Source organism: Hemitrygon akajei, chromosome 9 (assembly GCF_048418815.1).
Source record: "Hemitrygon akajei chromosome 9, sHemAka1.3, whole genome shotgun sequence".
In the NCBI taxonomy this organism is placed as follows: Eukaryota; Metazoa; Chordata; class Chondrichthyes; order Myliobatiformes; family Dasyatidae; genus Hemitrygon; species Hemitrygon akajei.
The window spans coordinates 10,551,003-10,623,091 of record NC_133132.1 but is presented as its reverse complement, the minus strand read 5'-3'; the positions used below and the strand labels follow the sequence as shown (position 1 = coordinate 10,623,091).

Genomic DNA, 72,089 nt, shown 5'->3' with positions numbered 1-72,089 from the left:
GTTTCCCTGGATCTATGCTCCCTGCCACCCTGACCTGGCCTAATTAGGGGAACGTTATCAAAATTCTTACTATAATCCAGTTAACGCTTCTGCATGAATAGGATCTCTTTATTCCCACTCTCCGTTTTCTGCCGACCAGCCAGTGCTCCACCCATGCTAGTAACTTCCCTGTAATTCCATGGGCTCTTATCTTGCTAAGCAGCCTCATGTGCGGCACCTTGTCAAAGACCTTCGGAAAATCCAAGTACACCACGTTTACTGCATCTCCTTTGTGTAGCCCGCTTATAATTTCCTCAAAGATTTGCAGTAGGTAATTCAGGCAGGATTTTCCTTTCAGGAATCCATGCTGGCTTTGGCATATCTTGTCAATTGTCTCAGGTACTCCGTAATCTCATCCCTAACAATCGATTCCAACAACTTCCCAACACTGATGTCAGGCTAACAGGTCTATAGTTTCCTTTCTGCTGCCCACCCTTCTTAAAAAGCAGGGTAACATTTCCAAATTTCCGGTCATCTGGTACAATGCCAGAATCTGTAGATTCTTGAAAGATCATTGTTAATCCCTCCGCAATCTCTCCAGCTACATCTTTCAGAACCCCAGGGTGCATTCCATCAGGTCCAGGAGATTTAGCCACACTCAGACCATTAAGATTCCTGAGTACCTTCTCAGTCATAATTTTCACTGCACATAATTCACTTTCCTGACACCCTTGAATGTTCGATATATGGCAAGTGTCTTCCACAGTGAAGATTGATGCAAACTACTCATTCAGTTCCACTGTCACCTCTGCATCTCTCATTACAATATCTCCGGCGTTATTTTGTATTGGTCCTACATCTACACTTGACTCTCTTTTACCCTTAATATATTTAAAAAAACTTTTAATATCTTTGATATTAGTCGCCAGCTTCCTCTCATAATTCATCTTTTCCTTCCGAATGACTTTCCTAGATTTCTTCTGTAAGTTTTTAAAAGTCGCACAATCCTCTATCTTCCCACCAGCTGTGTCTTCCTTGTATGCCCTCTGTTTTGCTTTTACTTCGGCTCTGACTTCATTTCTCAGCCATGGCAGTGTCCTTCTTCCCTTTGAAAATTTCTTGTTATTTGCAATATATCTGTCTTGCACTTCCCTCATTTTCTGCAGAAACTCCAGCCATTGCCGCACTGCTGTCTTTCCTGCAAATGTCCCTTTCCAGTCAACTTTGGCCAATTCCCCTCTCATGCCATTGTAATTTCCTTTATTCCACTGAAATACCGAAACGTTGCATTTTATTTTTCCCTCTCAGGTTTCAATGTGAGCTCGATCATATTGTGATCACTGTTGCCTACAGGTTCCTTAGCTTTAACTCCCTTATCATCTCTGAATTATTGCAGTACACCCAATCCAGCACAGCCGATCTCCTCGTGGGCTTCACAAAGAGCTGTTCTAAAAAGCCATCCCTTAGACATTCTACAAATTCTCTCCTTGAGGTCCACTACTGACCTGGTTTTCCCAATGCACTATCTTGTTAAAATCCCCAACGATTATCATGATATTGCCTTTCTGACACGCCTTTTCTATCTCTTGCTAAATTTGCAATCCACATCCCGGCTCCTGTTTGTAGGCCTGTATAGAACTGTCATTAGGGTCTTTTTACCCTTTCCATTTCTTAATTCAACCCATAGAGTATGTACACCTTCCAATCCTATGTCATCGCTTTCCAATGATTTAATATTATTTCTTGTACACAGGGTCACACCACTTAATTTGCCTACTAACCTATCTTTCTGACACACCATGTATACTTGGACGTTCAGCTCCCAATGGCAGCCATTCTTTAGCCAAGTTTCACAGATGGCCACAATGTCATATTTGCCAATCTCTAGCTGAATTACAAGATTGTCCATTTTATTCCTTATGCTGCGTGCATTCAAATACAACACTCTAAGTCCAGTATTTAAAGAGCAAACATGAGGAAATCTGCAGATGCTGGAAATTCAAACAACAACTCACACAAAATGTCGGTGGAACACAGCAGGCCAGGCAGCATCTACAGGGAGAAGCACTGTCGACGTTTCGGGCTGAGACCCTTCGTCAGGACAGTATTTGTTGCTTTCTGTTTTAATTGCACCACGACTCTATTGCCCTGTGTTACGAACCCCGTAACTGGGTCACTTACCAGCAAAGATAGAGAGGTCCGCTGAAATCTGATGGTACTATTTTTAAACGTTTTTATTTATAAAGGGGCACAAAAGTAAGGTTAATACAAACATTCAGATAATATACGTCGTTAATACTCAATCTAAAGCGCGGGTATAGTAATAATCATCAATACGAAGTAGCTCTATCGTTTGTCTAGGGGTAAAACTATTGTCCGATGGAAATATCAAAGTCTCTGAAGTTCATATAGGCTTTTAGCCTTTTCAGGGACCGCTGGGGTCTCACGTGTTGGAGAGAGAAAATAAACTTGCCAGCCTTTTGGACTCAACTCGTTGAATCGGGAACGTGGGTTCCCCGTTGTCAGTTCGGAATCCTTTTCGGGGTTATCAGCCACTCGTTCCCCAAGCTAGGGGAACCGAATCACACATGGCTCCCGAACAGCTTCCCGTCCTCACGGGAGCGATGAGCGATGGTCTCTCCTGGGGTACTGCCTCCTGCTGTCCCCTTTTATCGTGACTGGCAGATTTGTAGATGTCACTCAAGGTAGGGTGATACAATCCCCACCCCACATTGCCCGAGGGTGTCCATGTCCCTGATAGCTGGCACGTACTATAGAGTTGCAATTCACACAGGTGTCTCTAAGAACAATGGTCAAATCCGTTGCATTGTCTCTCATTTCCTGGGTCCAAGACCCGAATTAATAGCGATCTTGCGATTCTCCGGAAGGAGGGGCTGGTCCCGCACCCTTCGGCCCCTCAGAGCTGTGGTACATTCATAACACCCCCTTTCTTCAAAGCGTTTTCACCAGTGGTGAAAACCAAGTAGTACGGAGTCTTACAGGATTTTAGAATCTAACACAATACACAAGCTTTTCTTTCCACTACAGAGCTATACAGTTATACATTAAATTCATCATCTAAACAGCCCATCATCTCACGCAGACGGTAGAAGGAAGAAAAACTCTTCCTGCCATGAACCTCCAGTGCCACAACCTTGCCGATACAGGCCCCTGGAAGCACCCGACCACAGCCAACTCTGAGTCCGTCCGAAAACTTCGAAACTCCGACCAACCCTCCGACACCGAGCACCATCTCTGCCGAGCGCTTCGACTCCGGCCCCGGCCGCCAAGCAACAGGCAAAGCCGAGGATTCGGGGCCTTCCTCCCGGAGATTTTCCCATTGCACTGTAGCAGCGGCAGCGAAACAGGCATTTCAAAAGTTCCACCAGATGTTCCTCCGTGCTTCACCCATCCGTCTCCATCAAATCAGGATCGTACACGGCCCCTACTTGACAGATTACAGATATTCATTCCTGGAGTGGCCGCTGCGCGCCACTGCGTCGCGCCGCCAACTTTATCTGTTGCATGCTATCTTTGATTTATTTGTTTTCCTCTTCCTCAGCCCAATCACTCTGGTTCCCATCCCCCTGCCAAATTCGTTCAAACCCTCACTAACAGCTTTATTAAATGTGCCCGCTAGGATATTGGACCCCTTTGGGTTCAGGTGTAACCCGTCCTTTTGGTACCGGTCGTACCTCCCCCGGAAGAGGCCCCAATGATCCAGGAATGTGAAACCCTGCCCCCTACACAAGTCTCTCAGCCACACATTAATACATCTGATCATGCTATTCGTTCATCGCTAGCACGTGGCACAAGCAGCAATCCTGAGATTGCTTCCACAGGGGTCCACAGGGGTCTGTGTTGGCAACGTTTCTGTTTACCTTCTATGTCAATGCATCGGATGACAGTATTGATGGTCCTGTGGTCAAATTTGCAAATGAATTTGAATATTGAAAGAACTGGATAGAGAGGTCGTGGAGGGCTATAGTATCTGGTTATCACAATGCCATAAATACAACTTAACTGTACAAACGATAGGCTTGCTTTGCTGCTTGAGATTTTAAATTGGAGAATGGCGCTTTATTCACAAAACCCTCATAACCCACAGTGACTGTGCACTGATCCCAGCAATGGAACCCGCCGCTGCAGCCCCACAGTGCACAATGTACTGATCGCAAAGCTACGAAATTGCATGTGAATAGCCTCCCCTCCCCCTACTCCACTCTTTCTTCTTCACCAGCAGACTGGGACATCTCACATCTCGCTGACTCCGCCAGGACATTAAACTGTGAACAACTGTGGTCAGGGACTGATCTCTGGGGAACTCCAAACGCTACCTCCTTTCAGTCTGAAAACGACCCACTCATCCAGACACACACTACCGGCAGTTTATCAATCTCCAACGAGAAAGCTTAATAACCCATTCCCGAGGTTCAATACCATTGCTGACTCTGAGTTTACCACTGTCAGATACCAGGAAAGACATAATAATCAGAAAGTCTCCAGTCGCAGCCGTGTAAATAAAATGTGATCTTAGTAGGTGTGTGGCGCATGTTCAGAACGCGAAGGAGACAGACAAACTGAGCCCAGTCACAGACTGATGAAGGGGAGGAATGATCCATTTTGATACAGAGAGGGAAGCAGAGAGTTTGATATTGTGCCTGATGCCCGAACTGTAGCCAGTTAGAAGATGAAGTCTTGTTCGTCCAAATTGTTTTGAGCTGTGACAGTGTTTTTATCAGAAGGCACCATGGAGACTAAAGTTATCTGAGTTGAAATGTTGTTCTTCACCCACTGACGTGGTTTGTGAACTTTTAACAGTGTAAAAATGTCAAAGGATTTGTGTATGGGAATCTCGAACACAACAGCCCGTTAGTTCTGCTGTATCTGTCAGTTCACCGGCGTTTGAATGCCGCCGATCCTTGAATGTGGAGGTGGAGATGCTGGAGAAGACCGGTCACGTGTCCATGTCCGGGATCTGATTGGATATGTTGCCATGGTGTTGATAGCAGTGAGATGTCATTCACTGGCTCTCATTTTGGAAGGGATTCACTCAGCCATCGCGGATACACCAACAGCTTCACACCGGGAAGCGGCCGTTCAGCTGCTCCGTGTGTGTGAAGAGACTCATTCAGTTAACCCACCTTGTGATGCTCCGGTGAGTTCACAATAAATAGCGGCCACATTTCCGTCCGGAGTGAACAAAGAGTTTTACTCAATCATCCCAGCTGCTGCAACATCAGCAACTTCACATCAGGGAGGAAGTTCAAATCAGCTCCGTGTTAAATGTTTAACCATCACGGTGACTGAAGGCAGCTGCAGGTTCATGAGGGACTGTCACTGTCAGATTCTGCAGTTCTTGCGGCTGCTCATCGCACCCAGGACTGAACCCCGGTCACTGAGCATTGGAGGAGTCTGTTCTGCTGATGTTAGCCTTTAACTGGACTGGTGTTTAATATTGTGGATCTGGGAAAGATAAATCAGTTCTGCATCAAATCCCGTGTCTCAGGTACTTACTCTCTTTACCACACTCACAATGCACACTAGAGAGGCCACTTGGCCCATCTGGTCCTTACCCATGTTTCTGTTCCTTATTTGTATTTTAAAATCTATCCCTGCCCTTCCCCGCTCACTCTCCCTGAGATTACAGGTTGCAATTAGTCACCACTCCATCGGAGAAGAGATTTCCCTTGAATTTCATAAAATCATACAAATCTACAGCACATTACAGACCCTTTCGCCCACAAAGTTGTGCCGAACATGTAACTTACTCTAGAAACTGCCTAAAATTACCCTACTGCATAGCCCTCTATGTTTCTGGGCTCCATGTACCAATCTAAGAATCTCTTAAAAGACCCTATTGCATTTGCCTCTACCACCGTCACCGGCAGTGCATTCCACACACACATCACTCTTTATTTAAAAAACTTAGCTCTGACATCTCCTCTGTACCTACTTCCAAGCAGCTTGAACCTTTGCCCCCTCATGTTAGCCATTTCAGCCATGGGGAAAAAGCCTCTGACTATCCACACGATCAATGACTCTCATCATCTTATACACCTGCATGAATTCCCTGCATGATTTTCTCCAGGCTGAATAAGACGATGAGCTCACTGTGGCTTTGACTTTCTTCAGAGCTCTGGACTAAGGTGGTTAAACTCCTTCTCCCCAACTCTTTTCAAAGTTTTAGGTCATTTTCACTAATTTCAAAGGACTGTGCCTCAGACAGCTGGGTTGTTACAACGCACCTCTGAAGTCTGACAGCAGACTAGTGAGGGAATCTTCGATGGAGCAGAGCCAGAAACCAACGAGTTGCCAGCCTGATTCAGGGATTTGGGGTTCCAGAGAGAGATGGGGTCTAGAGTTCACAAGGAGGGGGAAGAAAAGGAACCGAAGCAGCAGGATGTGGCTACAAATGAACAATCAGAAAAATTTTGAAACTGCTAGATCGAAAAAAAAGGTGGTAAATTTCTGCAAAATACTGCGTGTCTGTATTTTGTGTGTGTCTGTATTTCTAGCAACTGTAGAATCTCTTGTGTTTTATATCTGCATTTGTACTTTGGCATTAGATAAACGGAATGCCTGTTGATATTGAGTATATTGTTTATGGGAGCCGCTTTCTTAGTTAAAAGAGCTGCTGAGTTTTCTACACAGAAAAAAACCGGTGAACATGAAACCGGTGCTTGCAGAAACCTTTAATGGCACCGTGATTACCCAGAAAGCGCTGCGTATAAAATTGTGCTGCATCTGAAGGTTGTTGACGTTTGCGAACATCACGCATGCGCGCAGTACACAAAAGGCCTCGGGAGGATCTCCTGGCGGGTTTATTGACTGTGAGGCCGGACAGTGTGGCTCGTAATCCCGGGACAGTCCTGCTCTCTTCCCTCTCTCTCAGCCCCACGATCCGTACACGGGCCCCGCAGAGCTTCCGGCTGATGAGGGAATGGATCTCTCAGACAGAGCTGAGCTCCAGCTGTCTAAATGCAAGGATTAGGAACTCGGAGAAAGGGAACAAAATCTCTTACATCAACAGTTGAGAAAATCACTTGCTCAATTCACAAACAAGAGAAAATCTGCAGATGCTGGAAATCCTAGTGGTAAGGCTTGCTAGTGCTAGTGTGTGGCGGGGGAGGGTGTGTGGTTAAACTAAAGTTGCGGAGGGGATTGGGATCAGAATGCCAGAACGGATAGTGAATTGGGTGAATCCTCTACATGAGGAGTAGAAATCTTTATACTACTTCTCCATCTAAATGTGCAATGTGTAATTTATAATAAATACTTTGTTTATAGGACAGTCATTCTAACAGAAATACAATTGTATCAGAATGAATTAATCAGTCTGTTGTCCAGGTGGAAGGAGCTGTCCTGGAGCCTGTTGGTCCTGGCTTTTATGCTGTGGTACCGTTTCCCGGATGGTAGCAGCTGGAACAGTTTGTGGTTGGGGTGACTTGGGTCCCCAATGATCCTTGGAGACATTTTACGCAGCTGTCTTTGTAGATGTCCTGAACAGTGGGAAGTTCACATCTACAGATGCGCTGGGCTGTCTGCACCACTCTCTGTAGGTTCCTGCGATTAAGTTCCCATACCAGGCAGTGATGCAGCCAGTTAGGCTGCTCTCAATTGTTCCCCTGTAGAAAGTTCTTAGGATTTGGGACCCATACCAAACTTCTTCAAGCATCTGAGGTGAAAGAGGCGCAGGGCCACATACCACACAGCCAGAATGTACAGACCACATGAGATCCTCGGTGATGTGTATGACGAGGAACTTAAAGCTGTTCACTCTCTCAAACCCAGATCCACTCATGTCAATAGGGGTTAGCCTGTCTCCATTCCTTCTGTAGTACACAACCAGTTCTTTTGTTTTTGTGACTTTGAGGGGGAGGTTGCTTTCCTGACACCCAGACAGATGTTGTTCAGACCTCAGATAGAGTCAGCAATCAAATGGTTGAGCATGATGCAATGAATGTGCTGAGCTGTTTATATCACAATGCAGGAAGCATCATAGGAAAGTCAGATGAGCTCAGGACAGGGTATTATGATATTGTAGCCATTACTGGGACTTGGTTGCACCCAACAGACTGAGGGATTTATAGGAACAACTTTGTAGAGATCGCAGACGATGCCAAGAAACAAAGGTTGATATAGTATGCGATTTTAACTTTTCATATATTGACTGGGACTCCCATACCGTAAAAGGACTAGATGGGGTAGAGTTTGTCAAATGTGCCCTTAATCAGGACGTAGAATTCCCGACGTAGAAGTATGCAATAAGCTATTAGGAAATGATCCCGCATTAACAACAGAAATTAGTGTATCGGAACATTTTGTATCTAGTGATCGTAATGACATACGATTCCAAATAAATATGGAAAAAGATAGGGCTGGACCATGGGTTGAGATTCTAAATTGGAGAAAGGTCAATTTTGATAGTATCAGAAAGGATCTGACAAGTGTGGATTGGGACAGGCTGTTTTCTGTCAAAGGAGTACTTGTAAGTGGGAGGCCTTCAGAAGTGAAATTTTGAGTGTGGACAGTTTGTCCGTGCCTGCCAAAATAAAAGTTGAAAGGTAACTGGTGCAAGGAACCTGGGGTTTCAAGAGATATCGAGGCCCCGGATATTTTGTTCCTCTCAATCCCTCAGGCTGTTGGGTGCTACTGTGGTGGTTTCTTGAAATAACCAGGAGACGCAGAAGATTCTTCGAGAAGTTTAAGCCTTTATTTGCAAACAAAAGCTGAGACAATTAATGACCGTGTCAATAATTGTCCGCCAAGCCCTAGTTCACAGTATTCTTTATAGTAATTTCTTATCTTAGTTTCATTAGCATACCCCGTCTCCTATCTCAGTTACATCAGCATACCCCGTCTCCTATCTCAGTTACATCAGCATACCCCGTCTCCTATCTCAGTTACGTCAGCATACCCCGTCTCCTATCTCAGTTACGTCAGCATACCCCGTCTCCCATCTCAGTGACATCAGCATACCCCGTCTCCTATCTCACATTACCATACCCCGTCTCCTATCTCAGATACCCCGTCTCCTATCTCAGTTACGTCAGCATACCCCGTCTCCCATCTCAGTGACATCAGCATACCCCGTCTCCTATCTCACATTACCATACCCCGTCTCCTATCTCAGTTACATGAGCATACCCCGTCTCCTATCTCAGTCACATCAGCATACCCCGTCTCCTATCTCAGTCACGTCAGCATACTCCGTCTCCTATCTCAGTTACATCAGCATACCCCATCTCGTATCTCAGTTACATCAGCATACCCCGTCTCCTATCTCAGTTACGTCAGCATACCCCGTCTCCTATCTCAGTTACTTCAGCATACCCCGTCTCCCATCTCAGTTACGTCAGCATACCCCGTCTCCTATCTCAGTTACGTCAGCATACCCCGTCTCCCATCTCAGTCACGTCAGCAAACCCCGTCTCCTATCTCAGTTAAGTCAGCAAACCCCGTCTCCTATCTCAGTTACGTCAGCATACCCCGTCTCCTATCTCAGTTACGTCAGCATACCCCGTCTCCTATCTCAGTCACGTCAGCATACCCCGTCTCCTATCTCAGTCGCGTCAGCATACCCCGTCTCCTATCTCAGTTACGTCAGCATACCCCGTCTCCTATCTCAGTTACGTCAGCATTCCCCGTCTCCTATCTCAGTTACGTCAGCATACCCCGTCTCCTATCTCAGTCACGTCAGCGTACCCCGTCTCCTATCTCAGTCACGTCAGCGTACCCCGTCTCCTATCTCAGTCACGTCACCATACCCCGTCTCCTATCTCAGTCGCGTCAGCATACCCCGTCTCCTATCTCAGTCGCGTCAGCATACCCCGTCTCCTATCTCAGTTGCGTCAGCATACCCCGTCTCCTATCTCAGTTACGTCAGCATACCCTGTCTCCTATCTCAGTTACATCAGAATACCCCGTCTCCTATCTCAGTTACATCAGCATACCCCGTCTCCTATCTCAGTTACGTCAGCATACCCCGTCTCCTATCTCAGTTACCTCAGCATACCCCGTCTCCTATCTCAGTTACCTCAGCATACCCCGTCTCCTATCTCAGTTACATTAGCATACCCCGTCTCCTATCTCAGTTACGTCAGCATACCCCGTCTCCTATCTCAGTTACATCAGCATACCCCATCTCCTATCTCAGTTACGTTAGCATACCCCGTTTCCTATCTCACATTAGCATACCCCGTCTCCTATCTCAGTCACATTAGCGTACCCCGTCTCCTATTTCAGTTACATTAGCATACCCCATCTCCAATCTCACATTAGCATACCCCATCTCCTATCCCAGTTTCATCAGCATACCCTGTCTCCTATCTCAGTTACGTCAGCATACCCCGTCTCCTATCTCAGTTACGTCAGCATACCCCGTCTCCTATCTCAGTTACATTAGCATACCCCGTCTCCTATCTCAGTGACATCAGCATACCCCGTCTCCTATCTCAGTCACGTCAGCATACCCCGTCTCCTATCTCAGTCACGTCAGCATACCCCGTCTCCTATCTCAGTCACGTCAGCATACCCCGTCTCCTATCTCAGTTACATCAGCCTACCCCGTCTCCTATCTAAGTTACATCAGCAAACCCCGTCTCCTATCTCAGTTACTTTAGCATACCCCGTCTCCTATCTCAGTTACGTCAGCATACCCCGTCTCCTATCTCAGTTACGTCAGCATACCCCGTCTCCTATCTCAGTCACGTCAGCATACCCCGTCTCCTATCTCAGTCACGTCAGCATACCCCGTCTCCTATCTCAGTTACATCAGCATACCCCGTCTCCTATCTCAGTCACGTCAGCATACCCCGTCTCCTATCTCAGTCACGTCAGCATCCCCCGTCTCCTATCTCAGTTACGTCAGCATCCCCCGTCTCCTATCTCAGTTACGTCAGCATTCCCCGTCTCCTATCTCAGTTACCTCAGCATACCCCGTCTCCTATCTCAGTTACCTCAGCATACCCCGTCTCCTATCTCAGTTACCTCAGCATACCCCATCTCCTATCTCAGTTACGTTAGCATACCCCGTCTCCTATCTCAGTTACCTCAGCATACCCCATCTCCTATCTCAGTTACGTTAGCATACCCCGTTTCCTATCTCACATTAGCATACCCCGTCTCCTATCTCAGTCACATTAGCGTACCCCGTCTCCTATCTCAGTTACATTAGCATACCCCATCTCCAATCTCACATTAGCATACCCCATCTCCTATCCCAGTTTCATCAGCATACCCTGTCTCCTATCTCAGTTACGTCAGCATACCCCGTCTCCTATCTCAGTTACGTCAGCATACCCCGTCTCCTATCTCAGTTACATTAGCATACCCCGTCTCCTATCTCAGTGACATCAGCATACCCCGTCTCCTATCTCAGTCACGTCAGCATACCCCGTCTCCTATCTCAGTCACGTCAGCATACCCCGTCTCCTATCTCAGTTACGTCAGCCTACCCCGTCTCCTATCTAAGTTACATCAGCAAACCCCGTCTCCTATCTCAGTTACTTTAGCATACCCCGTCTCCTATCTCAGTTACGTCAGCATACCCCGTCTCCTATCTCAGTCACGTCAGCATCCCCCGTCTCCTATCTCAGTTACGTCAGCATCCCCCGTCTCCTATCTCAGTCACGTCAGCATACCCCGTCTCCTATCTCAGTCACGTCAGCAAACCCCGTCTCCCATCTCAGTTACGTCAGCAAACCCCGTCTGCTATCTCAGTTACGTCAGCATACCCCGTCTCCTATCTCAGTTACGTCAGCATACCCCGTCTCCTATCTCAGTTACGTCAGCATACCCCGTCTCCCATCTCAGTCACGTCAGCAAACCCCGTCTCCTATCTCAGTCAAGTCAGCAAACCCCGTCTCCTATCTCAGTCACGTCAGCATACCCCGTCTCCTATCTCAGTCGCGTCAGCATACCCCGTCTCCTATCTCAGTCGCGTCAGCATACCCCGTCTCCTATCTCAGTCGCGTCAGCATACCCCGTCTCCTATCTCAGTCACGTCAGCATACCCCGTCTCCTATCTCAGTTACGTCAGCATACCCCGTCTCCCATCTCAGTTACATTAAAATACCCCGTCTCCTATCTCAGTTACATTAGCATACCCCGTCTCCTATCTCAGTTACGTCAGCATACCCCGTCTCCTATCTCAGTTACGTCAGCATACCCCGTCTCCTATCTCAGTTACATTAAAATACCCTATCTGCTATCTCAGTTACATTAGCATACCCCGTCTCCTATCTCAGTTACATCAGCCTACCCCGTCTCCTATCTCAGTTACATTAGAATACCCTATCTGCTATCTCAGTTACATTAGAATACCCTATCTGCTATCTCAGTTACATTAGAATACCCCGTCTCCTATCTCAGTTACATTAGAATACCCCGTCTCCTATCTCAGTTTCATTAGCATACCCCGTCTCCTATCTCAGTTACATTAGAATACCCCGTCTCCTATCTCAGTTTCATTAGCATACCCCGTCTCCTATCTCAGTTACATTAGAATACCCCGTCTCCTATCTCAGTTTCATTAGCATACCCCGTCTCCTATCTCAGTTACATTAGAATACCCTATCTCCTATCTCAGTCACATTAGCATACCCTCGTCTCCTATCTCAGTTACATTAGCATACCCCGTCTCCTATCTCAGTTACATTAGCATACCCCGTCTCCTATCTCAGTTACATTAGCATACCCCGTCTCCTATCTCAGTTACATTAGCATACCCCGTCTCCTATCTCAGTTACATCAGAATACCCCGTCTCCTATCTCAGTTACATCAGCATACCCCGTCTCCTATCTCAGTTACGTCAGCAAACCCCGTCTCCTATCTCAGTCACGTCAGCATACCCCGTCTCCTATCTCAGTCACGTCAGCATACCCCGTCTCCTATCTCAGTCACGTCAGCATACCCCGTCTCCTATCTCAGTCGCGTCAGCATACCCCGTCTCCTATCTCAGTCGCGTCAGCATACCCCGTCTCCTATCTCAGTCGCGTCAGCATACCCCGTCTCCTATCTCAGTTACATTAGCATACCCCATCTCGTATCTCAGTTACATCAGCATACCCCGTCTCCTATCTCAGTTACATTAGAATACCCCGTCTCCTATCTCATACCCTATCCACTTGCAACGCTTATCACCAGCACATTAGCTTCTCGATTCGCCACCAATATTTCTGCTCAGTAGCCCATACTTGCTCTAGTCTACTCCCTGGAACACGTGTCCCCCTTCCCGGCCTTGACTGGTCCCCACACCATCACACCACCCCATAGCCCATACTTGCTCTAGTCTACTCCCTGGAACACGTGTCCCCCTTCCCTGCCTTGACTGGTCCCCATAGCATCACACCACTCCATAGCCCATACTTGCTCTAGTCTAATCCTTGGAACACGGGTCCCCCTTCCCGGCCTTGACTGGTCCCCACACCATCACACCATTCCATAGCCCATACTTGCTCTAGTCTACTCCCTGGAACACGTGTTCCCCTTCCCGGCCTTGACTGGTCCCCACACCATCACACCACTCCACGATCCCGTCTACCACCACTATCTCTACATGCTTACTTTCACTGTTAGGTACATTCTCAAGGCATTGATGTGTTCAATAGTACAGAGACATTACAGAGATTTCATTCTGGCTAATAAATTGGATACATAGCAAATAGCAAACACAAGGCTGGTTACATAGTTTTGGTTACACAGCAAACAATGCAACTTTATTCTCCAATACTACCAAGACTCATTAATGACTGCAATATCATAATTCCATGTCCTGAGCTCATTTGAGACAGGAAGAGCATCAGAGAATTTGATGGTCATTCCGGAAACCAGCACTATGCCCAGTTACAAGATGATTTCTCTTTTCAACTTGGGTTGAACTTCACTGTGACAGTGTGATGTCAGATCACACCTTGACAACTCAAGTGATCTCGTCTGAAATGTTGTCCTACACACATTGATGGATTTTGTAAATGTTTTTACAGGTTAAAAATGACAAAGAATTTGTCTGCAGGAATCTCAAACACAACACACCAGTTTTGCTGTCTCTGTCCAGATATTTAAGAAGTGGAGCAAGGGATTCACTCGATCATCCTTCCTACTCAGACTGTGGGGAGGGATTCACTCGATCATCTGACCTAATGGCTCACCAGCAAGTTCACACCAGGGAGAGGCCGTTCACCTGCTCAGACTGTGGGAAGGGATTCACTTGCTCATCCCAACTGAAGGTACATCAGCAAGTTCACACTGGAGAGAGGCCGTTCACCTGCTCAGACTGTGGGAAGGGATTCACTCGGTCATCTAAACTGAAGGAACATCAGAGAGTTCACACTGGGGAGAGGCCATTCACCTGCTCAGACTGTGGGAAGGGATTCACTCGGTCATCTGACCTAATGGCTCACCAGCAAGTTCACACCAGGGAGAGGCCGTTCACCTGCTCAGACTGTGGGAAGGGATTCACTTGCTCATCCCAACTGAAGGTACATCAGCAAGTTCACACTGGAGAGAGGCCGTTCACCTGCTCAGACTGTGGGAAGGGATTCACTCGGTCATCTAAACTGAAGGAACATCAGAGAGTTCACACTGGGGAGAGGCCATTCACCTGCTCAGACTGTGGGAAGGGATTCACTTGCTCATCTAAGCTGAAGGTACATCAGCAAGTTCACACTGGAGAGAGGCCATTCACCTGCTCAGACTGTGGGAAAGGATTCACTCAGTCATCTGAACTACTAGCACACCAGTCAGTTCACACTGGGGAATGGCCGTTCATATGCTCACACTGTGGGAAGGGATTCACTCGGTCATCTCAACTGAAGGTACATCAGAGAGTTCACACTGGGGAGAGGCCGTTCACCTGCTCAGAGTGTGGGAAGGGATTCACTCGGTCATCTAAACTGAAGTTACATCAGAGAGTTCACACCGGGGAGAGGCCATTCACCTGCTCAGACTGTGGGAAGGGATTCACTTGCTCATCTAAGCTGAAGGTACATCAGCAAGTTCACACTGGAGAGAGGCCATTCACCTGCTCAGACTGTGGGAAGGGATTCACTCGGTCATCTAATCTGAAGGAACATCAGAGAGTTCACACTGGAGTATGGCCGTTCACCTGCTCAGTCTGTGGGAAGGGATTCACTTGCTTATCTAAACTGAAGGTACATCAGCAAGTTCACACTGGAGAGAGGCCATTCACCTGCTCAGACTGTGGGAAGGGGTTCACTTTGTCATCTAAACTGAAGGAACATCAGAGAGTTCACACTGGTGAGAGGCCGTTCACCTGCTCAGACTGTGGGAAGGGATTCACTTGCTCATCTAAACTGAAGGTACATCAGCAAGTTCACACTGGAGAGAGGCCATTCACCTGCTCAGACTGTGGGAAGGGGTTCACTTTGTCATCTAAACTGAAGGAACATCAGAGAGTTCACACTGGTGAGAGGCCGTTCACCTGCTCAGACTGTGGGAAGGGATTCACTTGCTCATCTAAACTGAAGGTACATCAGCAAGTTCACACTGGAGAGAGGCCGTTCACCTGCTCAGACTGTGGGAAGGGATTCACTACATCATCTCACCTACTGAGACACCAGTCAGTTCACACAGCGGAGAAGCCATTCACCTGCTCAGACTGTGGGAAGGGATTCACTCGGTCATCTAATCTGAAGGTACATCAGCGAGTTCACACTGGAGAGGGCCGTTTACCTGCTTAGACTGTGGGAAAGGATTCACTCAGTCATCCCATCTACAAGCACACCGGTCAGTTCACACTGGGGAGAGGCCATTCATCTGCTCAGACTGTGGGAAGGGATTCACTCGGTCATCCCACCTAGAAGCACACGGGTCAGTTCACACTGGGTAGAGGCTGATCACCTGCTCAGACTTTGGGAAAAGATTCTCTCAGCCAAATCAATCAAATGTGCATCACTGAGTTTACACTGGGGAGAGGCCGTTCACCTGCTGTGAATGTGGGAAGCGATTCACTCAGTCATCTAACCTTATGTAACTCTCACTTCAGCTAGCAGCTTAATATTGGGGGTGATAGCCCTCCAGCCCGGCCAAACTTAAGAAATCTCATTTGAGTGGATGCTGTGTGATGTGTCCCCTGTAACAGATCAGTATCCTGAAATAACAGACAGTACACAATATGTGATTAAATGATTGAGATTTATAATTCTTATTTTGACTATAGGGTTAGTGAAGTAAACAAAAAAATTAAAAAGGGCTCACTCTCTCCATTCGTGTCTTCTCATCTCTCCACAGCAAAAGACCATGAAAATCTCTCTTCCAGACTCACAAGGAAGAACATTTCTCTCATTGGATAGTCTCTCACTCCAAAACCCTGTTATCTCTGGTCGTAACCTAAACATTGCTACTACAGAGAAACTATTACCTCAGCAGTGAAACACTGCAGAGAGGCCATTACATTAGCAGTGAAACCTTACAGCGTGTTACAGTTGTGACACACTACCGGGTTCACACTGGGGAGAAAGTTTCAATCAGCTGGATATTTGTCCATCACCGTTGCTGAATGCAATTTCGAGAGTGACTGTCGGTGCTGAACTCTGCAATTATTGCTGCTGCTCACCACACCCAGTTCTGCACCCTGGTCACTGGGCACGGGAGGAGTTTCTTCTGTTGCACATTCACCTTTAATGGGACTGGAGTTTAATATTCTGGATCTGAGACAAATAAAGCAGTTCTATTTTGAACTCTGCCTCCAGTACTTAGTGAATTTATAACACACCCAGTATACGGTAGAGAGTCAACCCAGGCTGGCTGGACCCTGCCAGTGATTCAGTTCCACAACAGTCCCTTTAAATCCTCCCCTGTTGTTCCCCTCTCGCTCTCCCTGTGGTGATGGGTTCCAAACAGTCACCACTCTGTGGGTGAAGAGGTTTCCCTTGAGTTTTCTGCAGACTGAAGAAGTCGAGCTGACTGCAGTTCTGTCTGAGATGTTCTTCACCCCTCTAATCTCTGGGCTGATGGAGAATGACACTGGGAGTTAACCTCCTTATTCAGTGCTCATTTCCACATCATGGGTCATTTTCTCTGCTTCTAAAGGGTTGTTAGAAAACACCCTTGTCTTCTAAAGACCGAAAGCAGAATGGGAAACCATTAGTTGGATGTTCAACGGAGCAGGGTCAGAAACCAGAGGCGGGTCTGCACAGGGCAGAGTTTGGGGCTCTGGTCGATGGTCGGGGTAAGAACGTATGATGAGGAGAAGGGAATCAGCAGCGGGGCGTGGCAAAGAATGACAGAGTAGCAACATTTGGAAGCTGATTGGCAGAGAAAATCTTTCATTTGTCTGACTGATGACACAAACAATACCTGTGGTGAGGTGCTTCACTGGTCAAAAAACGTGTGTTGGGAATGGTTTTATCTATTGAGGGAGTTGTTCCTGCTTGTTTATCCTGTGTATCTGGATGGTTATTATAGATTGTCCTATCTGAAATAATGTATTGATTGTCATATAATTTGTATGATTTTGACTCTGAAACTGGATCCGGCTTGAATTTATGGTGCCTTTATGAAGTGATGGAGGGCATTCATGAGTTTGTATTTTAAAGCAAGGTTTTGGTGAAGGATATTTGCTACTTGATTGTACCTGTGTAAGTAATCAGATTGAGTTAAACTGCTGCAGGATCCTGGAATGTGTTGGATTGTGTCTGGTTTCTCTCATCATTTTCTGCATTTATTGTCTTGTTTGTTTGTTTTGTATGTATTTTTAATTTTTTTCTTACTTTTTGTTAACCACCTTGTCCTGTATTTCTGTAAGGAACCCCTCTGTTTCTGGGAAGAGGTCTCCAACTCTCTGTCAGGTGCTCGATGCTTCCCTGTCAACATCTCGTCTGCTCAGATCGTTGGGATGTCTCCCATGGAGGGTCATACTCATTCCACTGGTTAATGTTTTCGTCCATAGTGATGATTCATTTTTCTGAGTTGGCCTCTCATTTAGGTTTTCTGGTCTGTATTTCTTATCACGATTGCATATACACACATGGTGTGCTGAATCCTGGTCATTTTTGATGAAAGTATATACTCAGAAGTTTTATCTGACCGTTGTGTTATTTTATTTTTCATGTGTGTTATTTCTCTTCCTCCTTCTGTCCAAAGTAATGTTAATCTAAGTGGGTATGAGTGTAAATAGTCTTTTCTAAAGTTCTTATTTGTCTTTGCAAATTTTACTGATTGAAATGGGGCCAAGAAACTTTCATCAAAAAAAGTCAATGTCGGTATTGATGAAAGTGTTTATTGTCTGTGTTGTATTTGTTAAATGTTAAGCTCTGTTTGGCAGGGTTTATTGAAGCTTTGAACTAAATTCTGTCAAAGGTTTTCCCTATTTCACACTACTTTCTATTTTCTTTGCTTGTTGTTATTCCAGATACGTGGGTGTCAAGAGTCCCGATGAAGGATCTTGGCCTGAAATGTTGTTTCCCATCCATAGATGCTGCCTGACGTGCTGAGCTCCTCCAGCACTTTGTGTGTAGTTCTGTAGATTGCTAGAAGCTGCAGGTCCTCTAGTTTGCCAGATACTTATGTTTCTTGAAAGAACAAGCGGTAGTGGGGTTGTGTGGCTCTGTTGGTAAAATATTAAATAAAATCATTAGAAAGAGGTGGCATGGGTTGGAAGGTGTAGAATCTGTGGGTAGAATTAAGGACAGCAAATGTAAATAAACAATCCCTGAAGGCAGTTGTATAGAGACCTCGAAACAGTAGTAAGTATGTGGTCCACAAATTACAATGGGAGATAGAAAATGCGTGCCAAAAGGGCAATGTTACAATAGTCATGGGGGATTGTCATACAGGTGATTAGGAAAATTAGGATGGTGTTGGTCTCAAGAGGAGGAATTCCTAGAATGCCTACAAGATGCTTTTTTAGAGCAGCTCGTGGTTGAGCCCAATTGGGGATCAGCTATTCAGGATTGGGTGTTGTAATGAACCGGGATTAATTAGGTCACTTATGTTCAAAGAACCCTTAAGGGCAAGTGATCGTAATATGATCAAATTCACCTTGACATTAGAGAGACATGAGAGAAAAATTGGTCAAAATTGATTAGAAAAGAACACGGGTAGGGATGAAAACAAAGCAGCAATGGCTGGGATTTCTGGAAGCAATTCAGAAGCCACAGGATATACACATCACAAAGAGGAAGAAGAATTCCAAAGTTAAAGTGACAAAACTGTAGCTTATAAGAGAAACCAAAGACAACATTAAAACCAAAGAGAGGACACAGAACAAAAATTACTCGGAAGTTTGAGGATTGGGAAGATTTTTTAAAACCAGCAGAATGCAATTAAAATAATTGAGGAAAAGATGGAATACATAGGTGAGTTAGTCAGTAATATTAAAGAGTATACCAAATTTTTCTTTAGGTACATAGAGTGTAAAAGAGAGGTGGAAGTGGATATCAGACCACTGAAAAATGATGCTGGGGAGGGGATGCAAGGTGATGGCAGATGAACTGAATAAGTATTGTACATCATTCTTATCTGTGTTTTCTTCACTATGCCCCTCTCCCAGTTTCACCTATCACCTACCAATTCTTCCACCCCTTTCACCCCCACACTTCTTCCTCTGACATCTCATCTTTTTTTTCCCAGTCCTGATGAAGGGTCTCGGCCCGAAATGTCAAATGTTTACTATTTCCCATATGTGCTGCCTGGGCTCCTAGGTTCCTCCAGCATTTTGTGTAGGTGTTGCTTGGATTTCCAGCATCCACAGATTTTCTCCTGTTTTTGATTAAAAACAAAAGCCGGGTCATATAATATAGCAAGAAAACACTGGGAAGTTAGAGGATTGGAAAGCTTGTACACAACCAACAGGAGACAACTGAAAACAACATACATGGGAGACAAGATGAAAAATTGAGATAACTGAACCAATAATATCAAGTATCAAAAGTTTTTTTCAGATATATAAAGAGTAAAAGAGAGGGAAGAGTTGATATTGAGAGATGATGCTGGAGAGTTAGTAATAGAACAAAGAAATAGCGGCCAAACGTAATAAATATTTTGTGTGAATCGTCACTGTGTGAGGCACCAGCAGTATAAGACCATCTGACATAGGAGCGGAATTAGGCCATTCAGCCCCATCGAGTCTGCTCCGCCGTTCTAGCACGGCTGATCCCGGTTCTCACTCAACCCCGTGCACCTGCCTCCTCGGCATATCCTGACCCTTTGTCAGGCAAGATTTCCCTGTACAGAAGCTATGCTGGCTTTGACTTATTTTATCATGAGTCTGATAAAGGTGAATGAGCAAGTGCAGCAGGCAGTGAAGAAGGCTAATGGAATGTTGGCCTTTGTTACAAAGGGAATTGAGTACAAGAGCAAGGAAATCCTCTTGCATTTGTACAGGGCCCTGGTGAGACCACACCTGGAGTATTGTGTACAGTTTTGGTCTCCAGGGTTAAGGAAGGACATCCTGGCTGTCGAGGAAGTGCAGTGTAGATTCACGAGGTTAATTCTTGGGATGTCCAGACTGTCTTACGCAGAGAAGTTAGAGAGACTGGGCTTGTACACGCTGGAATTAAGGAGATTGAGAGGGGATCTGATTGAAACATATAAGATTATTAAGGGATTGAACAAGATAGAGGCAGGAAATATGTTCCAGATGCTGGGAGAGTCCAGTACCAGAGGGCATGGTTTGAGAATAAGGGGTAGGTCATTTAGGAAAGAGTTAAGGAAAAACTTCTTCTCTCAGAGAGTTGTGGGGGTCTGGAATGCACTGCCTCGGAAGGTAGTGGAGGCCAATTCTCCGGATGCTTTCAGGAAGGAGCTAGATAGGTAACTTATGGATAGGGGAATCAAGGGATATGGGGACAAGGCAGGAACCGGGTATTGATAGTAGATGATCAGCCATGTTCTCAAAATGGCGGTGCAGGCTCGAAGGGCCGAATGGTCTACTTCTGCACCTATTGTCTGCACCTACTTCTGCACCTATATTGTCTCCTGGTACCCCAAATCCTCATCTGTTATAATAGACTCCAACACTTTCCCAGCCACTGAGGTTAGGCTAACTGGACTATAATTTGCTTTCTTTTGCCTTTCTCCCTTCTCAAAGAGTGGGGTGACATTTGCAAGCTTCCTGTCCTCCAGGACCATGCCAGGATCAAGTGATTCTTGACAGGTCATGACCAATGCATCTGTTATCTCTTCAGCAACCTCTCTCAGGACTCTGGGATGTAGTCCATCTGGTCCAGGTGACTTATCCACTTTAAGAACCTGAGTTTGCCTTGCATGTTTTCCTTTGTAATCGCAATGACATTCACTCCTGCTCCCTGACACTCTGCTAGTGTCTTCCACAGTGAAGACTGATGCAAAGTACCTATCAAGTTCATCTGCCATCTTTTCCCCATTTCTACCCCATGAGCATCATTTTCCAGTGGTCCAATATAAACTCTCGCCTCCCTTTTGCATTTTTATAATGGTTTATATTATTGTCTAGTTTGCTCTCATATTTCACCTTTCCCCTTCATATAGCTTTTTTGTTCAGTTGCCTGTTGGATTTTAAAAGCCACTCAATTATCTAACTTCCTACTCACTTTTGCTACCTTATATGCACTTCCCTTGGCTTTTATACAGTCCTTAACTTCCTTTGACAGCCACGGTAGCCTAGCCCTGCCGTTTGAGAACTACTTCTGCGGGATATATCTATCCTGTACATTATGAACTATTCCCAGAAACGTCAGCTGTTCCTACTCTGGCATCATCCCCACCAGTATCCTTCTCCAATCCACCTGGGGAATCACCTCTCTCATGCCTCTGTTATTCCCATTTTTCCATTACGATACTACACATGTGACCTATGCTTCTCCCTCACAAATTGCAGTAGGAATTCAATCATATTATGATCACTGCCTTCTGATGGTTCCTTTACATTAACCTCCGTAATAAAATTTGGGTTATTACACAACACCCAATCTAAGATAGCAGTTCCCCGAGTAGGCTCAACCATCAGCTACGTTTGAATGCTGTTCATGGACTTCAGTTCAGCATTCAACACAATCATTTCTCAGCACCTGATCGGAAAGCTGAAACTGCTGGGCCTGAACACCTCCCGCTGCAACTGGATCCTAGACTTCGTGACTGGGAGACCTCAGTCGGTCTGGATTGGAAGCAGCATCTCCAACACCATCACACTGAGCACGGGGCCCCCAGGGCTGTGTGCTCAGTCCACCGCTGTTCACTCTGCTGACCCACAACTGTGCTGCAACACACAGCTCGAACCACATCATCAAGGTGGCCGATGACACGACCGTGGTGGGTCTCATCAGCAAGAACGATGAGTCAGCTTAGAGAGAGGAGGTGCAGCGGCTAACGGACTGGTGCAGAGCCAACAACCTGTCTGTGAATGTGAACAAAAGAGACTTCAGGAGAGTATGGTACGACCACTCTCCACTGAACACCGTTGAGATCGTTCAGAGCACCAAATTTCTTGGTGTTTGCCTGGTGGAGAATCACCTGGTCTCTCAACACCAGCTCCATAGCAAAGAAAGCCCAGCAGCAGCATCTCTACTTTCTGCGAAGGCTGAGGAAAGTCTATCTCCCGCCCCACCCCCATCACATTCTACAGGGGTTGTATTCAGAGCAGCTGCGTGAGTGCCTGGTTCTCTGATCGCAAGACCCTACAGTGGATAGTGAGGTCATCGGGGTGTCTCTTCCCGCCATTACAGACATTTACACCACACGCTGCATCCGCAAAGTAAACAGCACCATGCACCCCTCGTACAAACTCTTCTTCATCCTGCCGTCTGGGAAAAGGCACCGAAGCATTCAGGCTGTCATGACCAGACTCTGCAGCAGTCTCATCCGCTAAGATATCAGATTCCTCAAAACCCAGAGCCTAGACTGACATCTTCCTCATCAGGCATAAGTTAAACCGTATAGGCTGGTTTACCCAGGCGGGTATATCTTCAGCATTCACTTCTATTTTTGGTTTGTTGATAATTCTCCCCGAGGGGAGGTGCACCGGTCCCGGAAGTACTGCAATACCGGGTCGATGCGTGGAGTGGACGGAGCAAGCCCCTATTCCATCTCCCTGTTCCAAAAATCAATTTAATATATGGTCCCCAGATAGGGGACGTATCAGATATTAAACTGATAAGAACAGATACTACACTTGATCTTAGCCAAAAGGCCGAGAAGCGATACCGATAACTCTCCGGACCTTTCGGATCATGCTCAGCTTCCCTCTATTAAGTTAAAGCGACTGTCTACAGGACACATACCTACACTATTTCTCTTCAGGTGTTGATGTAGCTTTGGTGTAATTTCTCTCAAACTTTGGCATATATTGTCTTTTTCTCCCTTGTAGCGAAACCTCGTTTGTGATATAGCTGATAATGTAAAATAGCTGAAATTGCACCAACCAAATGAGAGAGGCGGACCTTGTTTGCATGAATACTCCACCCGTCTCTAGCGTCTGATGTCATTGTCAGCGTGATGACGTTTACGGAAGGCGTCGCATAGTGAGTTGCAAATGGGGGAGTGAGGCCGTTTGATGGGGGACGATGGGTGGTTGAGTTGGTGGGCGGAGAGGGATGGGGTAGAGTCGGACGAAAGGGAGGGGCAATATTTAAGTGTGAGCTGGCATGTGGTAAATAACGGCATTGCAGTCAATGGATTATTTCGACAGAAAATAATCTAACCATCTGGCTGGACTTCATTGGTAATGAAAGCTTATTGACCAGACGGTTCTATTAAGAAATCGGTGATAATCAGGGGAGAATGTGCAGTGACTACTACTCTCCTGACACTCCCAGGCCTTTCTGCTATATGCCACAAGCCAAATACTGGAAATAATTATGAATATTCCATATTTGCCTAAATGTGTGCAGGTCCATCCAGCATTTAACAACATTCTCCAACCTATGGCTTGTATCACGTGCTACATCTCCAAGGAGAAAAAAAGGTGGAAATCTGGGGAAAAGAAGCATAAAATACTGAAAAGGATTCGGTGGTAATGTAGCATTCTGTAGAGAAAGAAGCAATTAGTGATTCAGACGTGATGTGATTCTTAATCATGGCAGTGATCTTTCATCAGTTCTAATGAAGAGCCATTAACCTGACACACTTGCTCTGTTTCTCTGCAGAAAGCTGACTGAACTGCCAAGTATTCCCAGCACTTATTTTAATTGAAAAGATATGGCCACTCCATCATTGTGGTGGCAAGGTCTAAATCCTGGAAGGCCATCCCCATCAGGAGTGCAGAGATCCTGAACCAGAAGAAGTGCAGTTGTTCAGGACAATGATGGATGTGCAGTAAAATCTGGCATTGGTAATGAAGTGTGGATTCTGAAAAGTCAACAACTAGAAACAGCCTTACAGAACACTACAGCACAGCACAGGTCCTTCGCCTCACAATGTTGGGCCCAACCACTCCCAACTAAATCACCCTCTACTTTTCTAAAATCCATGTGCCTCTCCAAAAATTCCTTTAATGTCTCCAATGTATCTGCCCCTGCCACCACCCTGTCAGTATGTTCCATGCACCACTCTCTGTGCATTCTTACACCTGATGTCCCCTGTACTTTTCTCCAGTCACCTTAAAATTATGCCCTCTCATATTAGCCATTTCTGCACTGGGAGGAAAGGTCTCTGGCTGTCCTTCTTGTGAGTCTTCAAGTGTACCTGAAGAATACTTCAGCTTGTGATGATGTGCTCCCTTTTTCAGCATCATTCCTGATCGTTCAGGGTGATGACAGTTCCATTTGTGGAAGATTGGGATCTGGTGTAGACTTTGGGTGAAGGAGCATATGGCCAGTGAGTCATGCACTTAGCTGATGTGAATTAAAAATAAATCTTAAAAACTACTTTGGTAGATCAGCAATAGCACTCATTTCAGGAGGTATTTCTTAACTTGCAGCAAAAGTTTGGAGAAAGAAATGCCCCATGAGAAGGGTGCACCATCTGTGGAGAGTTCCCAAGGAAATTAGGATGATATAACTTTGAAATAACGTGCGTTATAATGAGGATTAATCAATTGATGGCAGGCAAGAGGACTGGGAAGGTTTAAAACTACAAGGTATGCCACAAAAATTGTAAAGAATGTGGGACATATGAGAAAATTATTAAAACTATTGACAGGGTTTTTACAGAAATACAAGCAAGAAGCCAAAAGTAATGTTGGTTTTTGAGGCTCAGTGTAAAATTGGTAATGAGAAGGTACAAATTCTAAATAATGAAAATAATAATAAATAGCAAAGGTCTGTAGGAAGAGGGAAACTTTTATTTTTATCAGTGAAAAAGTATAGGACAAATTTGTTGTACCTTTACAAATAAGTGGCATCAGAGATAGTGGATGCAATGGTTGTAATCTGAGGAGAGTGGATGTATGTTCTCAAGTTTGTTGAAAGTATAAAGATAATTCTGGTGATGTAGAGTACACAAGAGCCTGCAAAGTGAGCACAGGTTAAGTGAATGAACAGGAAGGTGGCCTTCGAAATATAATGTAGAACAAAAAATGAAATTGCCTGCCTGCTCTGGATGGAAGAACGAAAAACTTGATTGTTAAATAGACAGGTGATGATAGAATGTTGCAGTGCAAACTAAATCTCTGCAGCACACAAGACTGGTATGTAGGTTAAACAAATAAGTAGAAAGGCTAATGGAATGTTGGCCTTTATCATAGTGGTTATGGAGTACAAGGGTAAGGATATTTTGGGAGCTCGTGAGACAACACCCGCCGTTCTGTGTACAGTTTAGATCTCCTCTTTAAGAAAGGACGTACTTGGATCAAGGGATTCACATGTGGGGGCGAGGGATGAGCAAGTAAGGAAGAATGAGAGGTGATCTTACTGAAGCAAGTTTCTGAGGGTGTTGTCAGACAAGATGCTGAGAGGATGTTTCTCCAAGTGAGGATATCGAGAAAATGGGATATAGTTTGAGTAATTGGTTTCCCATTGATCAGGAGATGAAGAGGAATTTTTTCTGCAGGTTGTGATCCTTTGGAATTCTCCACTGAAGAGTTGTAGTAGAGCCATAGAATATACAATATATTGCAGGCATATGAACCACATGGAAATCTACAGGTGCAGAGAGAGTTCCAAAGTGGTGTAGAGGCCAAAACCAGATCAGTAATGATCTTATTGCATGGGGAAGCAGGGATGAAGAGCCAATTGGCTCATGCTCTGTTTCTGATGCATTTAACTCAATGGAGCATTCAGAAGTTTTGCAATGTACATAACTGTTTTGTATTTGATCGTAGGGTACAATTGGCAATTAATCGAACAAAGGAAGCAGTGGCAGTGAAGAAAGTGGACACCACACATCCTCATGATGCCCTGATAACATCAAGAAAGAAATCTGCATCAATAAGATGTTGAACCATGAACACATTGTCCGCTTTTACAGGCATCGTCGAGAGTCTCCTATCCAATACTTGTTCTGGAGTATTGCAGTGAAGAACAGCTCTTTGTTAGAATAGGTAGGATCTGTGGCTAAACTTAGGGTTTGAAATGGAGTGAGGGGGGAAAGGGTTAAAGATATTTTGTATACGGATTAGCTAATTTTAATAATTTTGGTTATACTGTTGCTATCGCTTTTACAGATATACTTGTGTGGGTTCTTTAGTAATTGCACCATTGTGTCCTGAGGTTGAAAAAGCTGCATCCACTCCCAGACATTCTCCCTACAGAGCACCCAAAAATCTAAATTATGGGAGAAATGGAAAATCTGAAGTTGTACATAATACGTTTCCAGATGTTATGGGAACAAAATAGGACAGGCTTTAAAGTTCACTGTGTGAGCTGCTTCAGTTGTCCTATGTTTTTGGTCTACGGTCTAAAGAGGGTGAGTTGGAGAATCCATCTACTCGGGCACCTGGGTGAAATGAGGCCTGGGAATTGGGAGTGATGTAAAATGACAGAATTTCAGACAGTGCTCATGATTTGCAAACTGATACCGTTGGTTTGATCTGCCTTCCCACAGAGCCTGATGTGGCGATGCCTGAAGCAGATGCTCATAGGTTTTTCCAGCAGCTGACAGCAGGAGCGGTAAGTGCTCCTAATCATTTTTCTTTTGTTTTAACTGAGTGTTTATGATGTGCAGCAGCAGTTTTCCCGAGATGGATTGTGGTATTTACCTGCCCATGTTTGCTCTCGAAGAGCTTTGTCTGCCAGAATTGAATTAGCACTATAACCGGCAGTAAGGAGATTAACAATGCTTTGTCCCAATTTTCAACTGAGATAAATTTTGGAGCTCACCTTAATTCCCTTTGACAGAAAAATGCTGTTCCTGGATGGATAACCTCCCAAAGTACATCACAGCCTATGAACATCTGTAGAAGTTTCATCATTCCTCTAGGCAAGCCTGAATACTCAACTTTCATATAGGCATTGGAATTCCAGTGTGCACCCAGATTGTCACAAAATATTCTCTGAACCAATTGTCCAGCAATTGTATCTGACTTATTAGTGTTACTAATTTGGCCACAAATCTGTTGCATTTGTATAATTGATATTTTGTGGGTTTGGAGATTTAGGAAAAGATGTAAATTCAAAATACCTGATTTGTATCTGTCTTTTCCTACTTCCATGAATATCTTCATAGCAGGAATTACACACAGGGACATCAAGCCAGCGAATCTGTTACTTGATGACTGAGGTATAAGAATGTAAATCTTTTCACTTTTATTGTGCAATAGAATAAAAATTGGGTATTGTTATGCCTTATTCACAACATTTCAGACATTTAGAACTATACTCAAGCCCAAGGCAAACAATAACATGTTGGCAATAATGAAAAGCTGAATGGGTCTTGAGTCAGTGGTCCGTTTTGTATCTTTGTTCTCTTTGCTTGTGCAAAGGATTTCTAGCAATGTAACAGGCTGAGATATAAACATTCATCAGTAACTGCAGTCACCTACATGCTAGCTGCTGGTGAGCATTTGTTCGATATGGTTCAACAGTTTTAAGATCCATTAGCCCATAGGATGTGGGAGGAGGCTGCCCATCAAGCTTGAACATTTCCCCGCATGTCACCTAAACTTCGGAACCAGAGCTTTGGTCTTCATAGCAACATCTGAATCAATGGCAGTATTGCAAACCATGGGTCTATTTGTTTGATGTGTATGCTAAGAGAAGGTGAAAGGGGTTCCAGCTGATTTTTTTCTCTCCCATTCCCTGCAGCTTATCTCAAATTAATTTAATGGTGTTTTGACCGAGGCAAACCTGGTGATTGAATGGCCCGTTTTGGTTCTGCAGTAAGAATACTTTGGGCAAAGTCCAACCCTGGTTATTATTGAATGATATGTGATATTTGGGAAATGCTCATGGCCGTGTTGGGTGATTGATAGTTTAAAGTTTGGGTATCTTTGCTACTTTTATGTACAGATATCTCAAATGCAAAGAATGAAGGTGGTGAGTGGCCTGGTTCAAAGCTTAAAAGAAAATGTTGCTTCGTAATTTCATGTCATTTTTCCTGGTTGAATAGAATAGGACTTGCACAACAGCACAGGAACACACGTTCGGCCCATCACCCTGAATTTCCTGTCCCATTAGGTCAGTCACAGTCACAACAGCACATGAACACACGTTCAGCTCATCACCCTGAATTTCCAGTCCCATTAGAGTCAGTCTCAGAAACAACAGCACAGGAACACATGTTCGGCCCATCACCCTGAATTTCCTGTTCCATTAGAGTCAGTCTCAGAAACAACGGCACAGGAACACACGTTTGGCCCATCACCCTGAATTTCCAGTCCCATTAGAGTCAGTCACAGAAACAACAGCACAGGAACACACGTTCGGCCCATCACCCTGAATTTCCTGTCCCATTAGGTCATTCACAGGCACAACAGCACAGGAAAACCCCTTTGGCCAAGCTTCCTACCTTTCCACTGCCATTCAAGTCAGTCACAGACAAACTTCACAGGAACACACGTTCGGCCCATCACCCCTAATTTCCTGTCCCATTAGAGTCTGTCACAGACAAACTTCACAGGAACACACGTTCGGCCCATCACCCTGAATTTCCTGTACCATTAGGGTCAATAACAGACACAACAGCACAGGAACAGACATTCGGCCCATCACCCTGAATTTCCTGCCCCATTTGAGATAATCACAGACACAACAGCACAGGAACAGACATTCGGCCCATCACCCTGAATTTCCTGCCCTATTAGAGCCAGTCACAGACATGACAGGACATGTCTGCCCATCGCGGGGCTGCTACTGTCCATTAGAGTCTGGTACAGACACAAACCTCCAGAGACAGACCTTTCAGCCCATCATCTGCTGCTCCATTAGATAATAAGTTAGATGAGCAGAAGCTTTTCCTTCTCAAATTGCAGAGTGAATTCCATCATTTTATACACAAAATGCTGGTGGAACGCAGCAGGTCAGGCTTATAGAGGCAACCGACAGGGACTTCACGGACAGTATGACCCGGCTGACGACAAACATTGTAAAACTGACAAACTCTCTGCATTAATAAAGGCCCTTGTTAAATGTATAAAACATGTCTGCATCAGTATTATCTTGTATTTCCATACAATGTTACATTCGGCTGTTACACATCTATTGTCAGAGAAGTACTTGCATAAATAGGTAAACCACCTTCATACGAGCAAGGACAGAAAACAGGGCCAAGTCAGTATACTTATTTATTCAGTAAGTTATGGGTCAAAGTATTTGGTGAGTACATTTCTAACTCTTCTGGCTTCAGTCTCGTTGCCGTCTGTTCAAAAATGCCCACCCTGGAAAGCGTTTCTGAAAAGTTCCGGTTTCGGGGGACGAAAACACCATTTTAGTGTGTTTGGGGGGTAAAAATGAAGAGAGAAAGCTTTGGTTATGGATTTATCCAGTGTAGTGTGGATGTAGCCTGAGGCTGTCTCCTCTGTTCATAGGCTGCCACACTACAAATGTGTTCTCTACATCCACTTTAGGCCTTTTACTATTCAGTAGGATTCAATCAGCACCTCCTTGTTCTTCCAAATTCCAGTGAATACAGGCCTGGTGCCTTCAGACACTCTTCATATCTTTCATGTCCAAATCAGTTTTGTGAACCTCCTTTGAACCCTCCCCAATGTCAGCACATCCCTCCCCATATGATGAGACCAAAACCTCTTACAATACTCCAAGTGAGGCATCACCAGTGGCTTAACAGTCCTCAGCAATACATACCTGCTTTTAGATTCTCGTCCTCTCGAAACGAATGCTCACAATGCATTGGCCTTCCTCACCTCTGATTCAACCTGCAAGTTCACCTTTTGGGAATCCTGCACAAGGACATACAATTCTTTTTGCACCATGGATTTTGTCACTGACTAGAAAAATAGACGACACTATTACTCCTTCTACCAAAGTGCGATCAAATGCTTTTCGACACTGTGTTCCATGTGCCACTGCTTTGACCTAATTCCATCTGTAGCTCCCCTGCTTCCTCAACACTACCTGCCCCTCCACCTACCATCACATTCTCCATAGACATTGCCACTGAGGCATTAAATCCATCATTCAAATCATTGACAGAACATGTGGACCCAACCCTGACCCCTGTGGAACACCACTAGTCACTGCAGGCAACCAGGAAAGGCTCCCTTTATTCCCACTCTTTGCTGCCAATCAGACAACGCTTTATCCATGCTAGTATCCAGTATAATACCTGCACTCTTATCTTCTTTAGCAGCCTCACCTTGTCAAAGACCTTCTGAAAATCGAAATTCACAGCATCCACCGATACTACGTTGTCCATCTTGCTTGTTATTTCCTCAACAAATTCCAACAGATTTGTCAGGCAAGGTTTTCCCTTCAGGAAACCACCAAGCAACAGGAAACACCAGAGAGAAACCATAGCAACACACACAGAATGTCAGCGCCCCCCAACACCAAGCAACAGGAAACAACAGAGAGAGACCATAGCAACACACACAGAATGTCAGAGCCCCCCAACACCAAGCAACAGGAAACACCAGAGAGAGACCATAGCAACACACACAGAATGTCAGCGCCCCCACCACCAAGCAACAGCAAACACCAGAGAAAAACCATAGCAACACACACAGAATGTCAGCGCCCCCCACCACCAAGCAACAGCAAACACCAGAGAGAGTGACCATAGCAACACACACAGAATGTCAGCGCCCCCCACCACCAAGCAACAGGAAACACCAGAAACCATAGCAACACACACAGAATGTCAGCACCTACCACCACCACCAATCAACAGGAAACAACAGAGAGAGACCATAGCAACACACACAGAATGTCAGCGCCCCCCACCACCAAGCAACAGGAAACACCAGAGAGAGACCATAGCAACACACACAGAATGTCAGAGCCCCCCAACACCAAGCAACAGGAAACACCAGAGAGAGACCATAGCAACACACACAGAATATCAGCGCCCACCACCAACACCAAGCAACAGCAAGCACCAGAGAGAAACCATAGCAACACACACAGAATGTCAGCGCCCACCACCACCACCAAGCAACAGCAAACACCAGAGAGACACCATAGCAACACACACAGAATGTCAGCGCCCCCCACCACCAAGCAACAGGAAACACCAGAGAGAGACCATAGCAACACACACAGAATGTCAGCGCCTACCACCACCAAGCAACAGCAAACACCAGAGAGACACCATAGCAACACACACAGAATGTCAGCACCCACCAGAGAGAAACCATAGCAACACACACAGAATGTCAGCGCCCCCCACCACCACCAAGCAACAGGAAACACCAGAGAGAGTGACCATAGCAACACACACAGAATGTCAGAGCCCCCCACCACCAATCAACAGGAAACACCAGAGAGAGACCATAGCAACACACACACACACACAATGTCAGCGCCCACCACCACCAAGCAACAGGAAACACCAGAGAGAGACCATAGCAACACACACAGAATGTCAGTGCCCCCCACCACCAAGCAACAGGAAACACCAGAGAGAGACCATAGCAACACACACAGAATGTCAGAGCACCCCAACACCAAGCAACAGGAAACAACAGAGAGAGACCATAGCAACACACAGAGAATGTCAGCGCCCCCCACCACCAAGCAACAGGAAACACCAGAGAAAAACCATAGCAACACACAGAGAATGTCAGCGCCCCCCACCACCAAGCAACAGGAAACACCAGAGAAAAACCATAGCAACACACACAGAATGTCAGCGCCCCCCACCACCAAGCAACAGGAAACACCAGAGAAAAACCATAGCAACACACACAGAATGTCAGCGCCCCCACCACCAAGCAACAGGAAACACCAGAGAGAGACCATAGCAACACACACACAATGTCAGTGCCCACCACCACCAAGCAACAGGAAACACCAGAGAGAGAAACCATAGCAACACACACAGAATGTCAGCGCCCCCCACCACCAAGCAACAGGAAACACCAGAGAAAAACCATAGCAACACACACAGAATGCTGGAGGATCTCAGCAGGTCAGGCGGCATCTATGGAAAAGAGAACTTCTGCAGTCAACAAAAACTCTTGTTTACCCGACAGCTCGACATGTCAAAGTCTCTCTCTCTCACGATTAGGGCACAGAGAGATATCACCCATTTTCACAGCGAAGGGGAAACAGACAGTCATTGTCACGATATTACAGTCTCCCGGGACAATTTTCCATACATCCGCAGCAGCAAAATCCACAGGTCCGCACCCCGGAAGCGCCAACTTCCCAGCCACACCTGGAGAATGTCAAAAATCAGTTGGCCGACGAGCTCCAGAAACGGGAACTCATCCTGTAAAATCGACCTCGATAAACCCGAGCCACCCTGAAAAGGGAAAAGAGATATTAAAGAGAGGGATTAAGCTGTTTTCGCAGATAATCTCGAAGAGGCAGCCACTTGGCGCCATCTTAATGACACCCTAATTTTTTTTGCTTTTCTGCTGCTTTGGGAAACGCCTTGTGTTCTGCCCCTGTTTTCAGAGCATACACTGGTGTGTCGGCCTGTGCAGTGGACGGTATCGGCCCCGGGATACTGAAGGGCCGTACGAGCCGGCTGTCTGGTACTTTGCAGCACATTTACAGTCTGAGTCTGAGTCAGGAATAGATACCGGTGCTGTGGAAGACTTCCTGATTGGTTCCTGTCCCCAAGAACACCAGAGCACCACGACCTGATGACCGCAGGCCAATTGCTCCAACATCTCATGGGATGAAGGTGCTGGAGAGGCTGGTGCTGACCGACCTTGGACCGCGTTTGGGATCTTCATTGGCCCCTCTGCAGTTGGCCAAGCAGCCTCTTGTGGGAGTGGATGACGTCATCGTCAGAGAGCTCACTCTCACCCGGATGATGCTGCTGGCAGAGTGAGCACCACACTTTTTGATTTCTCTGGTGCCTTCATTACAATTCAGCCGCTTCTTCTGAGCGAGAATCTGCAAAGGACGGGCGTAGAACATTCCACTATCTCCCAGATTACTGATTACCTGACATAGACCCGAGTTTGTAAAGCTGGGTGGTTCTCTGCCTGAGGTGGAGGTGACTGGCAATGGAGTCCCACAAGGGACCGTCCTGTCTCCGCTTCTGTTCACACTGTACACCTCAGACTCTGTAACTCTGACTCTCGTCTCTTGCAGAAGTTCTCAATGACTCTGCGATAGTTGGGTGTATCTGAGATGGACACGCCTGTGGGAGGAATCACCTGCTCCTGAGTGTGGCCAAAACCAGGGAGATGGTGATTGATTTTGGAGGAAGAGGACGGTGACAAGTCCTGTATACATTCAGGGAGAAGAAGTGACGGAGGTGGAGGAGTACAAATACCTGGGTGTTCACCTCAACAACAGACTTGGCTGGAAAACCAAGACCAAGGCTGTTTACAAGAAGGCGATGAGCAGACTCCATTTTCTAAGGAAGCCGTGATCCTTGAATGTGTGCAGCAGGATGATGGAGATCTTTAACCAGTCTGTTGCAGAGTCTGCAGTCTTCCTGGCGGCTTTACGTTGGGAGAGCAGCATCGGTGCTGGTGATGGAAAAAGACTAAATAAACTCATCAAAAAGGCGAGATCCATCCGTAGCTACAAGCCGGAGTTAGTGCCGGAGAATACTGTTCTCCATTATGGACTATCTGGTACATCCTCTGTGTGACCAACTGAATCAGTAACGGAGCATGTTTTTGAGCAGACTACACTGTCACAAGCATCGTTCAGAATAAGCGTATACAACAATTCATACACGAGGAAATCTGCAGATGCTGGAAATTCAAGCAACAACACACACAAAATGCTGGTGGAACACAGCAGGCCAGGCAGCATCTACAGGTAAATCTGCAGATGCTGGAAATTCAAACAACAACCCACACAAAATGCCGGTGGAACACAGCAGGTCAGGCAGCATCTACAGGGAAATCTGCAGATGCTGGAAATTCAAACAACAACCCACACAAAATGCCGGTGGAACACAGCAGTCCAGGGAGCAAACAAGAGGAAATTTGCAGATGCTGGAAATTCAAAAAATAACACACACAAAATGCTGGTGGAACACAGCAGGCCGGGCAGCATCTACAGGGAGAAGCACTTTCGACGTTTCGGGCCGAGACACTTCGTCCGGACAGCAATTCATATTTGTGCGACATGTGAACACACATAGTACGATAGTTTCTGCTTTATTATTTCCTTTATTTTCTATATTATTGCAAATTGGTACATTATTATAGTTCTACATTTTATTTCTAAGTGAGTTTTTAAATGTTGCTACCGTAACGAATTCCCCACTCGGGATCAAATGCGCATGCGTGGAGGTCTGATCCCGGATATCGCGCGTGATCTCAGTAGACAAGAGGCTCAGAAGGATCGGCCACAAGTCGGCTGCGGCTCTGGGCGGGACTTTAATCGCCGGTGTTTGAAACGCGACTGAAGTATAATTACTTTGTGCTTCGGCTACACTGTCCCTACACCCCGGGGCAGCCCCGATGCTTTCCCTCTTTCTCAGCCCCACAATCTGTACTCGGCCCCAGGGACCTTTCAGCTGATGAGCGCTGCAGCTGCAGCCAGCCCTACGGCGCATGCGCATCACTGGATCTTTGTACCGCGAGTCGATCGGTTTCTGGTTCGTCGGGCATTCTGGGTAAAGAGGCAGCCATGGGTGTAAATGCCAGCCTTGTCCCCATTCGGGCGGAACAAATGGAGGGAGCGGATGTATCTCCCAAATACTGCCGAGCTCCAGCTGTGTAAATCCGAGGATTCAGAAGTCGGAACAAAAATATAGTTCCCAGTTAATCTCGATGAAGAATCTACCTTGCAGTTAGTGAAAATGTCATTTAGTGCTGTATGGAAATAAAACCTTCCGTCAGCTTTAGTTCTCTCTAAGTAAATAAGGATATGAAACACCTTTGTTCTCGATGACAAGTGACTTGTGGCTTTCACATCACAAAAGTGCCACACCTGAATAACTACAGCCCTCCTCTTCATATTCATTGGCATTGCCATCGATGGGTTCATCACTGTCAATCAGCTCGGTAGGAATTAGAAAATCTCCAGGATCAGAGATGTAACAACAAAGGCTCTTTGTAGTGTTGTGGAACATGACCAAAACTTAAAATAATACCAAAGGACAGAGACAAATTGAGTGAAGTCACAGGTTGATTGAAGGCAGAAATAGCTCATTCTCATACAGACAGGAATACAGTCAGAATATTTTCTGGTCAGTTAGGATGCCTGATCCCTGCCCAGTTAGAAGATGAGGAGTTCATAGATATACATGGAAATCTACAGTACATTACAAACCCTTCGGCTCCAACTGGAGATGGACTTCCTAACATTGTGATGCCAGAGCTCACGAGAGACTAAAGTCTCACCTGAAATATTGTCCTTCACCCACTGATATCTTTTGCAAATATTTTTACAGGTTTAAAATTTCAGAACACTTGTGCAGGGGAATCTCACGACAGTTTCGCTGTCTCTGAATGGATATTTAAGGAGTGAGCATATATTTTCTTTGCAACAACAACACATCTGTTGCCGATCCTTGGAGATGAAGAAATATCTCATCCAAACTGGAAATGTACTTTGTGTCTGAAATGAAGTTTTCTGTTGTAACTCAGTGTTATTCACTGGAACCAGGGTGTTGAGAACATACCAGCATTTGTTCACTGGAGATCAGTTCTTCAACTGCATTGATTCTACAAGCGATTCAAATGTCTGACATTCACCTGCTCTGTGTGTGGGAGGGGAACTACTCAGTAATCCAGCCTGAAGATACATCAGCAAGTTCACACCGTAGTGAGATGCTCCACCTGTTCTGACTGTGAGAAGCAATTCATTCTGCAATTGAATCTAAAGATATATCCAAAAATTTACTAGCTCAGATGGTGAGAAGGACGGTGGGAAGGCATTCACACACTCAACCACAGCACAGTGACATCAGCGAGTTCACACCGGGGAGAAGCCAGTCACCTGTTCTGAATGTGGAAAAGGGTTCACGCAGTCATCTCAACTGAATGAACACCAGCGAGTTCACACTGAGAAGATGCCGTTTATCTGTTCAGACTGTAGGAAGGGATTCACTAACTTTTCAACACTACAACGACACCAGCGAGTTCACACTGGGGAGAGGCCATTCAGCTGCTCAGACTGTGGGGAGGGATACACTCGGTCATCTCACGTACTGACTCACAAGTTAGTTCACACCTGGAACAGGCCATTCACATGCTCCGAATTTGGAAAGGGATTCATTCGGTCAAATCAGCTACCGAGTCACCATTTTGTTCACACTGGGGAGAGGCCATTCACCTGCTCAGACTGTGGGAAGGAATTTGCACGGTCATCTGACTTGAAAGTTCATCAATGACTCCATCGCGGGGAGAGGCCATTTACCAGCTCCGAATGTGGGAAGAGGTTCACTCGAACATCTCACCTACTGACACATCAGTTAGTTCACACTGGGGAGAAACCTGCTCATCCTGTGGAAAGCAATTCATTTGGTCATCTGACTTGAAAGTTCATCAGTGAATTCACACTGAGGAGAAACTATTCAAATGCTCAGACTGTGGGAAGGAATTCAATTGGTCATCTCAACTGAACAAACATCAGCGAGTTCACACTGGAGAGAGTCCTTTCACTCGGCATCCCTGTAAACCCTCCACCATCCACCCTCGCACATTCAGGTGGCAGCTGACCCAAGAAAGACACTGACCGTGGCAGGTGGCAAGGCTCACAAAACTTTCACACCAGCTGACTTTTCTTATAACCTCCGGATTTACACAGTTATCTTGACTAAACCACTTCCTACCTTCATATCTTTACACCCCACCCCCCCCCCATTAATCTCCTTCCTGTAATATTCCTTGCCAACAAGGGAAGTTCTAGGCAATCCCATTTACTTCCTCCGTCAGCTCCATTCTGGATCACAAACAGTCCTTCCAGGTGAGGCAACACTTCACCTGCGAGTCTGTCAGGTTGATCTACTGTAACTGATGCTCCCAGTGCGGCCTCCTCTACATCCAATCCAGACCGGGAGTCCACTTTGCAATTATATTCACTCTGTCTGCAACAAATTGAATTTCCCAGTCACATAAAGGCAAAAATCTGCACACAGACACAGGCTTCTCAATGATTTAGAGTTCGCTGCCCCGGTCAGCTTATTTTCACTGTGGATACCCTGTCCATATACACCTCCACCTCCCACCGGGAAAGCCACCGATGTCTCCATTTCCTTCTGGATACCAGACCCAACGAGCTCCGCTCATGAAGTAATCCACTTCTGCATCATATCAAAGTCTCTCTGCAATCTTCAACAATCCTCTATACCACCAACCTTTGTTTCATCTGCAAACTTACCAACCCACCCTTCTACCCCCACATCCAGGTTGTTAATAAGAATCACGAAAAGTAGAGGTCTCAGAACCGATCCTTGTGGGACACCACTAGTCACAACCCTCCAATCCAAATGTACTCCCTCCACCACGACCCTCTGCCTTCTGCAGGCAAGTCAATTCTGAATCCACCTGGCCAAACTTCCCTGGATCCCATGTCTTCTGACTTTCTGAATAAGCCTACGGTGTGGAATCTTGTCAAATGCCTTACTAAAATCCAAGTATATCACATCCACTGCACTACCCTCATCTATTTGCTGGTCACCTCCTCAAAGAACTCGATCAGGCTTGTTAGACACGTTCTGCCCTTCACAAAGCCATGCTGACTGTCCCTGATCAGACCATGATTCTCTAAATGCCCATAGATCCTATCTCTAAGAATCTTTTCCAACAGAGTTCCCACCACAGTCATAAGGCTCACTGGTCTATAATTACCTGGACTATCCCTACTACCTTCTTTGTACAAAGGGACAACATTCACCTCCCGTCAAATGTCCAGTACCATTCCCGTGGACAACAAGGACATAGGATCCTAGCCAGAGGCTCAGCAATCTCTTCCCTCGCCTAGTGGAGCAGCCTGGGGAATATTCCGTCACGCCCCACGGACTTACCCGTCCTAATGTATTTTAACAACTCCAACACCTCTTCTCCCTTAATATCAACATGCTCCAGAACATCAACCTCACTCATATTGCCCTCACCGTCATCAAGTTCGCTGTCATTGGTGAATACTGAAGAGAAGTATTAATTGAGGACCTCGCTCACTTCCACAACCACCAAGCACATCTTCCCACCTTTATCTCTAATTGGTCCTACCTTCACTCCTGTCATCCTTTTGTTCTTCACATAATTGAAGAATGCTTTGGGGTTGTCCTTTACCCTACTCGCCAAGGCCTTCTCCTGCCCACGTCTTGCTCTCCTCAGCCCCTAATTAAGCTCCTTTCTTGCTACCCTATATTTCTCAATAGACTCATCTTATCCTTGCTTCCTGAACCTCACTGCCTTCTTCCATCTGACTAGATTCTCCACCTCACCTGTCACCCATGGTTACTTTATCTTCCTCACAGGGACAAATTTATCCCTTACATCCTGCAAGAGATCCCAAATCATTGACCACATGTCCATAGTACATTTTCCTGCAAAAACATCATCCCAATTCACAACCACAAGTTCTACCCTTATAACCTCATAATTTGCCCTTCCCCAATTAAAAAAAATCCTGTCCTTTCTGATTCTATCCATTTCCATGATAATGTTAAAGGCCAGGGAGCGGTGGTCACTGTCCCCCAGATGCTAACCCACTGAGTGATCTGTTACCTGACCCGGTTCGTTATCTAATACGTTATCTAATATCTAGTATGCCATTCCTCCTGTTCGGCCTGTCAACATACTGTGACAGAAATCCTTCCTGGACGCACTTAACAAACTCTGCACCGTCTAAACCATTGGACCTAATCAGGTACCAATGAATATTAGGGAAGTTAAAGTTACCCATGATAACAACCCTGTTATTTTTGCACCTTTCCAATATCTGCCTCCCAATCTGCTCCTCGGTATCTCTGCTGCTACCAGGGGGCCTGTAGAATATTCCCAACAGAGTAGCTGCTCCCTTCCTGTTCCTGACGTCTACCCATACTGACTCAAAATCCTGATACATTACCCACCCTTTCTGTAGCTGTAACAGTATCCCTGATCAGTAATGCCAGCCCTCCACCCCTCCAACCCCCATCCCTTTTAAAGCACTGAAATCCAGGAATATTCAGAATCCATTCCTTCCCTGGTGCCAGCCAAGTCTCTGCAATGGCCTCTACATCATAATTCCATGTATGTATCCAAGCTCTCAGTTCATCACCTTTGTTCCTGATGCTTCTTGCATTGAAGTACACGCACTTTAGCCCTTCTACCTTACTACCTTTATGCCCTTTATTCTGCTTATCTTTCCTCAAAGCCTCTTTATATGTTAGATCTGACTTTAATCCATGCACTATACTCTCAGCTCTCCCATGACCTTTATCCACCTCCACCTCACTATCTGCTCTAACACTCTGGTTCCCCTCCCACTTCAAATGTAGTTTAAACCCCCCGGAGCAGCACTAGCACACCTTCCCGCAAGGATGTTAGTCCCCCTCCAGTTCAGGTGCAACCCGTCCCATCGGAACATGTCCCGCCTTCCCTGGAAAAAGGCCCAATTGTCCAGAAACATGAAGCCCTCCCTTCTGCACCAACACCTTAGCCACGTATTTAGCTGCATTGTGTTCCTATTTCTAGCCTCACTAACACGTGGCAGGGGTAACAATCATGAGATTGCAACGCTGGAGGTCCTGTTCTTCAACTTTGCACCTACCTCCCTAAATTTTCTTTGCAGGAACTCCTCCTTCTTCCTATCAACTTCATTGGTCGCTACATGGAGGCAACAGACCTTCCGGGATTCTCGATCTCTTCCACAGAACCTCCTATCTGTCCCCCTAACTATCAAATCCCCTATCACAACTGCTCTCCTCTTTTCCCTCTTTCCCATCTGACCTGAGGGTCCAGTTTCGGTGCCAGAGACACAACCACTGCAACTTGTCGCTGGTAGGTCGTCCCCACCAACAGTATCCAAAACAGTATACTTATCATTGATGGGAACGGCCACAGGGGTGCTCTGCTGATTCTGTCTATTCCCCTTCTCTCTCCTGACAGTCACCCAACTACCTGTCTCCTGACTCCTAGGAGTGACTATCTCCCTGAAACTCCTGTTTATTTCTGCCTCTGCCTCAAGAATGATCCGAAGTTCATCCAGCTGCAGCTCCTGACAAACCGAGTTAGGTGAATCCGCTAAGTAAGCACAAAGTACTCTGCAGATGCTGTGGTCAAATCAAGACGTACAAACAAGCTGGATGAACTCAGCCGGTCGGGCAGCATCCATTGAAAGAAGCAGTCAACGTTTCGGGGTGAAACCCGTCGTCAGGAGTAAAGAAGGAGGGGGTAAGGGCCCTATAAAGAAGGTGGGGCAGTGTGGAAATTCAATCAGAGGGAATATCAAGGGGTGGGGAGGGGATAGGCAGGAGAGGTGAAGGAGGAATCTGAGGGGAAGGCACTATGGGTAGTAGAAGAAGGCTGAATCATGAGAGAGGTGATAGGCAGCTAGAAGAGGAGGCAGAGTGAAAGTGGGATGGGGGAAGGGAGAGGGAGGGAATTACCGGAAGTTGGAGAATTCGATGTTCATACCAAGGGGCTGGAGACTACCCAGACGGTATATGAGATGTTGTTCCTCCAACAGAAGTTTGGCCTCATCACGGCAGTAGAGCAGGCCATGTATGGACATATCCGAATGGGAATGTGAAGCAGAGTTGAAGTGGGTGGCAACCGGGAGATCCTGTCTGTTGTGGCGGATGCTCCGTAGGTGCGTAGGTGCTCGACGAAGCGGTCCCCAAGTCTGCGTCGGGTCTTGCTTGTGAGTCTGTTGGGGTAATCTATTGCATCCGGTGCGGCCTCCTCTACATCGGCGAGACCCGATTGGAGGAACAACATCTCATCTACCGTCTGATTCCTTCTTCATCTCTCCTGCCTATCCCCTCCCTGCTTCCCCTCCCCCACCCCTTGATCTTTCCTCTGATTAGTTTTCCACCCTCCCCCCACCTTCTTTATAGGGCCCCTGCCCCCTCTTTCTTTCGTCCTGACGAAGGGTCTCGGACGAAATGCTGACTGCTCATTTCAACGGATGCTGCCCGACCTGCTGAGTTCATCCAGTTTTTTTGTACGTCTAGGTTAATCCGCTGCCTTAATCTGCTCGCTTTTTAAATTCTGTCGCTGCCTCACGGGACGACTTTCACGCGCTTTCGCAGTCGTGCCCCGTTCAAACTGCCGAAGAAAAAAATTGCGACTGATAAACTTGAGAGTGTTCCCAGTCAGACAGCAGAGTGCGACGTCAGTGGATACTGTAGGAGCTGGATAAAGGGGCTGAAGATTTTGCAGCTGGCATATAATGTGGACCATTGTGAGGTGTTACACTTTGCCAGGAATAACCAGGTAGGAATTATTCAGTGACTGGTAGGGGATTGTGGTCCGTGGAGAACAGACGGATCTGGGAATATAGTCCCGTACTTCCAGGTAGAGTCATGAAGAGAGCTTTTGGCACGTTGGGCTTCATAAATAAAAGTACTATTAACACGAATTGGAATGTTATGTTGCGGTTATAAAGGAAGTTACTCCGGGACAATCCTGGAGTAATCCACTGAATCAGAAGTAATTCCAGCGAATGCAAGCCCAGAGGCAACAGACATTCTTCATATGACAGGCCGTTCAAACCTGGAACCATTACCGCGAACCTCCTTTAAACGCTCACCGGTCTCAACAGATCCTTTCCAAGATTAGGGGCCGAAATCATCTCACGATACTCCAAGTGAAGCTTCACCGGTAGTGAAATTCTCACCATTACATTCTTGGATTTATATTCTCGGCCTGATAAAATGAGTGTGAGCATCGCCATTTGCCTTCCTCAGCACAGACTCGAACTGCAAATTAACCTTTGGGGAATCGACACAACGACTTCCAGGTCCGTTACAACTCCGTTTTTATGCATTTTCCTTCCATTTATTAAATAGTTAACCCTTTCATTTCTTCTTCCATACACTTCCCGACACTCTACACCATCTGCCAATTTTTTTGCCCCATACTCCTAAAATACCGATTCACTCCGCCATTTCGTTTGCCCCCATTACTAAGTCTCCATCATTGTTTACCCACGGCCCGAAATTCACTCTCTCCTCCCTTTTACACGTTTTGTATCTGAAGAAATGCTTGGTGTCCTCTTTTATATCTCTGTCTAGCTTAAATTCGTATTCCATCTTTACCTTCTTAATGACTTTTAGTTTTCAAAAGCTTCCCAGTTGTTTAACTTCCCACATTTCTTCTCAATTACATCCCCTCTCTTAGCCTTTTATGCTGGCATTGACATTCCTGCAAAACTCTTCCTCTTTTGTGATGTATTTATCCCGTGCCTTCCGAATTGCTTCCAGAAGTTCCCGCCATCGCTGCCCTGCCGTCGTCCCAGCCAGTGTTCCTTTTTCAATTGTTCTTCTTCTACCCATAGTTCTTTCCCCTTAGATTCCTTCTTCACCTCTCCTGCATATCCCCTCCCTGCTTCCCCTCCCCCACCCCTTGATCTTCCCTCTGATTGGTTTTTCACCTGGCTTTTCCTCCCTCCCCCACCTTCTTTGTAGGGCCCCTGCCCGCTCCTTCTTTAGTCCTGACGAAGGGTCTCGGCCCGAAACGTTGACTGCTCGGATGTTGCCCGACCTGCTGAGTTCATCCAGCTCTTTTGTACGTTTTGATTTGACCACAGCATCCAATACCTTTGAAAATACAGAAAATCTCTTTAAAATCTCTCCAATACCTATGCTGTTCTTGGCAAGGCGCCATCAGATTCGTGACAACCCTTGATAACCTTCCCAACACGGGTTTGGTATCAGGCCGGGTTGTACAATTTAACAGAGGCGCCTGAGGGCGCTTTGCTGTCAGCATCCAGCTTTCTTGCTGATGTTTTTTAAGGACATTGACCTGGCGAGATATAAACGGTGCATTATAACCTAGAATAAGCTGGATTGGGCCATTCGCATACCAAATCGGTCAGCGCAGGTGGACTGTTACCCTGGCAGAGGCACCACACAACGGCCCGATTGACTACCATTCAAACTACGCTATAAATTTACACTAATCATTCTGCACTGATAATAACTGATTTTTCTTAACTTATTTCAGTTAATTTAACGGCGATTCTGATCCTGTCCCGCGGGAATTGCGGTCTGTCCAAATGCATCACTCTCTACCTGGTGTCCATGGCAGCAGCTGATCCGATGGTACTAATCGTTATTATTATATTTCAGAAGGTAAATATTCTCTATATGTTTGCTAGTATTTTGCTCGGAAATGCGGTGTGTTCTCCGCTTCATGTCCTGGGTCTCGCATGCTGGGGCTGTTCCGTTTGGTTCACGGTTGCTTTCACTTTCGACCGCTGCGTCGCCATCTGCTGTGAGAAGCTGCGGAACCGATATTGCACCGAGGGAACAGCGACCGTGGTGTTAGCCACAGTGAGTGCAGCGAGTTGTGCCCAGGCCATTCCATTTTATTTTGCAGTGGATCAAAGGCGTTGTGTCCCCGTAGCTGAATATTTCACCTCACCCCTGTGGAGAGCTTACCAGGTGTTTGACAGCATCGCAGTACCGTTATTACCAATCTGTTTAATTCTGCTCTTCAATGTTTTAACCGTGAAACGAATTATAGCGACAAACAGAGTTCGCCAACTACTTCGAAAAAGCAGCGAAAATCATAATGATCCAGAGGTAGCAAACCGGAGAAAGTCAATAATCCTGTTGTTCGTTCTGTCAGCCAATTTTAGATTACTTTGGATGCCCTTTGTCATATATTCTGTGAACTGGCAAATCGAAAGCTATATCTACACAGACAGTTCTTTCAGTAAACCGACCTATATTCTTCAGGAATGTAGTTACATGTTATCGTGTCTGAGTACCTGCACCAACACGTGTATCTATGAACTGACGCACAGAAAATTCAGGGAGGAGCTGAAAAGTTGAGTGAAGTACGTATTTGTAGCAACGAGGGAGATTTGCAAATAAAATTAATCTTTCTTGCAAATTCAAAACAATTATTTGGCAGAGTATTTGATCTGAGCTACAAGCAACCGCTGTGTCTGCATCTCACGATACAACCGATTGCGGGGACAAAGCAACAGGGATTACATTATTGTTATCTTCACGGAAAGATTATTGACTGGAATATTATTGATTTTTTGTCTGTAGCTGATTCCAAGGTATCTGAGCATTTGAACTGGAATTCGATTTTTTTCAGTAATAGCACTGTTGATAAAATCTCCACGTGGTGTCAAAACATAAATAATTAATAAAAATAAATGCATGTAAAATCCGAGAATTGCAACTTTGGCATCTGTGTTATTGCATTTTTGAGTAATTTATTATCTCTGAGTGTCAGCATCGGTCGGTCAGCTCAATATAATAATTGTAGAATGGTTTGGATGATCTACCCTCACAGTATTATGTCCGTACCGAGAATGGCGATGTACCCAAGCTACCTTTGTACTTACCAGTCAGGAATATGAGGTGATCTGGTCGGGTTTGGTCATTTCACTTCAGTAATGCTGACGGCTTTGATGTCAATTAATGAGAGGTACTCATGTGCTGTAATAACTTGGTAATAAAAGTTAGAAATCAACTCCTTTAAACGTATCTATAAGACCGTAATATATAGGAGCACAATTCGGTGATTTTGCCCATCAAGTCTGCTCCGGCATTTCATCATGGCTGATCCAATGTTTCTCACTGCCGTCTCACCGTATCATTCATGCCCTGACAAATCAACGATTGATCAACCGCTGTGTAAAATATAATTAAAAAATCCTGGTCTCATCCACTGCCTGTGGCAATGAATTTCACAAATTCACCACTCTCCGGCTGAAGAAATTCCGCCTCAAATATGTTCGAAAAGCACGGCCCTACTTTCTGAGACTCTGTCTTCTGGACGTAGACCCTCCCACCACAGAAAACATCCTCTCTACATCCACTCTCTCGTGGTCTTGCATCACTCTAAGATACCCCTGATTCTTCTGATATCATCAATACATTCCCCGAACCACCAAACGCTATTCATACGACAAGCCATTCATCCTAGAATCATTTTCCTGCACTTCCATTGAAACATCTCCAGCTTCAGCATATTCGTACCGACAGAACGGACCCAAATCTGCTCTCAATACTCCAAGTGAAGCCTTAGTACTGCTTCATAAATCTCAATATTACATCCCTGGCTTCACATTTCAAACCTCGTGAAATGAATGCGAACACTGCATTTGCCTTTCTCTTCACAGACTAAACCTGCAAGCGAATCCTGCGCATTGACTTCCAAGTCCCTTTACACCTCATATTTTTGTATTTTCTCTCCATTTACAAAATAGTCAACCCTTCCATTCATCCAACGAGGAAAGTGGCGATTCACTTTCGAACACTGTATTCAATTTGCCATGACTTTGCCAAATATCCAATACCATCAGAGTCCTTCTACACCCTCAGTACTTTCTTATAACTCTTGTATGACCAGATATCTTCATGTCGTCACCTCCTTCAGACATTCGAGGTGAACAATGATTGCTAACATTGCACTGGCCTTCCTCATTAACAACTCAACCTGCAAATTAACCCTGTTGCTGGTCTCCAAAGGCCCTTTGCATCTTATATGTTTGGCTTATCTCCCCACTTAGAACAAAGTCTGCACTTTTATTTCTTCCACCAAAGTGCATGACCAGGCTTTTTGCAACATTGCATTTCATTTGCTATTTGCTTGCCCATTCTCGTAATCTGCCGGACTCCTTCTCAAGTCTGCCTGCTTCTTCAAACTCCCTGCCCCTCCACCAGTCTTGATCAGATCGGAATTGTATACAATACTCCGGATGTAGCCTAAAACGACTTTCATAGCATTACAGCACAATGTACTCACGAAACTGCTTTGCCCTCTCTCGCACTTGCTCAGCGTATGCTGGCTCCAAAACTGGGCCCAGGCCAATGCCCTCGACCCGTCCTTGTCCGATTCCATAATTTCGGTGATAAGCAAAGAGTGATGGAGGCTTCGACACGCCGTGGGACCGATGCCCAGGCTTTAATATATGAGGGTTCCAGGTTTATGTTTTTTCATGATCTTTTGGCAGCCGTTCTTCGGAAGTGCAAAGAATTCGACCAGGTAATGAAGTGGCTGAGAGAATCCGGAATCCATTAAGTTAATGGACAGTACTCTGAGAGATGGTATATATAATTACCTGGATAGACAGGGTCTGATTAAGAACAGTCAACATGGATTTGTGCGTGGAAGGTCATGTTTGACAAATCTTATGTGGAATGCTCTGCCCCAGAAGGCAGTGGAGGCCAAGTCTCTGGATACATTCAAGAGAGAGTTATATAGAGTTCTTCTAGATAGCGGGGTCAAGGGATATGGGGAGAGGGCAGGAACAGGGTACTGATTGTGTATGATCAGCCATCATCACAGTGAATGGCGGTGCTGGCTAGAAGGGCCGAATGGCCTACTCCTGCACCTACTGTCTATTGTCTATTGTCTATTGAATTTTTTGAAGAGGTTACTCGGAAAGTTGACGAGGGTAAACCAGTGGATATTGTCTATATGGACTTCAGTACGTCCTTTGACAAGGTTCCACACGGAAGGTTATTTAGGAAGATTCAATCTTTAGATGTTAATATTGAAGTAGTCAAATGGATTCAACAGTGCCTGGATGGGAGATGTCACAGAGTAGTGGTGGATAACTGTTTGTCCGGTTGGAAGCCGGTGACTAGTGGTGTGCCTCAGGGATCTGTACTGGGTCCAATGTTATCATATACATTAATGATCTGGATGATGGGGTGATAAATTGGATTAGTAAGTATGCAGAGGATACTAAGATAGGTGGCGTTGTGGATAATGAAGTAGGTTTTCAAAGCTTGCAGTCAGATTTAGGCCAGTTAGAAGAGTGGGTTGAAAGATGGAAGATGGAGTTTAATGCTGATAAGTGTGAGGTACTATATTTTGGTAGGAATAATCAAAATAAGATATACATGGTAAATGGTAGGGCATTGAAGAATGCAGTAGAACAGAGTGATCTAGAAATAATGGTGCATAGTTCCCTGAAGGTGGAATCTCATGTGTATAGGGTCGTGAAGAAAGCTTTTGGTATGCTGGCCTTTATAAATCAGAGCATTGAGTATAGGAGCTGGGATGTAATGTTAAAATTGTACAAGGCATTGTTGAGGCCAAATTTGGAGTATTGTGTACAGTTCTGGTCACCGAATTATAGGAAAGATGTCAACAAAATAGAGAGAGTACAGATGAGATTTACTAGAATGTTACCTGGGTTTCAGCACCTAAGTTACAGAGAAAGGTTGAACAAGTTAGGTCTTTATTCTTTGGAGCGTAGAAGATTGAGGAGGGACTTGATAAAGGTATTTAAAATTATGAGGGGGATAGATAGAGTTGACGTGGATAGGCTTTTTCCATTGAGAAAATGCATAGGGAAGCTGCAAACAAGAGGACATGAGTTGAGAGTTAGGGGGCAAAAGTTTAGGGGTAACACGGGGGGAATTTCTTTACTCAGAGAGTGGTAGCTATGTGGAATGAGCTTCCAGTAGAAGTGGTAGAGGCTGGTTCTATATTGTCATTTAAAGTAAAATTGGATAGGTATATGGACAAGAAAGGAATGGAGGGTTATGGGCTGTGTGCAGGTCGGTGGGACTAGGTGAGAGTAAGCACTCAGCACGGACTAGAAGAGCCGAGATGGCCTGTTTCCGTGCTGTAATTGTTATATGGTTATTAATGCCAAATAAAATAATTCCAAGTATGGTTATGGTTATTAATTCCAAATCATCTAGTAGTCCATCGATGCTCTGGGAAACCGGTAAGTCGTATGTAACGGGATTAATTATTGGTAGCAAGGCTTACGGCAGCTGAAAAGGATTATATTTAAAAGCCTCCTGCAGCCAAGTTACAGAAAATCACTGCCCTACGCTGTTCACTAAAGTCTTTACTTACACAAGCACCCCACAAAATTGACATTTGCTAAACAACGGTTGTTTGAACATGGTGAAAACAAGGTAGGTATTTGGCTTATTTAGCTCGAACGAGAAATGCCTCTCAGACTATTGCTTCATTTAGAGATGGGACAGGAGTCCTCGCCAGTATTTCTAAAATGATCAAGGTTGTGTTTATTCTAAATTGTATCAATCTGAGCAATGGACAATCTAGGATGGAGTCCTTTTTCTGGAATTTAGATCTCCCAGACATTTCTTCTAAACGAGTTCCTCCTCAATGCTCCGTTATCTATACATGAGATACAGGAAGTTGTGAGACAGCTCCGAAGTGGGAAGGTCCCTGGTCCTGATAGGCTCACTAGTGAATTCTATAAAGAGTTCACGGGGTTATTATCAGAGCCCATGCTAAACATGTTCAATCATGCATATAATCGTGGTCTCCAGCCACCATCATTGAGAGAATCTAATATCTCCCTTACGAAAGGAAAGAGCCCTGAAAATTTGCCTCCTAGAGGCCTATTTCATTGTTCATTACACGCTGGAATTAAGGAGATTGAGAGGGGATCTGATTGCAACATATAAGATTATTAAGGGATTGGACAAGATAGAGGCAGGAAATATGTTCCAGATGCTGGGAGAGTCCAGTACCAGAGGGCATGGTTTAAGAATAAGGGGTAGGTCATTTAGGACAGAGTTAAGGAAAAACTTCTTCTTCCAGAGAGTTGTGGGGGTGTGGAATGCACTGCCTCGGAAGGCAGTGGAGGCCAATTCTCTGGATGCTTTCAAGAAGGAGCTAGATAGGTATCTGATGGATAGGGGAATCAAGGAATATGGGGACAAGGCAGGAACCGGGTATTGATAGTAAATGATCAGCCATGATCTCAGAATGGCGGTGCAGGCTCGAAGGGCCGAATGGTCTACTTCTGCACCTATTGTCTATTGTCTATTAAATGTTGACTTTAAAATCCTATCTAATACCTTAGTGTTGTGATTAGAAACTATTTTACTTTTATCATAAAAGAGGATCAAACGGGGTTTGTAAAAGGCCATAGATCATCTAACAATATCAGAAGATTAATTAATGTGATTCAGGCATGTCAGCAACAGGCAGTGGAAGGATTTGTTGTTGTCTTCGATGCAGAAAAGGCCTTTGAAGGTGTCGAATGGCCGTATCTTTTTTCACTTTAGAACGATTTGGCTTGTGCAATAATTTTATTAAGTGGGTGACGGTTCTTTATAATGACCCTTTGGCTGCGATTCTCACTAATGGTATTAGGTCGGTTAATTTTAGTATTCTGAGGGATAGACGGCAGGGCTGCCCTTTATCACCACTACATTTCACACTAGAGATCGAGCCACTGGCTGAGGCTATTCGGCGAGACCTCTAAATATCTGCTCCAGACATCGGACTAAAGTCACATAAAATTACATTGTATGCGGATGATGTTCTATTTATATTATCAAACCCTGCTATATCAGTGCACCACCTTGTACAATGCATCAATTCATTTAGCGCCTTTTCAGGTTATAAAATCAACTTTACTAAATCAGAGGCTGTGCCTCTGGGGAATCTGCATCAGGTACCCACACCCAGGCTGTTTCCCGCTGTAAATAGATGCAGACAGGTTTTGTTTACTTTGGCATATCTATCACACCTGCTTTTGGTCAAGTGTTCAAAGCTAACTTTACACAGTTATTTGACAAAATCAGACAAGATCTTGAGTGATGGAGAACTCTTCCCATTTCTTGGCTTTGCCGAATATCCCTGCTCAAAATGATCCTTCTTCCTCGTCTGCTCTACCCAATAGGAATGATTCCTGTTATTATTACCCAACAGTCCTGACCAAGAGTCTCGGCCCAATAGGATGACTATTCCTGTCCACGGATGCTGCCCGACCTGTTGATTTCCTCTGGCATGTTGTGCGTGTTGCTTTCACCTCAGCGTCTATAGAGTATTTTGTGTTAAGGATCTTTTCCGTTTCTTTCAGATATGAGATGAAAAGCAGAAAAAATGACATAATAGTTAACTGATTTCTGTAGTTCTGACATAGAAAAGTGGGTGTTTTTCCTAAGAACATAGAGCAAGTGGAGTCAATATATTGGGCATCAGGTTCACAGTTACAACAGTACACGAAATGAAGCTGCTGGGTACTCGCCATATTATTTTATGTTTGGGCGCAAGGCATGGTTATCCATTGACCGTTGTTTTGGGACTGACGAGGGTGACTTATCCCCGAAGACTTATTTGAAGTATGCGTCTGATATGCGAAGAGAGCTTAAAAGGGCTTATGAATTAGCTGGGGTCACGGAAGCCACGCAGAATCAGGGAAATAAGAGGTACGATCAAAGGGTGAGGCTCTCCTAGCTCATGTCGGGAGACCGAGTCCTCATAAGGAATTTGGGGCAACTGTAAAACGTAAGTTCTCTGACCGCTCGGCGGTTACGCCCCTTGTGGTGGAGAGTCAGATGCCAAACCTACCAACTTTCCGGATGAAACCAGAGGATGGTAATATCCCTGTCAAGATTCTCCATCAGAGCCACCTGCTGCCATTGGGACAAGAGGAGCAGGTAGACCCAGAGATCGACTTGGAGCCTAACTTAATAAGAGGTCTCTGCAGAAAAGTGGGGAGACAGCAGGCCGCACAGCAGACGAAGTTAGACCGACCTCCTCCCCCCCCCCCACCCCTGAGACGGGTATCGATTCGGAGGATGAGGACCCTGTTATGTGGTATATGCCGCCTTTCGCTAACTCCCCATTGATTGAAGAAGGCAACAGGCCCTTTTCCCGCTGAGTCAGGTGAACTCGGAGGGGCGCGGGTATCTGTGGGCAGCCTGGGCTGCAGCGGAACTCTGCAGGGGAGGAAGCGGGGCTTGACCACGTGTCAGAGCGGTCGAATTGCAGGTTGGCACGAGTGAGAGGTCGGCGGTGGCCTCGCCAGGTAGACCAGAAGTATCCCCAGTAGTTCTAAACCTGAAGAGTTAGGCGAGGGGGTGTGGAGGCCACCGGATAGGCTGGCCTACATGACACCAGGAGAGCAAAGTGTGACCCCGACTGTTTTCGGGACCTATGTCACTGCCTTGTGCACTTGGATTGGACATTCTGTTTTTCAGGAAGGATTGGCAAATTATCTCAGGATCATGAGGACATGACTAAGTTTGGTCAGCGGACAGTGTAACACGCTGTAAGGTTTCACTGCTAACCTAGTGGCCTCTCTGTGATGTTTCACTGCTAAGGTAAATGCTTGTCTGTAGCAGTCATGTCTGGGTTATGACTAGAGATAACGGAGCATTTTTACACCGACCGGGATGTTATACTCTCATGTGTGTCTGGGAGCCGGGAATTCGCGGTATTTTGCCAGGGAGAGATGAGGAGAGAAGACGCGAATGGACAGAGTTGGTAGACTGACGGGCACAGTGGACATGGAGCGATGGTTTGAAGGTCAGTGCGAACGGAGAAGGTCGATGGTGGTTGAACGGCCTTATCAGTGGGCTCCAACATTGCACATTAGACTGCTTCATAAGAATGGACCTTTTTTTTGTTTCTTTACTAACTCGCATATAGTGTACTGTTTGTTATTTCGTGGTACTGTTTTGTACCACACGATCAATGTCTCTTATCATCTTATACACCTCTATCACGTCATTTCTCATTCTCCTCTGCTCCAAGGAGAAAAGGCCGAGTTCACTCTACCTATTTTCATAAGGCATGCTACCCAATCTGGGCAACATCTTTGTAAATCTCCTCTTCACCCTTGCTATAGTTTCCACATCCTTCCTGTAGTGAAGTGGCCAGAACTGGGCCCAAACTCGAAGTGGGGTCTGACCAGATAGCTTTCAGCTGTAACATTGCGTCTCGGCTCTTAAACTCAATCCCAATGTTCATAAAGGCGAGTGCACCTTATGCCTTCTTAACGACGGAGTCATCCTGCGCAGCATCTTTCAATGTCCTATGGACTCGGACCCCAAGATCGCTCTGATTCTCCACACTGCCAAGAGTCTTGCCATTACTACCATATTATGACAACGTAGTTGACCTAATAAAATGAACCACCTCACACTTCCCTGGGCGATCACCAACCTACTGACCTCTGCTGTGCCTACTGTCTTGTTTATTATTTATTGTAACGCCTGCACTGTTCTGTGTACTTTATGCAGTTTGTAGTCTAGTGTAGTTTCTGTGTTGGTTTACGTAGTTCAGTGTAGTTTTTGTATTGTTCATGTAGCACCATGGTCCTGAAAAACGTACAGCAAATGACAATAAAAGCAATTTGACTTCACTTGACTTGACTTGAATAGTATAGAAAATGTAAGAGAAGGAAAAGAAGGAAATCAGGAATGCAAAAAGAAGACATTAGGTTGCTTGGCAGTTAATGTGAATGTAAACACGAAGGCTTTCTACAAGTACATTAAGAGTAAAAGGATAGCAAGGAACAAAATTGTACCCCCAGAAGATCGGAGTGGCCGTCTATGTGTGCAGCCTCACGAAATGGGGGAGATCTTAAAGAGATTTTTGCATCACTATTTACTCAGGAAACTGACATAGCGTATATGGAAGGAAGGGAAACAATCAGTAGTGTCATGGAACATATAGAGATTAAAGAGGAGGAGGTGCTTGCTGCCTTACAGCGAATAAAGGTAGATAAATCCCCCGGGCCTTGATATTTCCTCGGACCATGAGAGAGACTAGTGTAGAAATTGCAGGGGCCCTGGCAGTATTATGTAAAATGTCCTTAGCCACAGGTGCCGGTCCGGAGGATTGATGGGTGTCTCATGTTGTTCCGTTGTTTAAAAAAGGCTCCAAAAGTAAACTAGGTAATTCCATGCCAGTGAGCATGACATCAGTAATAGGTAAATTATTGGAAGGCGTTCTGACAGATCGGATATACAAGGATTTGGACAGCCAAGAGCTGATTAAGCATAGTCAGCATAGCTTTGTGCGTGTTTAACGAATCTTGTAGAGACTTTTGAGGAGGTTACCAAGAAAGTAGATGAAGGAAAGGCTGTGGGTGTTGTCTATACGTACAAGGTCTCACATGGGAGGTTAGTTCAAAAGGTTCAGACACTAGGAGAGGTTGTAAACTGGATTCGGAATTGGCTGTGTGGGAGAAGACAGAGAGTGGTAGTGGATGATTGCTTCTCAGACTGGAGGCCTGTGACTAGTGGTGTGCCTCAGGGATCTGTGCTGGGACTCTTCTGTTTGTTGTCTATATCAATGATCGAGATGACAATGTGGTAAATTGGATCAGCAAGTTTGCTGATGACACTAAGATTGGAGACGTTGTGGACAGTGAGGAAGGCTTTCAAAGCATACAGAGGGATCAGGACCAACTGGAAAAATGGGCCAGAAAATGGCAGGTGGAACTTAATGCAGACAAGTGTGAGGTGATGCATCTTGGAAGAACAAATCAAGGTAGGACATGCACAGGTAGGGCAATGGTAAGGCACTGAGGAGTGCGGAAGATCAAAGGGATCTGGGAGTTCAGATGCATCAACCCCAGAAAGTGGCGTCACAGATAGACAGGGTTATAAAGAAGTCTTTTGGTATCCTGGCATTCATAAATCAAAGTATTGAGAAAAGGAGGTGGGATGTTTTGTTGAGGTTGTATCAGACATTGGTGAAGTCAAATTTGGAGTATTGTGTGCAGTTCTAGCCGCCTAACTATAGAAAGGATATCATCAAGAGTGCAGAGAAGATTGACTAGGATGTTGCCGGGTCTTCAGGAGTTGAGTTACAGGGAAAGATTGAACAGGTTAGGACTTTATTCCTCGGAGCTCAGAAAATAAGGGGGGATTTGATAGAGGTTTACAAAATTATGAGGGGTATAGACAGACTAAATGCGAAGAGGCTCTTTCCACTTAGAAGAGGAGAGATAAATACACGAGGACATGGCTTCAGGGTGAAAGAGGAAAGGTTTAGGGGGAACATTAGGGGGCACTTCTTGACTCAGAGAAGTTGTGTTGGTTGTGTGGAACGAGCCGCCATCTGACGTAGTAAATGCAGGCTCACTCTTAACTTTTAAGAATAAATTGAATAGTTACATGGATGAGAGAGGTCTGGAGGGTTATGGATTTGATGCAGGTCAGTGTGTTCATTCCACTACGCGTTGAGTTATATCGTGTATGTCAACATCCGATTAGTTTAGAACCTGGTTTGTACAATTCATTATCCTCCTGGATAACTCATGGATAATTCTGTACAGTGCAGTGGGTGTCGGGTTTGTGTAGGCGTGGTGGTGGGGTTGGAGGTTATGCCAGGGAGATCCGTTCAAGTCCCCATCTTATCGATGTTGTAGAAGTTTTCCGTCTCCCGTTTTGTGTCCCACACGATTTTACACTTTTCGCTGTGCTAACAGCGAACTCAATTCATCTACGGTGTAACCTGCTGTCATTACACCGGTCTTACCAACCCAATATGCCACAAATCAGCTCACCTTAACGCTGTTACTTCTGGAATTGGACATGTCCCACTCGGGAAAATGAAAAATACTCTCTACCTCATCGTTGCCTCTCCTGTGTTATAAAATTCCATCAGGCCTCTCGACTGCCGGCTAACTACCGAGGAAAACAGTCCCCACCCATCCATTCTTTCCTTGCAACCCAAGCCCTGCAGTCCAGTCAAAATCAGTGTGAAACTGCAGTGCACTGTCTGCAGATTAATTACATCCTTACTATGGTGTGCTGACCATAACTGCACACGGTGATCCAAAAGAGACCCAAAAATAATTTACACAAGTAAAACACGATATATCAACTCTATGATAAAGGAAAATGTACAGTGCACCTGTTTCAAAATATGGTGTACATGACAGAGAACAGAGGTTCGTCCCTTCGTAATAGAGGTAAGGAGGGATTTCTCAGGCCTGAAGATGATGAAAGTGTGGCATTCAGTGTCACAAAGGCTTACTTGTTTGGAGCATATGAGCAGGTGATCAGATTTGTTGGACTTGTGAAAATCATGAAAACTTCATGAACTTAAGCAAATTTTTCTTTCTAATCTGATAGCTAAATATGATAGACAATGACCCAATGAGTATAAATAGTTGATATTTCGTGTTTGTTCAGTGGATTGTGACTAATGTGACTAATGGGAGCACCAACTGATGTAACCGTGGTTCCAACTGCTATAAAAGAACTCCAAAGATCAGTGCATGCAGGCAATTGGGACAATTTGTGCAACTGATCGCTGATACAAGCAGAAAATGGGATATTCCGCAATTTACAACTTCGTCAGAATTTACTACCCGGTACTTGCAGCATCCGGTATTCCAGGTAATGTTAATGTTGGATTATGCTCGGGGCATCGCAGATTAACTGTATCTTGATGCGCAACGTGCATATGATGCCCAGTGCACCTTTACTGTTATTGTGCTATGATTCTAAATGTAATTCGCGTTAATTTAATGATTTCCTATTGTTTCGAGATATGATTGAGGAGTTTGATCCATGTACATATATATCAGGCACCATCCATGGAGTGGAATAAATATTAGATGTTTCGCGTTGAGACCCTTCACGAGGACTACATGAGCAAAGATTGCAAAGATATTGCTTGACGTCTCACCCTGACAGTGACAGCAACTATCACCAGGGCAGTCATCAGTAGTCCGTTCTGTCCCAGGATAGTTCTTCCTGAACCTGGGCAGACACGGCAGAGTTCCACTCAGAATACCGTGAACGTTTTATGCAGGGACGGGGAAATTCGAGGAGACTGAGAGAAATAACAATATGTCGTCTGCATGTGATCCATGTGGTTTAGGTTTAAGGTGTAAACTGGTTCCATCCAGTGTTACGTAGTGAAATAAATAAATGGTAATACTGTCTCACTCTGTTTTATAATTGTAGTAAATTACATAAAAAGCGGCTACATGTACCTCGATAATGAATATCTCAGTTGAGATATGTTGCGATCTGCGATTTAATGTTCAATCAACCAACATGAATTTCTCATCGGTCCTCCCCAATAGCGTGGAAAATTTAGTCGTGCAAATGAAATATGATTTCAAGAGTAGATTGTCTGTCAATTATTTACCAATGTTTCTGCAAACAATAATAGGTTTGTGTTCAAACCGATGGCAGCGGCTAGTACTCCATTACGTTGTCATTTTGAGCGCGACCGTCTGCGGAAGGGAGGGTATAGTGTGTGTCATTTTCTTCTCGCTAGCCATCGAATTATTCGAGAGAATCAGGTGATAGACATGAACTATCGGGAGGTAGTCACCACTAGACAGGAAGGGACGGGTAACTGCGTGACTCTCAGAAGGAGAAGGCCAGTGGAGAGGAACCTTCTGGACGTTCCCCTCAACAATAATCATACAACTTTAGATAGAATGAGCGGGTATCTCGCACTGAATCTGGTGCAATGGCGAAGAGGAACAGAGAACTGCAGTATTGATAGGAAGTTACTCAGACAGAGGAATGACGATGATGTTCTGTGGCCGCGATAGATATAACAAGTATGTTGCCTGCTTGGGGCCAAGATCAGGGATGCAATGGATTTGTCCCAGGGTATTATCAGGGACGAGGGTGAGGAGCGAGAAATCTTCCTACATATTGCCTGTATATTTTAGTTAGACTAGGTGAGGAGAAACTGAGGAGAGATATGAGGGACATCAGGAAATTGTTGAGAAACGGGATTTCCACAACAGTACTCACTGAATTTCTGCCTTTACCACGCAGCAGTGAAGCTAATAATAGACGGATTCGGCAGGTGACTGAGTGGCTGAGAGTCAGGTGCAGGGGACTAGTTACACATTAACTCGAACGGGTTCAATATTTCTGCGGAAGTTTGGGTAGAATTGCTTGAACAGGTTTACACTTGTTGGCAGCGCGATGATAACCGGAGCGATAGTACTGAAATTGCGTAGATCGTTTTTACAAACAAAGGCAATGGCTAGAATTCTTGAAGCAAATCGGAAAACACATGATATATAAATCCTAGACCGGAACAAGTATTCTGTAGGAATCATAACAGAACCATGGCTCACAAGTGATTTCAAAGCCAATAGAAGGGCCAAAGAGAGAAGATACTGTTAATTCATTTAACGTAGTGCCAGTTTGAGCGATGCTGGTTATGTTGCATCAGTACTTCCAAAGTTGCTGTGTCTGGAAAGGGACTACAGAACAGATTATTAATGTACAATATTGGATTCAGTTCGATTGTTCTAAGTACATGTACTGAGATACGCTGATAAAACAGCTTGCATACGTTTTTGAATAATACTGGAAATAACTGTCCAGTTTTGATTTAAACATCTGTAAGGTACTAGTCTCACCTACACAACTCGGTACATTTCTCCATTTATCCAAACCAAGCAAAGAAAAAATCTTAAACATTTCTAAAACATCCTTTTAACCTGTGTCGTTGTTGGTGCATAACCTTTGATGTGGCAGCTGGCAATGACCTGACTTAATCCTTCATTTTTACCAGGATGCCCGAACGTTTAAATGCCACTGTAGAATAGAACAAAAAATAGTCGAAACTTTTAATATTTTTAACTTTTAAAAACCAACAGAAGCCAACTATAAAAGTCATTCAGTACGTAAAAGCTAAATATGAAAGTAAAACAAGGATTCAACATGAAAAACAAAACAAAACAGAAATTTCTTCAGATACATAAAGTGCGGGGAAACGGAAATGTCAGAGTCACAAGTCACCTGGACAGTGTGCACACCATTGTTTCTAAAGAAGATGGATACGTATTGGGGGCATTATTGATGATCTTTCAATCATCACAAGAATACTCACTGGAGAATTGCAAATTGAAAATTCCTCAAGATGGGAGAGAGGCAGAGAACAGGAAATGTTAAGCCATTTATTCTGCTCTCTGTGGTTGGGATGATGTTGGAGACAGTGGTTAAGGATGTGGTTCCAGGGTACTTGGAGGAACATGAAAAATACAACGTAGTTAGGGTGGTTTCCTCAATCTTGCCTGACAAATCTGTTGGAATTCCATAACGAAATATCGGGCAGGATGAAGAAGGGAGAATCGGTTGATGTTGTGTATGTGGATTTTTAGAAGGATTTTACAAGATGTCATCAATGAGACAATTTAACTGGCCTCGACCCCGCGGTATTGGATGATAGTTTCTAGTGTGAATAGGCAAAGAAAGTTGAAGGATTTCTGAGGCGTTGTGCAGGATTGCCCAAAGCGTAATTTGCATGCTGGATATGTGGAGAGGAAAGCAAATGTGATGTCAGTATTCATTTCAAGAGAATGAGAATATAAAATTAAAGATGCAGTTTTGCGAATTTATTAAGCACAGGTGAGACCTGATTGGGAATATTCTGAGTAATGTTGGGCACCAAATCTTTGAAGAGATGCAGAAGTGCAGAGGGTTCAAGGACGTTTCAGGAACGTGATTCCAGGATTGAACAACTTGTCAAATGAAGAAAGTTTGATTATTCTGGCCGATATTCACTGGAATTCAGAAGAATGAGCGGTGAGCTAATCGAAATTTATGGGATTGTTAAAGGCCGCGGTAGTTTGGATGAGGTAAGAATGTTTCCGATGGTGGGAGACAGACACGGCGGAACAGATCAAAATACAGGGTGTCTTTTCAGAAAGAAGGTAAGGTGGAATTGCGTCAGCCAGAGAGTAGTGACTCTGTAGGGCTCGTTACCGGATTACTGTGGTGGAGCAATATATCACCATATAACAATTACAGCACGGAAACAGGCCATCTCGCCCCTTCTAGTACGTGCCGAACGCTTACTTTCACCTAATCCCACTGACCCGCACTCAGCCCAAAACCCTCTATTCCTTTCCTGCTCATATACTTATCCAATTTTGCTTTAAATGTCAATACCGAACCTGGCTCTACCACTTCTACTGGAAACTCATTCCACATATTTACGTCCATTTCAGGCAAATATTGATTGGTAAGAGCATGAATGGGTCAGAGGGAAGGCAACAAATTGGCGCTGAGAAAGGAAGTGGATCAGCTGTAATGGAATGGCGGAGAAAACCCAATGGGCCAAATGGCCCAATTCTGCTACTGTGTCTGATGGACTTATTGTCAATTACAATGACCGTCCAGTTCGTTCTTTGCTCACTTTTTCAATTTCATTAAATATCCAACCAACTACCTACTGAAAGTGTGAAAATTAATGTCCGACCATTGCTTTCAAAATCATATTGACTGTTCTATCAGCATTTTGATTTTCCACGAATGTTTTACTGAATACACCTATCTACGTAGGATTATTTTTAAGCTCTCACACAGTAGCCGTTCACAAATTTGGAGTTTCGCACTTCATGGGGCATCCAGCATTTGCTCGCTTCACTGGCATCTCCGTTCGTCAAGACAGAGCGCTCAGAGTATGACGTCAGACTTTAATTTCCATGTGTCAGGTCATCTCCGTCTCTCTGAGGTTGCCTGACGAGCTATTCCACATCACAAGGCAACCCCGTCGTATCCAAATATTTCCCGATTTCCAATGAAATGCAATCATGACCTTTTTGTCGATATACTTATCCAATAATTTCATTTAAAATGTAATGAAATTCAATAGACAGTTTCTAAAGAGTATTTGAAAAAAGAATTATTACATTATCCACTACCTGTGCCATTCTGGGCAATACGCCATACTATCTATTCCTGCCAGCTCTTGGTCACCTTCCCATTCTCAGGTTGATTCCGGCCCTTTCTTCACTACTGACCAGAGGCGCTAGAGGGCGCTGTGCTGCCGGCCACCGGCTTTCCTGCTGATGGTATCTTTAAGGCGTGAAACTGGCGAGATATAACTGGTGCATTATAACCAAGAATCAGCTTGATTGCGCCACCCGCATCCCAAATTAGTGGGCGCATGTGGACTGCAACCCTGGCAGAGGCTTCACGCAATCCGGTATAAATTCACACTAATCATTCCGCGCTGATAGTAATTGTGTTTTTATAACTTATTTCAGTTAATTTAACGGCGATTGTGATCCTGTCCCGTGGGAACTGCGGTCTATCCAAATGCATCACTTTCTACCTTGTGGCCATTGCGGTAGCGGATATCATGGTGGTCATCGTTGTAATTATATTACAGAGGATAAATTATATCTATTTGTATGCAAATTTCTTGCTCGTAAATCCGGCGTGTTCTCTACTACTTGTCCTGAGTCTCGCAACCTGCAGCTGTTCCGTTTGGATCACGGTTGCTTTCACTTTCGATCGGTGCGTCGCCATTTGCTGTGAGAAGCTGCGGAACAGCTATTGCACCGTGGGAACAGCGACCGTGGTGTTAGCAACAGTGAGTGCAGCGAGTTGTGCCCACGCCATTCCAGTTTACTTTGCAGTGGATCGAGGACGTTGTGTCTTCGTAGCTGAATATTTCACGTCACCCCTGTGGAAAGCCTACCAGGTATCTGACAGCATCATAAAACCGTTAGTACCAATCTGTTTAATTCTGCTGTTCAATGTTTCAACCGTGAAACGGATTATAGCGACAAACAGAATTCGCCAGGTTCTTGGAAAAAGCAGCGAAAATCGTCATGATCCAGAGGTGGCAAACCGGAGAAAGTCAATGATTCTGTTGTTCGCTATTTCAGCCAACTTTATATTATTTTGGATGCCCTATGTCGTATTATCTGTGAACTGGCAAGTCGAAAACTATTTCTACACAGACAGATATCTGAGTAAACCGACCTATATCCTGCAAGTATGTGGATACATGTTGGCTTATCTCAGTATGTGCACACAGAGAAAATTCAGGGAGGAATTGAAAAATGGACTGAAGTACATGTTTGTAGCAACGGGAGAGATTTGCAAATAAAATGCAAACTCGGTTGTTCCGTCTTGCAAATTCAAAACATTTGTATGGAAGAGAATTTCATCGGAGCCACAAGCAACTGTTGTTTCGTGATCTCAATGTACAACCGATTAGCGGAAATTGAGACAGAGGGATTAGTTTATAATTATTCACGGAAAATTATTGTATATGTATTATTGTATATATTGTATATATATTGTATATATCATCACATTTTTCTTCTTTGTCTGATTAGAAGCCATCTGAGCGTTTGAACCGGAATTACACTGTTCACATAATCTCCGCGTGGTATAAAAACATACATGGTATTTAAAAAATAAATGCATGTAAAAGCAGAAAATTATAATTTTCCCATCTCTCTTACGATTTATTTGTGTACTTTATTACCTCTGAGTGTCAGCATTGGTCAGTAACCTCTATATAATAACCATGAAATGATAGGGATGATCTACCCCTGACTGTACACTGTCCGTACCTGGAATTGGCGAAGTAACAAGGATACTTTTAAATTATCAGTCACCAATGTGAGATGATCTGCAGACGTTTGGTCAGCGCATTTCGGAAATGCTGACGCCTTTATTGTAAATTAATGCGAGCCACTAGTCCGCTGTTAAGTTTTGGTGATGGAAGGTATCAATTTATTCATCTAAAATTATTCATAGGTCCGAAAGATATAGGAGCTGAGTTCGGTGATTATGGCCATCGAGTCTACTCCACCATTTCATCATGGCTAATCCAAGGCTCCTCTCAGGCAAAACTTCATTCCGTCTCAGTCTATCTTTCATGCCCTGACAAATCAAGCATTTATCAACCACTGCTTTAAATATAATAAAGACGGCCTCTACTCCAATTGAATGACACTGATTCACCTCTGTCCGGCTGAAGAAAGTCGTCCTCAAGTCCGTTCTAAATGCACACCCCTCTGTTCTGAGACAGTCTTCTGGTCTTAGACCCACCCACCACAGGAAACTTCATCTTCACATCCACTCTGTCATGGTCTTTCAGCATTCGATTGATTTCAATGAGATCATCCCTCATTCTTCTGAATTCTAGTAAACACAGCCCCAGAACCGCCATGGTCTATTCGTAAGACAAGCCGTTGAATCCTGCAATTATTTTCCTGAGCGTCATTTGAACACCCTCCAGTTTCAGCATATCATTTCCGAGATAACAGACACAAAACTGCTCACAATACTCCAAGTGATGCCTCGCCAGTGCTTTATGAAGTCTGAACATTACATCTCGTGATTTTTCAAAGTTCATCAGAATACCTCCACGATCTCGTCAGCGACCATTTCCAGAAAGCTGGGAAGCACCCGAACTGGACCAGCTGACTCCCCTAACTTCCAAAACTCACTTTTGTCGTATGCACCAATACAAGCAATCCCCGTGTTACGCTGGAATGCAACTCACATTCGGAACTGGAAACCAAAGGGAAAGATCAATCAGCCATTCTGTTGTTTGGAAGTGGGGCTCACAAGATCACCCCGATGTTTTTACTTGGTTAACCTTTTCCTTCCTTCCTCTACCATACATACTGTGCTCCTCACTTCTGCCCAATTTCACGGCCATCTATCTTGAACGCATCTTCCCGACCCCTAATATAGATACAGTGCCTCTTGTCCATACCTATGAATCCATGAGCCTTCGCATCTCGCACGTCATTATCCATAACTTCCACTGTCTTCAACAGGATCCTACCACAAATCGCTTCTTTACCTCTGCTAATCCCCATCACTCCCCTCTGTATGCAAGGACGACTCTCTCCGTGATTCCTTAGACAATTAGTTCCTTCCCACCCATTTCCCTCCTGGAATGTATCCCTGCAAGCGGAATAAGTACTGCACCTGATCATCCACGATCTCCCTCAGGCTTCCAAACAATCCTTCCAGTTAAGGGAAGACTTCACCTACAAATCTGTCGGGGTCATCTATCTTGTGTCCCTTTGCGGCCATTTCCAAATGGTTGAGACCCGAAATGAATTGAGGGATGGCTTTGTCGAGCTCCTTTGTTCCATGTGTAATGCGCAGGATTTCCCACTGGTCGACCATCTTAACGCCATTATCCATTCTGAATCCGACATGTCGGTGCATCCCCTCCTGTAATGCCACGATAAGGCAGTTCTATGATTGCAAGAGCAGTACCTGATATGACATCTAAGTACTCTTCAACTGGTGGAATAAAACTCGATTTCTTTAACCAGATTATTTCCCCCTGACTCTCCCTCTCTTTATTTTTATTCCCCATTCTCCATTCCGTTCTGCCTACTCTCTTCTCGTAGCCTGCCTATCGCCTATCTAGTTCCTCCTCCTTCCCTTTATCCAATGCAACATTCCCATCTTCTATTGGATTCCTTCGTTCTCAACACTTTGCCTTTGCCACCTGCTGCCTCCCAGCTTCTCACCACCGCACTCTTCAATCCTCCCTCATTTTCCCCTCAGCTCTTTTCACCTATCACTTCCTTGCTCGCGCTCCATCCCCTCCTCCCACGTTATCCCTCCAGTTTCTCTCCACTTCTTTTCTAGTGCTGATGAAGGGTCTCGACTAGAAACGTCGACTACGTAGTGCTCTCCGTTTTCGCTGCCTGACCTGTTGAGTTCCTTGAGCATTTTGTGTGTTTTTCTTTGATCCTTTTGCGAAAATTGTCCATCGTCGTCAGTCATCCATCGGTCATTTAGACACAGCCTTTCTTTAAATATAAGACCATAAGCCCATAGAACTGAGCCATTCAGTCCGTCGAGTCTGCTCCGCCTTTCAATCATGGCTAATCCCCTTTTCTTGCTGTCGTCAGCCCTGCTCCCCGGCCTTCTCCTCGTAACATTTGATTCCCTGACCAGTTAAGAACATATCAATCTTTTACTTAAATATACCCAACGAACTGGCCTCGCAACTGCCTGCGGTAACAAATTCCACAAATTTACCAGCCTCTGTCTAATGAAAGGTCTCCATATAACCATATAACCATATAACAATCACAGCACGGAAACAGGCCATTCCGGCCCTCCTAGTCCGTGCCGAACTCTTAATCTCACCTAGTCCCACCTACCCGCACTCAGCCCATAACCCTCCACTCCTTTCCTATCCATATACCTATCCAATTTTACCTTAAATGACACAACTGAACTGGCCTCTACTACTTGTACAGGAAGCTCATTCCACACAGCTATCACTCTCTGAGTAAAGAAATACCCCCTCGTGTTTCCCTTAAACTTTTGCCCCCTAACTCTCAAATCATGTCCTCTCGTTTGAATCTTCCCTACTCTCAATGGAAACAGCCTATTCACGTCAACTCTATCTATCCCTCTCAACATTTTAAATACCTCGATCAAATCCCCCCTCAACCTTCTACGCTCCAATGAATAGAGACCTAACTTGTTCAACCTTTCTCTGTAACTTAAGTGCTGAAACCCAGGTAACATCCTAGTAAATCGTCTCTGCACTCTCTCTAATTTATTGATATCTTTCCTATAATTCGGTGACCAGAACTGTACACAATATTCCAAATTTGGCCTTACCAATGCCTTGTACAATTTTAACATTACATCCCAACTTCTGTACTCAATGCTCTGATTTATAAAGGCCAGCGTTCCAAAAGCCTTCTTCACCACCCTATCTACATGAGACTCCACCTTCAGGGAACTATGCACTGTTATTCCTAGATCTCTCTGTTCCACTGCATTCCTCAATGCCCTACCATTTACCCTGTATGTTCTATTTGGATTATTCCTGCCAAAATGTAGAACCTCACACTTCTCAGCATTAAACTCCATCTGCCAACGTTCAGCCCATTCTTCTAACCGGCATAAATCTCCCTGCAAGCTTTGAAAACCCACCTCATTATCCACAACACCTCCTACCTTAGTATCATCAGCATACTTACTAATCCAATTTACCACCCCATCATCCAGATCATTTATGTATATTACAAACAAATATCTCCGCTTTGAATGGATGCACATCCATCCAGAAGCTGTGCCCTATTGTGTTATACTCCCCCCACCCCAATGGGAAACATCCTTTCCACATACACCCACACTGAGCCCTCCAACACTAGTATGTTTTCAAACAGATCTCATCCCATCTTTATGCATTCCAGCAAGTCCAGACCCAGAGTCATCAAACGTTCCTCATATAATAGCCCTTTCATTCCCGGATATCTTCATTGTGAACTTTCTCCGAGCCCTCTCCAATGCCAGCACATCCTTTCTCAGATATGGAGCTACAGGCCGTTCACCACACTCACGGAGAAGCTTCAGCAGTGTCATATAAGGCGTCAGTATAACATCTCTGTTCTTATATTATGGACATTTTGAAATGAGTGGTAACATTGCATTTGTCTTCATCAATCTGGAATCAACCAGCAAGTTAATCGTTTAGGTGATTTGCACAAAAACTCCAAATTCCCTTTTGTATTTCAGAGTTTGGATTTCAGGGATTGTATTTCATTTGCCACTTGCTTACCCATTCTCCGAATCTGTCCAACTCCTTCTGCAGCCTTCCTGTTTTCTTAATACTCCCTCCACTAATGTTCCCATCATCTGCAACAAACCCATCTCCTCCATTATACAAATTATTGACATGCAGCGAAAAGAGAAGCCGTCCCAACACCGATCCCTGCGGAATACCACCATTCACTGACATCCAATCGGAAAGTAACACTTTGTCCCCATTCGCGGCCCATGCCTGTAACTTTACTCGAATACCACGTGCTCTTAAATTGGTAAGCATCTTAATGTGTGGCACTTTGTTAAAAGCCTTCGGGAAATATCAATATGCAACACCCAGTCAATCCTCTGTATCGATCCTACTTTCAATCTTCTGCTGTAATTCCAACACGCTCGTCAGGCAAGTTTTCCCCTAACAAAACATAGTAACTTTGTTCTATTTTGTCCTGTGTCACCAAGTTCTCCATAACCTCATGCTAAACAATTTACTCTGACATCTTATTTCCACGGTCAGTCTAATTGATCTATAATTTGTTTTCTGGTGCCAGCCTGGTTTCTGAAACAGAAGAGCGACATTTGCTATTTTCCTATCCTCCGGAAACACGCCAAACTCCAATAATTCCTGAAAGATCATTGATATTCCTCACTCAATCTCGACAGCTACCTGTTTGAGAAAACGAAGGTGCAGTCTTTCAGTCTTTTGAACACATTTCCCCGAATAAATGTTACTGCACTCACTTGTCTTCCCTCAGATCCTTCAATACCTAGCACACTGCTAGTATTTTCCTCAGCAAAATCTGATGCAAAGTACTCATTTATTTCGTATCTCATCTCCTTGTCCCAGGTTATTATTTATCTGATCTCCTTTTCAGGCAGACCTACATCTTCTGTTATCTCCCTTTTATATTTTATATTCTTGACAAAATCTATTGTCCGTTCATATTGATAGAGATTGTTAGCTTGGTTTCAAATTTCATCTTGCCCGCTACTTCTTAATTTGTTGTACGCCCTTTATTTTGTTTTTAAATAAGGTTTGACTTACCTTTAAAGCCAAGTTTGTACTATTTTTTCATTTGAGTATTTTTCATTTGTTTTTGGAATACATCTATCCTGCACTTTACACAATTTCCCAGTAGCTCAAGCCATTACTGCACTACTGTCATCAATAACCATATAACCATATAACAATTACAGCGCGGAGACAGGCCATCTCGGCCCTTATAGTCCGTGCCGAACGCTTACTCTCACCTAGTTCCACTGGCCCGCACTCAGCCCATCACATTCCATTCCTATCCTGTCCATACACCTATCCAATTTTACTTTAAATGACAATACCGAACCTGCCTCTACCACTTCTACTGGAAGATCGTTCCACACAACTACCACACTCCGAGTAAAGAAATTCCCCCTCGTTTTAACCTTAGACTTTTCCCCCTAACTCTCAACTCATGTCCTCTTGTTTGATCGCCCATACTCTTAATGGAAAAAGCCTATCCACGTCAAATCTACCTATCTTCATCATAATTTTAAATACCTCTATCAAGTCCGCCCTCAACCTTCTACGCTCCAAAGAATGGAACATAGAACAAAGAATTATACAGCACATTACAGTCTCTTCGGCCCACAGTGTTGTGCCGACCCTCAAACCCTGCCTCCCATATAACCCCCCACGTTAAATTCCTGATAAAAAATCTTAATAAAGACCTAACTTGTTCAACCTTTCCCTGTAACTTAGGTACTGATACCCAGGTAACATTCTAGTAAAACTTCTCTGTACTCTCTCTATTTTGTTGACATCTTTCCTATAATTCGGTGACCAGGACTGTACACAATACTCCAAATTCGGCCTTACCAATGCCTTGTACAGTTTTAACATTACTTCCCAACTCCTATAATCAATGCTCTGATTTATAAAGGCGAACATACCAAAAGCTTTCTTCACCACCCTATCCACATGAGATTCCACCTTCAGGGAACCATGCGCCATTATCCCTAGATCACGCTGTTCTACTGCATTCTTCAATGCCCTACCATTTACCATGTATGTCATATTTGGATTATTCCTACCAAAATGTAGCAGTTCACACTTATCAGCATTAAACTCCATCTGCCATCGTTGAGCTCACTCTTCTAACTGGCCTGGATCTCTCTAAAAGCTTTGAAAACCTACTTCATTATCCACAACGCCACCGGCCTTAGTATCATCTGCATACTTACTAATCCAATTTCCCATCATCCAGATCATTAATGTATATGACAAACAACATTGGGCCCAGTAGAGATCTCTGAGGCACACCACTAGTCACTGGCCTCCAACCTGACAAACAGTTATCCACCACTACTCTCTGGCATCTCCCATCCAGCCACTGTTGGATCCATTTTCCTACTTCAATATTAATGCCTAACGATTGAACATTCCTAACTATCCTTCCGTCTGGAACCTTGTCAAAGGCCTTACTGAAGTCCATATAGACAACATCCACTGCTTTATCCTCGTCATCTTCCCTCGTAACCTCTTCAAAAAATTCAATAAGATTTGTCAAACATGACCTTCCTCGCGCAAATCCATGTTGACTGTTCCTAATTAGAAACTGTCTAACCAGATAATTATATATACCATCTTTAAGAATACTTTCCATTAATTTACCCACCACTGATTTCAAACTGACAGGCCTATAATTGCTAGGTTTACTCTTAGAACACTTTTTAAACGACGAAACCACATGAGCAATACGCCAATGCTCAGGCACCATCCCCATTTCTAAAGACATTTGAAATATTTCTGTCAGAGCTCCTGCTATTTCTACACTAACTTCCCTCAAGGTCCTAGGGAATATCCTGTCAGGACCCGGAGATTTATCCACTTTTATGTTCCTTAGAAGCGCCAGTACTATCTTCTCTTTAATCGTCATAGTTTCCATAACTGCCCTACTTGTTTCCCTTACCTTACACAATTCAATATCCTTCTCCTTAGTGAATACCGAAGAAAAGAAATTGTACAAAATCTCCCCCATCACTTTCGGCTCCACACGTAGCTGTCCACTCTGATACTCTAAGGGACCAATTTTATCCCTCACTATCCTTTTGCTATTAATATAACTGTAGAAACCCTTTGGATTTATTTTCACCTTACTTGCCAAAGCAACCTCATTTCTTCTTTTAGCTTTTCCAATTTCTATCTTAAGATATTTCTTACATTCTTTATATTCCTTGAGCACCTCATTTACTCCATGCTGCCTATATTTATTGTAAATATCTCTCTTTTTCCTAACAAAGTTTCCAATATCCCTTGAAAACCATGGCTCTCTCACACTTTTAACCTTTCCTTTCAACCTAACAGGAACATAAAGTTTCTGTACCCTCAAAATCTCACCTCTAAATGACCTCCATTTCTCTATTACTTCCTTCCCATAAAACAAATTGTCCCAATCCACTCTTTCTGAATCCTTTCGCATCTCCTCAAAGTTAGCCTTTCACCAATCAAAAATCTCTACTCTGTGTCCTGTCCTATCCTTCTCCATAATTATATTGAAACTAATAGCATTGTGATCACTGGACCCGAAGTGCTCCCCAACACATACGTCCGTCACCTGGCCTGTTTCATTCCCTAACAGAAGATCCAACACTGCCCCTTCTCTAGTCGGTACCACCATCATTGCAAGTACTTCAATTGAATTTACCTTGGCCGGAAGCTTTCCCACTCCGCTAAAATACTCCAACGTCAGAGATAAATCAGATTGTTATCACTACTACCTAAGCGTTCCTTTGCCTGAAGCTCTCTAATCGCCTATGAGTTATTAAATAACATCCAAACCAGACTATATGATCCCCTCGTAGGTTTAAAGACAAACTACTCTAAAAAGCCATGTTATAAGCATTTTACAAATTCACTCTTCAGTTCAATCACCAGGATGTTTTTCCTAATATACATGCATGTCAGCATTCTCATGAACATAATAACATTGTTCTTTTGGGACGTGTATATAACGGCCATCAGCGTCCTTTTACCCCAGCAGTTTCTCAACTCAACCAACAAGATTCAACATCTTCTAGTCTTATATCACTTCTTTCTAATTATTTGATATCATGGTTTACCAGCAGATCAATTTCATCCCCTTTTCCTATCTTCCCATCGGTCTTATACAATGTGTAATCTTGGACATCCATCTCCGAACTACAAGCATCCTTCAACCACGATTGAGTGCTGAAACCGATATCATACACGACAATCTGCAAAAGTGCAACAAGATTATCCACCTTAATTTTCTACCCCGTGCATTGAATTATAACACTTTGAGCTCTGTATTTGTTACAGTTTTTGATTCGGCATCCCTAATGCACTAATATTTACCCTGCCGTCTGCAATTTTCTACTAACATCTGCCTGCTTGTCCTGACATTCCCACTGCACGCTCTCTTTTCATCTTGACTATTCGTCCTAATCACTTGGTTCCCATCCCCCTGCCGAATTATTTTAATTATTCCACAACTGGTCGAACAAGCCAGCCCGTCAGAATATTGGTCGCTCTTGCGTTCAGTGCAACCCGTTCCTTCTGTCATACCTCCCCCAGAAAACCTCCCAATGTTACAAGAACCTGAAGCCCTGCCCCCTGCACCAGCTACTGAGCCACGAGTATTTCAACCAAATCATCTTTGTTATACCGTCACTGGCGCATGGCACAGGTAGCAAACCAAAACTTAGTATTCTGGCGGTCCTTATTCTGAGCTTTCTATCTGGCTCTCTAAATTATCTCTTCATATCCTCTTTGCTTTTCCTTCCTATGGCATTGGCACCAGTATGCACCAAGATATCTGGGTACTCTCGCTCCCGCCCCCGCCCCATAATGTTGTCGACGCGATCCGAGATGTTCTTGACCCTGGCATATAACATCCGGGTGCCCCATTCATGTCCACATAATCTGTTGTCTGTACCTGAGACTATCCATTCCTCTATTCCAATGCTCAACATTTTACCTTCTTTCTCTTCTGCACCACGAATCTATGCTCGCTGCCAATTACTTAACCTCCATGGTTTTACCATGGGAGATTATTCTCCCACAGCAATATTCAAAATGACAGACTTATTCTTCAGGGTAATGTCCCAGGGGTGCTCTGTGCTATCTGCCTATTCACCATCACATTCTTTTCCAAACATTCACGGGTAACTTAGGGAAACTAGTTCCCTATAACAAGAAATGATAATCTTCTCAGTCTCCCGTACAAGTTAAAGGTAATCGGACTGCTGTTCCAGATCCCTGACACCGTCTTCAATGAGCTGCAGCTGATGCACCTTACGCAAATTAGTTTCCATGCGCGACTCTGCATGTCCGAGGACTCCATCATCCAGCATGAAGAACACATAACGGGCATTTTTACTAAACTAAGTACATCTAACACAGTAAGAGGAAAGAGAAACCTCACAGAAACGTACTCGGCAACCTACCCAGAGTCAATTCCTTTTCCGACCTGAAGCCTCCTTTGAACCACACCCTGACAGTCCAACAAAGAATTCCAGCAGATCTGTCAGGAAAGATGTTCCCTTTAGAAATCTATCCTGACTTTGGCCTATTTTATCATGTGCTGCCAAGTACAGTGGACGCCAATATCCCTGCAATCATTTTAATGAGGCTAACGGACCGACCATTTCATGACTTCTACCTCCCTTCCTGCTTAATAACTGGAATGACATTTGCAATTTTCCAGTCCTCGGGTGCCTGTCCAGAATTTAGTGATTCTTGAAATATCATTCTGCATGCCTCTAAAATCTGTTTAGTTATCTCTTTCAGAACCGTAGAATGTAGTGAACCTGGTCCAGCTGACTTATTTAACTCCAGGCTTTCCCGTTCCCCTGCATCTTCCCCTTAATAATAGCAACTACACTACTTCAAGTCAAATCGCTTTTATTGTCGTTTGAACCATTACCGCTGGTACAGTACACAGTAAAAACGAAACAACTTTCGTCCAGGACCATGGTGCTGCATAAACCAACACAAAACTACACTAGACTACGTGAAAGAACACAAAACTACATTAGACTTCAGAGCTACCCGGGACTACATAAAGTGCATAAGACTTTATAAATAATAATTATAATTAATATACATTAATAATTAATAAACAAAAGAATCGGTACAGTAAAGAGCAAATTTCAGTATAATAATAGATGATGTACATGTAAACAGTCTTCTGCATAACCCTGCTCCCACCCAGTGTCCTCCACAGTGAAGACCGACGGAAATCCTTATTGTTCCTCTGCCGTTTCTCCGTTCCCTATCGCTACCTCTCCAGCTTCCTTTTCCAACAGCCTGACATCCATTCTCGTCTCTATTTTATCCTTGATATATAGATTACAAAATAGTATCTTCTTTTATGTATTGGACAACTCTGATTCGTATTGATATTTTCTGTGCTTTTCTCGGCTCACTTTTAAGTTTTAAGAGTAAACTGGATAGATATATGGATGGGAGTGGTCTGGAGGGTTATGGATTTGCTGCAGTTCGGAGTGTTCATTCCATAGCGCGTTGAGCTATATCCAGTATGTCAGCATCCGATTAGTT

General features: G+C 44.6%; 1 protein-coding gene, 1 long non-coding RNA gene and 1 other non-coding gene across 4 annotated transcripts; 2 read left to right on the top strand and 1 right to left on the bottom strand.

Moving 5' to 3' along the window:
• Positions 1-6,797: 6,797 nt before the first annotated feature.
• On the top strand, positions 6,798-17,470 carry LOC140732873 (uncharacterized). Of its 2 annotated transcripts, XM_073055519.1 has the most exons (3): positions 6,798-7,076; positions 13,969-15,639; positions 16,235-17,470. In XM_073055519.1, the coding sequence occupies exons 1-3, from the start codon at positions 7,059-7,061 to the stop codon at positions 16,373-16,375; spliced, it is 1,830 nt and encodes a 609-aa protein (XP_072911620.1). In that variant the 5' UTR covers positions 6,798-7,058; the 3' UTR covers positions 16,376-17,470. The 2 variants fall into 2 exon arrangements, with proteins under 2 accessions (XP_072911620.1, XP_072911621.1); XM_073055520.1 differs by having other exon boundaries at positions 13,969-16,363.
• A 5,462-nt stretch (positions 17,471-22,932) lies between these two features.
• Positions 22,933-23,123, bottom strand: LOC140733815 (U2 spliceosomal RNA). Its single transcript, XR_012100374.1, has one exon. It is a non-coding gene; the product is annotated as a U2 spliceosomal RNA (small nuclear RNA).
• A 3,142-nt stretch (positions 23,124-26,265) lies between these two features.
• LOC140732872 (uncharacterized) lies at positions 26,266-44,085 on the top strand. The gene is made up of 3 exons (XR_012100172.1): positions 26,266-26,399; positions 26,903-26,967; positions 43,497-44,085. It is a non-coding gene; the product is annotated as an uncharacterized lncRNA (long non-coding RNA).
• The last annotated feature ends 28,004 nt before the right edge of the window (positions 44,086-72,089 follow it).

Coding starts and splice junctions, on each gene's coding strand:
- LOC140732873 (XM_073055519.1), top strand. Junction 15,640..16,234: donor CTCGGTCATCTAATCTGAAG/GTACATCAGCGA, acceptor ATCTCTCCACAG/CAAAAGACCATGAAAATCTC.